Raw genomic sequence first — 60,948 nt, forward strand, 5'->3', positions numbered from 1 at the left:
GTGTAATTTCACATATTCCCATGGCATGTTTGAGCAATATATCATTTAGTGACAACTTTGTGCAAAAAAAAAAAAAAAATGTGTCTCTTTCCCGCAACTTGTGTCACAATATAAAATATTCCATGGACTCGACATGCCTCTCAGCAAATAGCTTGGGGTGTCTACTTTCCAAAATGGGGTCATTTGGGGGGGTTTTGAACTGTCCTGGCATTTTATGCACAACATTTAGAAGCTTATGTCATACATCACCCACTCTTCTAACCACTTGAAGACAAAGCCCTTTCTGACACTTTTTGATTACATGAAAAAGTTATTTTTTTTTGCAAGAAAATTACTTTGAACCCCCAAACATTATATATTTTTTTTAAAGCAAATGCCCTACAGATTAAAATGGTGGGTGTTTCATTTTTTTTTTTCACACAGTATTTGCGCAGCGATTTTTCAAACGCATTTTTTGGGGAAAAAACACACTTTTTTAAATTTTAATGCACTAAAACACACTATATTGCCCAAATGTTTGATGAAATAAAAAAGATGATCATAGGCCGAGTACATGGATACCAAACATGACATGCTTTACAATTGCGCACCAACATGCAGTGGCAACAAAATAAATACATTTTTAAAAGCCTTTAAAAGCCTTTACAGGTTACCACTTTAGATTTACAGAGGAGGTCTACTGCTAAAATTACTGCCCTCGATCTGACCTTCGCGGTGATACCTCACATGCATGGTGCAATTGCTGTTTACGTTTGACGACAGACCGCCGCTTGCGTTCGCCTTAGCGCAAGAGCAGGGGGCGACAGGGGTGCTTTTTTTTTTTTTTTTTTTTTTTTTTCTTTATTATTTTTTTTGCTTTTTTATCTTATTTTTAAACTGTTCCTTTCATTTTTATTTTTTTTAATCATTTTTATCCCCTATGATAGCAATAGGTAGTGACAGGTACTCTTTTTTGAAAAAATTGGGGTCTATTAGACCCTAGATCTCTCCTCTGCCCTCAAAGCATCTGACGACACCAAGATCGGTGTGATAAAATGCTTCCCCAATTTCCCAATGGCGCTATTTACATCCGGCGAAATCTAAGTCATAAAATGCTCGTAGCTTCCGGTTTCTTAGGCCATAGAGATGTTTGGAGCCACTCTGGTCTCTGATCAGCTCTATGGTCAGCTGGCTGAATCACCGGCTGCATTCTCAGGTTCCCTGTTGAGACAGGAGAGCCAGAGAAAAACACGGAAGACGGTGGGGGGGGGCATTCCCTCCCACGGCTTGTAAAGGCAGTCTAGAGGCTAATTAGCCGCTAGGATTGCTTTTACATGAAAGCCGACCGCTGGCTGAAAAGAATGATACCAAGATGATACCTAAACCTGCAGGCATCATTCTGGTATAACCACTCAAAGTCGTGAATGGCGTACCTGAAGACAAAAAAATGGTTAACAATAAAGCACAGTAAACGGTAAAGTATAAAAAATTGCATACCTGAAAAACAAACATGATAAAACATAATAACAATAAAACATTGCAGAATAGAATACAGTAAAAAAGAGCAGAACAATAGAGAGAGAGAATAGAGAGAGAGAGAGAGAGAGAGAGAGAGAGAACAATAAAACGACAACAATTTTTTTTTATTTTATATATATTTTTTTTTTTTTTACACTTTTTTTGTAACTAACTTTTATAACTGTAACCGGTTCCAGGTTCGGGTCTCTCAAAATGCGATGGCATCTTGGGAGACCCTGTAAAAGTGTGCCTAGTCTGTGCAGTGCCGTACCCTACGCTAATACTCAACTAGTGCATGGTAGCGTTCAAAACATTCACCAATGCAAAGACAAGGATTGTCAGGACAGGAGGGACAATAATAGCGGGTGTCACGCCTATATCCGCGCTTGCTGCAGACACGACATCTTTTTTGGGGGGGTTCGTTGGGTAGGGGTACTCGGGAGGACATAAAAATGCCTCTCATGCAGCCGACTGCATTTGGTTGGGGATGTGAATGGGGGAAGTACGGGCGCTGCAGAAGTGGTGGGTTCCCAATTAGTAGGATTGGCGAATGCAGCAGGAAGGGCATTATGGGCACGACGGGCATGTGTTTGTCTTTTTGGTGGCAGCAGGACACTACTTGTGCTTGCCACCTCACCAGCTTGAACTGCACTTATGGGACTCGCCACGTCACCAAGTGTTACTGCAGTGCTGGTTTGACTACGACCGGGGTGTACTAGGCCGCTGGTGCTTGCCAGTTCAATAAAAAGCTTCCAAAAAAACTGTTAGCGATCGCAGGGATCAGGCCTGACTCTGCGAACGCTGCAGTTATGTGTTTAGTGTTTTGTAAGTGACAGTGATCGATGAATACTGCACTTGGGTGGGCTGGGCTGGGCCGGGCGGAGGGGCAAAACGCAGGTGCTAGCAGGTATCTGGGCTGATCCCACTAACACTGCGTTTTTGGGAACCCTAAACTGCTGGGGACGCTAGTATAGATCTGATCGGATCAGATATTGATCCGTTCAGATACTATACCACTAAGGGAGGTGTACGGCGCGTGTGTGGGTGTTAGCGGTACTGGCGCTAACCTGACGCTGCCTGGGGCTGGTGCTTGCTAGTTCACCAAAATGCTACCAAAAAAACTGTTAGCGATCGCAGGGATCAGGCCTGACTCTGCGAACGCTGCAGTTATGCGTTAAGTGATTTGTGTCAGTGATTGATCGATACTGCACTTGGGTGGGCTGGGCTGGGCCAGGCGGAGGGGCAAAACGCAGGTGCTAGCAGGTATCTGGGCTGATCCTGCTAACACTGCGTTTTTGGGAACCCTAAACTGCTGGGGACGCTAGTATAGATCTGATCGGATCAGATATTGATCCGTTCAGATACTATACCACTAAGGGAGGTGTACGGTACGTGCGTGGGTGTTAGCGGTACTGGCGCTAACCTGACGCTGCCTGGGGCTGGTGCTTGCTAGTTCCCCAAAATGCTACCAAAAAAACTGTTAGCGATCGCAGGGATCAGGCCTGACTCTGCGAACGCTGCAGTTATGCGTTTAGTGCCTTGTAAGTGACAGTGATCGATCGATACTGCACTTGGGCTGGGCCGGGCGGAGGGACAAAATGCAGGTGCTAGCAGGTATCTGGGCTGATCCCGCTAACACTGCGTTTTTGGGAACCCTAAACTGCTGGGGACACTAGTATAGATCTGATCGGATCAGATATTGATCCGTTCAGATACTATACCACTAAGGGAGGCGTATGCTGCGTGCGTGGGTGTTAGCGGTACTGGCGCTAATCTGACGCTGCCTGGGGCGACGCATATCACCGCCGGGCGATCGGGGGGCTAAACCTTTATTTGATAATAAACGGCGGGTTCCCTGACACTATAAAAAATAAACGAACTAACCAGCGTCACCCGTAACGGTTATACGGTGATCAGTGGTGAAAGGGTTAACTAGGGGGCAATCAAGGGGTTAAAACATTTATTAGGTAGTATATGGGGGTCCCTGTCGCTATAAAACGCTGACGGCGAACCTAAATATTTACCTCACTAACTAGCGTCACCAGCGACACTAATACAGCGATCAGAAAAATGATCGCTTAGTGACACTGGCGACAGGGGGTGATCAAGGGGTTAAAACTTTATTAGGGGGGGTTAGGGGGGTATCCTAGACCTAAAGGGGGGTAATACTTACTGTCCCAACACTGTAACTGTCACAATCTGACACCAATGCTGTAATCAGAAAAAAAAAAAAAACTGCTGGTGTCAGTTTGTGACAGGGGGGGGGGGGTGATTGGGGGGGATCGGGGGGCGATCGGGGTGTTTTGTGTGCCTGGCATGTTCTACTGTGTTGTGTAGTGTTGTGCACTCACAGTGAAGTCTTCTCTCCTCGGCGCTGCAACGGAAAATACCGAGCCGAGGAGAGATGACATCATTTCCTTTGCTGCTGTTTAGCATACAGCAGCAAAGGAAGTGATCTGATTGGCCGGCGGCGATCGCGAGGGGGGGGCCACGAACGGATGACCTCCCCCTCACCTCTGATCGCCGGGGGACAAAACAGGACCGCTTCGGGCACCGGGGGGGTCCGATCGGACCCCCCACCCGCGGGAGGCAAATCACGTATATGTACGTGATTTTGCCTGCCCGTGCCGCCTTGCCGACGTACATCGGCGTGAGGCGGTCCTTAAGTGGTTAAGAGAGGTATGGACTCCAGAGAGAGAGATATAATTTTGCCCCTGTCCAAATTATTAGTAAGACCTCATCTAAAATATGCTGTTCGGTTTTGGGCACCAGTTCTCAAAAACGATATCGGGGAACTGGAGAGAGTGCAGAGAAGGGCAACCAAACCGATAAGAGGCATGGAGGAGCTCAGTTAAGGAAAGATTAGAGGAACTGAATCTCTTCCCTCTTGAGAAGAGGAGATTAAGGGGGGATATGATCAACACGTACAAATACATAAGTGGTCCATATAGTGACCTTGGTGTTGAGTTATTCACTTTAAGGTCATCCCAGAGGACAAGGGGGCCCTCTTTACGACTAGAGGAAAAAAGATTTAATCTCCAAATATGGAAAGGTTTCTTCACAGTAAGAGCTGTGAAAATGTGGAATAGACTCCCTCTAGAGGTGGTTCTGGCAAGCTCAGTAGATTGCTTTAAAAATCCTTTCCTAAATATACGTAATATAGCTGGGTACTAACATTTATAGGTAAAGTTGATACAGGAAAAATCCGATTGGCTCTCAGGGGATCAGGAAGGAATGTTTTCCCCTGCTGTAGCAAATTGAAGCATGCTTTGCTGGGGCTTTTTGCCTTCCTCTGGATCAACTGTGGGTGAAGGATTGTGTATATGGGATTGTATTATTATTATTTATTTTTCATTTTTCTTTGGTTGAACTGGATGGACTTGTGTCTTTTTTCAACCTGACTAACTATATAACTATATGTAACTATGTAACAGGGATCACATTAAAAATGTTTAGGCTTAAAAAACTCACGGCAGGAATTTTTTTTTCATTGTCTGTGTATCATTGGGGAAATTTATCTAAACTTTCTGTCCCAGGAACACAACAGAAAATCTCCCAAAAAGAAGGGAATTCCCCTTTTAGACAGTTGTCCCTGAAACAGCTATACCCATTTGAAGATTTCCCCTCCTCACCTTTTGTCCTGAGGAGAACTCAACATTTTTAGATTTTACCTCACTTACTGTCTTGGTGAAAATAGAAGGGGGAAGAACACCAAAGGGGTCCCACAGGGCCAATTGAGGGTATGGCAAAATCGCATCACTAGTGGGAGGGGCTTATTAAATGAGCATACTCATTTTGTCACGGTAAACATGGTATGGTTTTTGTAACCACAAAATAATTACTTGCCACAAGTAAGAGTCTAACAGACTTTTACAGACCTCTGAAGGAGATACTTAGAAGGTGCCCTGGGCAGAGCTGTACTGGCAACAACAAGGTTCCATAAACAGCAAGCAAGTTTTATTATATAATGATGGCCAAAGGCCTCTCACCACACTAATGGTTTCCAGATGTCCTCCTGATGGCAATCAATCTCACAGATGCTGCCTCAACCTTTTCTGTTGTCTGATTTTAGTCTGCTGACCTGGGGGAAAAGTCATCAAGGTTGGCCACAGACCCCAGATTCTTCTCACCTGGTGTTTCTGACCATCAGTGGAGTAGGATGTGGGGGTGAACTATAGAGCTTCTCCAATTGGTCTGCCTTTCCTCTTCCCTGTATACAGCCTGCTCATGGCTTGTCTTCATCTGTCCCTTGACCTCCCCCAGTTTTTTTTCTCTACATGGATCCAGTTGCCATGGGTTGGGGGCAGGGTTTAATTTTCTCGGCTGAATTTCTTTTTTCTTATGGGTTCAGTGGGTGGGGCTTGCATGGCCACTGATGCAGCCAATCAAAGACTTTCCTCTGCTTTCTCTCTCACAATTTTGTACGGGAATGAAAAGTAACTTTGGCATGGTGGTGAAGGTGCTTGAGCTGTTCAGGCATCCATTTTATAGGGGCTGTCAGCGAGGTTGCACTAGCCTAGCTGCTGTGCCTGTGCTACAAACAGAAGCTCTGGGGAAAGGGGAGAGGGGCTTAATTCCCCCCTTTCCCCTATGTGTACACCCCTGGGTCCTTGGGGACACAGACAACAATAAAAACTTGACGGAGGGTCTAACCCTTCCCCACACTATCTGAAACTTAAATAAAAGGTTTTGCCCAGAGATACCCTTTAAGCTTTAATGTGTAGAGCTACTGTGCGATGTATTATATGCCATGATGCATAGCTTAGCACTCTCTGAGTGCAGTATTGAGAGCTGAACAGCTTCATGCAAAGATGTCCAATTTTTATAAAACCCCACCTTTTAGATTGTAAGCTCTCACAAGCAGGGTTCTTCCAACCCTCTTGGCTTGAAATGTTTTGTAACTCTACTGTTTCCCTTTATTATGTAAAGCAATGCACAAACTGATGGTGCTATACAAATCCTGTTTTATAATGATCAACATTCAAAACTAAGCAATTCTGTGGTATTTCTGTCAACTCTGCAACACTGTTAACTTGCTTCACTGGTAACAGATGAGCTTGAATAATCAAGTTCTTCTTTATTCTAAATAATTTTGTATCGTTGTTCAATCTTATTACCTTTATCTGTTTTAATAAATTATTATTGAAATATTTTATAGCTTTCATGTGTTTGTGTCATTAATGTATTGTTCTGCAAAATTGTAGAATCACATTTGAAGTTTTTAAAGCAGCATGTCAAGCAAGATTACAACATTGTAGAACAGACTGAAACAATCCAGTTATTACTTTTTATATCTTAATCCCTGTCTTTGTATGAAAAAGCTACATAAAGTCAGGAGCTCTAGGCACCGCTCTGTTTTGGAACACAAGAGTGAAAATAGAATTACATTATTACAGTACACATACAACGTATGAGCTAAAAAGGTAGATATATATTTCTAACAAGTATGTCTTTTATATAGTTACATAGTTAGTCTGGTTAAAAAAAGACAATCCATCTAGTTCAACCAATGGAAGAAAAAAAAAAAACAATCCTATACTGTATATACAATCCTTTCCCCACAGTTGATCCAGAGGAAGGAGAAAACCCCCAATAAAGCATGATCCAATTTGCTCTAGCAGGGGACAAAATCCTTCCTGATCCAAGAGGCAATTGGATGTTCCCTGAATCAACTTTACTTGTAAATATTAGTATCCATTTATATTATGTGTATCTAGGAAAGCATCCAGGCCTTTCTTAAAACAATCTATGGAGCTGGCCTGAACCACCTCTTGAGGGAGTCTATTCCATGTTTTCACAGCTCTTACTGTGAAGAAGCCTTTCCATATTTGGGGAAATCTGTTTTTCTCCAGATGCAAACAGTGCCCACTTGTCCTCTGTGATGCCTATAAAGTAAATAACTCAACACCAAGTTCACTATATGGACCACATGTTGATTATATCTCCCCTTAATCTCCTCTTCTCAAGAGAGAATAAATACATTTCAGCTAATCGTAATTCATAGCTGAGCTCCTCCATGCCTCTTATCAGTTTTGTTGCCCTTCTCTGCACTTTATCCAGTTCCCCGATATCCTTTTTGTGAACTGGTGCCCAAAACTGAACTGCATATTCCAGATGAGGTCTTACTAATGATTTGTATAGGGGCAAAATGATATCTCTCTCTCTGGAGTCCATACCTCTCTTAATACAAGAAAGGACTTTACTTGCTTTGGAAACCATAACTTGGGATTGCATGCAATTATTAAGCTTATGATCTACCTAAACCCCCAGATCCTTCTCCACCACTGATTCCCCCAGTTGTACTCCCCCTAGTATGTATGATGCATGCATGTTTCTAGCCTCCAAGTGCATATCTTTACATTTATCAGCATTAAACCTCATTTGCCACATAGTTGCCTAATAACAACAGTGCATTGAGATCAGCTTGTAAGTTGGAGACATCCTGTAAGGACGTTATTCCAGTGCATAGCTTGGGTTTTATAGGTAACAGATAACAATAAAGGGTATGAGTAATTGCCTTAGGGCAGTGCTAATCAGATAACTTTGTTTATTATATAATACTTATAAAATAAGCTAGGAAAAGGTCATGATAACCAAATAGGAAACCAGAATTTTCCCAGTTCATAGGGCACAGAGTTCTTACCTTCCTACCCTCCATCTAGGAGCAGGTAATTTGTATAGTAACCCTTCCCAGACTTCTGTACTTCCTCTTGGGTATTGGAGGTGCAGAAGAGCCTAGTGCACATCAAGCACTGTTTTTTTGGGATCCGTCTCAATGTAAACCTAGGTACCAATAGATTACCATCCTGTAAATCAGATGTGTTGAACTGCTATCTTGGGAAGGGGGGCATGTCTTTGTTTTTCATTTTTGTAAAGAATTGAAAAAGGTTGTAACAATGCATGATCATTGCTGGATGGCGCATTATATACAGCTAAGCTTCTTACCATGTAAATAAAATTATGGTAAGCTTGCATGTAGTATAACTAATTTCTGTTTGCATTTACATGCAAAAAGCATAATGAATTCTGATTGAATAAAGAAGTGTATTCAATGTGTATTTTTCAAGTTATGCTCAAGGTAAAGCAAGAGGTTCACCTTTTCGCCTCTCACCCAGTAGTACACCTTTCCTTTGCTGCTCCTTAGTGCACTGTTTAGCTACCAGGCAGTGGTGAAGCTTTGCCCAATCAAAACAAAAGGGTGTAGGGCAGGCATATGCAATTAGCGGACCTCCAGCTGTTGCAAAACTACAAGTCCCATCATGCCTTTGCCTCTGGGTGTCATGCTTGTGGCTGTCAGAGTCTTGCTATGCCTCATGGGACTTGAAGTTCTGCAACAGCTGGAGGTCCGCTAATTGCATATCCCTGGTGTAGGGTGTGTGTTCACCTTTTCATTTTTTATGAAAAGGTGAACTAACCCTTTAACCACTTGCCAACCGCCCACAGCCGAATGACGGCTGCAGGGCGGTTGGATAACTCTGGGATCACGTCATATGACGTGATCCCGGAGAACCGCTCCCGCGCGCCCCCCCAGGCGCGCACACAGGAACATCCGTGTTCACCGGGTCCCCGGCGCAACACGGATCGCGGTAAAGGGCCAATGACAGCGGCCCTTTACCATGTGATCGCTCCGTCCAATGACGGAGCGATCACAAATGTAAACAAAAAGGGAAAGCAGGGTCATCAGGACGTTACAGCTCTCCTCTCCTCACACCGATGCAGCGTGAGAGGAGAGGAGAGCTTTATGGTGACAATCAATGAGTTTTTCCACCTTTATCAGTGCCCAACAGTGCCACAGCAGTGCCCAACAGTGCCACAGTAGTACCCAACAGTGCCACAACAGTGCCCAACAGTGTCATCTGTGCCCAACAGTGTCATCTGTGCCACATCTGTGCCACCTGTGCCATCTGTGCCACCTCTGTGCCACCTCTGTGCCACACCAGTGATAATACAGTGCACACCAGTGCCACACCTGTACCTCACCAGTGCCACCTGTGCCCATCAGTGCCACCTGTGCCCATCAGTGCCACCTGTACCCATCAGCGCCACTTGTGCTCATCAGCGCCACTGCAGTGCCACATCAGTGCCGCCTGAGCCCACCAGTGCCGCCTGAGCCCACCAGTGCCACCTCTGTGCCACCAGAGCCACACCAGTGCAACCAGAGCCACACCAGTCCCACTACAGTGCAACCAGAGCCACACCAGTCCCACTCCAGTGTCACATCAGTGCCACCTGTGCCCATCAGTGCTCATCTGCGCCACATCAACCTCACCAGCCACCAGTATGGCAAAAAAATTATTTACGGCTGAGGAGGCCTACCAGCGTCTCAGCATGACCGATGAGAGCAGCGGGGAGCTCTCTGAGTCTCTGACCGATTCGGATTCAGCCTATGAACCCGTGACAAGCAGCAAGTCTGATAGAGATTTGGAAGAGGAACGTGTGCCCGTGAAAAGAAGGCATTCTGGCGTGGAGCAGCAGCCTACTACCACCTCGAGCGCAGTGCCATCCACCTCAAGAGCTGTGCCGTCCACCTCAAGAGCTGTGCCGTCCACCTCAAGCACAGTGCCGTCCACCTCAAGAGCAGTGCCATCGCAACAAAGGCCAGGTACCAGTAGGATGTCCTCTCAGCCACAAAAGGATAGAGGCCATGCCACCCTTCCCTATGCCCTTCAAAACCCCCTGTGGCTTCCCCCTCATTCCGAAGCAGCAAATATCCCCCGTTTTACCGCCCAGCCAGGTGTCCAGGTGAACACCGATGATTTTGTGATGCTTGATTTTTTTTATTTGATATTTACTGAAGACTTACTATCGTCCATTGTGGCCCAGTGCAACCTCTATGCACAGCAGTACATAGTAAGCAACCCTGGCTCTAGTTATGTCCGTCCCTTTGAGTGGAGAGAGCTTACCATAGAGGAATTTAACATTTTCTTAGGCCTAACTTTTACAATGGGACTCACAAAAAAACCCGAAATGTACTCATATTGGTCAACTAACCCCGTCCACCACATGCCACTCTTCTCTTCGATAATGCCAAGATCAAGATACCTTATGATTTTGTGCTTCCTCCACTACAATGACAACACCCAATGCCCTCCCCGAAATGACCCAGCATTTGACAAATTATTCAATCTTCGGCCACTCCTAAATTATTTCGCTGAAAAATTTCCCCAATTATATACCCCCGAACAGAATATTTCCGTGGATGAGTCCCTTGTAAAATTCTCCGGCAGGCTCGGCATCAAACAATTTATCCCCAGCAAAAGGGCCCGATATTGGGTAAAAATGTACAAACTTTGCGACCAAGCCACGGGGTACATTTACGCCTTCCGGGTGTACGAAGGGAAGGACACCCAACTGCATCCCCCTGAATGTCCAGAAAATATTGGAGCCAGCGGCAAAGTTGTCTTGGAGCTTGTTTATCCACTCCTTGGAAAGGGGTACCACCTTTATGTGGATAACTTTTATACAAGTTTGCCCCTCTTCCGCAATCTTCACCGGAGAGACACCCCAGCATGTGGTACCGTAAGAACGAATAGAAAAGGCTTCCCACAAAAACTGGTCAATGAAAGGCTACGCCGAGGGGAGACGGCGTCTTTGCGGAACCAGGAGCTATTAGCTGTCAAGTGGAGGGACAGACGAAACGTCCACATGCTGACGACAATCCATAATGACACCTACGTGGAAGTCCCAAGAAGAAACGGCCCAGTCCAGAAACCTGCTTGTGTTTACGATTCTAATTTGTTTATGGGGGGAGTGGACTTCAACGATCAGATGATTGAACCCTACCTTCCCACAAGAAAATCCCGTCACTGGTATAAAAAAGTGTCCATTTATTTTTTCAGTTTGGCCATGTATAACACTTATGTTATTTACCAAAAATCTACAGAGAACCCCGTATCCTATCTGCACTACCAGGAACAAGTAATCTCCGCCCTTTTGTACCCTGAAAGCCCACCAGAAATTATTCGCTCTGATTCCGTGAGCAGACTCCACGAACGCCACTTTCCTGACAAAATCCCCCCCAGTGAAACAGGCCAGAGACGCCAGAAGAGATGCCGGGTGTGCTCCAGAGGAGGAATTAGAAGAGACACCTCGTTTTATTGTCCTGATTGTCCTTCCCAACCAGGCCTCTGTATAGGTGAATGTTTCCGCCGTTACCATACTTCTCTACATTATTAGGGAAGTATGGTAAACGTAATTCTCATTTCCTGTCATTTTCCTCCACACCCCTTATGCCACTGCGCTGAACTGTACATACCTCTGCCTTCTCCGGAATCGACCCTGGCCTGTTATACGACCAAGCTTCTGCCTAACGATAAACATACCTCTGCCTTCTCCAGAACTGACCCTGGCCTGTTATACGACCAAGCTTCTGCCTAACGATAAACATACCTCTGCCTTCTCCGGAACTGACCCTGGCCTGTTATACGACCAAGCTTATGCCTAACGCTAAATTGTACCTACCTCTGCCTGCTCTGGAACTGACCCTGGACTGTTTGACCACGTTTTTTGCCTGCCTCTTGGACTGATCATTTACCCTGCTATGTTAGTGGGAACACAGGGGTCTCACATATGTGAGGGGCTCCAGAAATGTTTTTCTGGATTAAGAAAACTAATTTTTTAGTTTTCTTATTCCCATATTTAGGGTCTGGAGACTCGGAGGCTTCAAAGAGATTTGGGTGGGAGAAGTCTCTACCCCTGTTCCCATTCTTTCCTGGCCTGCTACTTGGACCATGTTCCTGCTTACTACCAGGACCAATATTTTGGCACTGCTGGCAATGTCTCTACTTGCACTGACCCTGGACTGTACAAGGACATTATCCCTGCCTGTACTATGGACAATATTCCTGCCTGCTGCCTGGACAATTCCATTCACTGTCGCTGACCATGTCCCTGCCTGCTGCCTGGATCAGGGCTCTCCTCCTGTGGACAACTGCACTACTAAAACCACAGGTAATCTTTTGTTTACCCTTTGCTCAGCAGAATGTATTTTAGGGTGTAATTCTTGGTATGTTCATGCTATGTGTTAGAAATATGAAGAGCCTTCAAAAATGTGATAGATTGTAAGGAAATTAGATGTGTAATTTATGCTCCTAGAACGCCTGAATGTGCTACTTCAATGTTGGGCCTCTGTATGTGTAAGTCTCTGTAAGTCTCACACATGTGGTATCGCCATACTCAGGAGGAGTAGCAGAATATATTTTGGGGTGTCATTTTTGCTATGTACATGCTATGTGTTGGAAATATCTTAGAAATTGACAACTTTGTGTAAAAAAAATGTGTTTTCATTTTTTTTCCACATTTTCCAAAAAATTCTGGAAAAAAATGAACCGTTCAAAAGACTCATTATGCCTCATAGATTATACGTTGGGGTGTTTGCTTTCCAAAATGGGGTCACTTTGTGGGTGTTTCCATTGTCCTGGTGCTCCAGGACCTTCAAAAGTGTAATAGGTGGTTGAGAGATTAGATGTGTAATTTATGCTCCTAGAACGCCTGAATGTGCTACTTCAATGTTGCACCTCTGTATGTAGCCAGGCTGTGTAAAAGTCTCACACATGTGGTATCGCCATACTCAGGAGGAGTAGCAGAATATATTTTGGGGTGTCATTTTTGCTATGTACATGCTATGTGTTGGAAATATCTGATAAATGGACAACTTTGTGTAAAAAAAAATGAGTTTTCATTTTTTTTGCAGATTTTCCAAAAACTTCTGGAAAAAAATTAACCGTTCAAAAGACTCATTATGCCTCATAGATTATACGTTGGGGTGTTTGCTTTCCAAAATGGGGTCACTTTGTGGGCGTTTCCATTGTCCTGGTGCTCCAGGGCCTTCAAAAGTGTAATAGGTAGTTGAGAGATTAGATGTGTAATTTATGCTCCTAGAACGCCTGAATGTGCTACTTCAATGTTGCGCCTCTGTATGTGGCCAGGCTGTGTAAAAGTCTCACACATGTGGTATCGCCATACTCAGGAGGAGTAGCAGAATATATTTTGGGGTGTCATTTGTGTAATGTACATGCCATGTGAGAGAAATAACCTGTTATAATGACAAATTGGTGTGAAAAAAAAATAAAAATAAAAAAAATCTTAATTTTGCAAAGAATTGTGGGAAAAAATAACAACTTCAAAAAACTCACCATGCCTCTTACTAAATACCCTGGAATGTCTACTTTCCAAAAAGGGGTCATTTGGGGGGTATTGGTACTTGCCTGGCTTGTTAGGGTCTCAAGAAAGGTGTGATCAGATGTGATCAATTTTCAGTGATTGGCACCACAGCTTGTAGACTCTATAACTTTCACATAGACTAAATAATATCCACTAATTTAGGTTATTTTTACCAAAGATATGTAGCAGTATAAATTTTGGCCCAAATGTATGAAGAAAAATTACTTATTTGCAAAATGTTATAATAAAAATGAAGAAAAATTCATTTTTTTACAAAATTTTCGGTCTTTTTTCATTTATAGCATAAAAAATAAAAACCCAGAGGTGATCAAATACCACCAAAAGAAAGCTCTATTTGTGTGAAAAAAGGACTAAAATTTCATATGGGTACAGTGTTGCATGACTGAGTAATTGTCATTCAAAATGTGAGAGCATCGAAAGCTGAAAATTGGTCTGGTTAGTAAGGGGGTTTAAGTGCCCAGTGGTCAAGTGGTTAATGTAGATTTTGTGAAGCTTCTAATTTTCGTACATAATTTCTAGTTTACTGATTTGATTTACTTTGTTTTTGAAAGTGGTATATCTTATGACATCCAAGTGCAATGCATTTAGGGCCTGTGTAGACAGGCTGTGTTTTGCCGCTTTTGACTTGCATTTGACACACATCAAACACAGGTCATCAGATTCTGATTTACTTCAATGGTGTAGTGTTGATGACACTTCTGAAATTGAGTTTTGCCTGGACACAGCAAGTCCTTTTGAAATGTGTCTGCACTGCAGACAATGCAGGTCAAAGCAGCCATTTGCGACGTTTGCATTCGCATTTATGGGTTTGACTTGTTCAGACACTGTTCAGCAACAAAACCCATCTACACAAGCCCTAATTTATATTTGGAGAACAGAACAGGGGAAGCCACAAACCTTGTGGACAAGAAGTGGCCTTCTCATAAACAGTTTTGCACAGATATTTATGAATACTTTCTTTGGTCTCCTTTGCTATTGACTTGATATCTAGTCATATTTTTCAATTCACTGGTCCATGACCACGGTGTTTGTGGCTGCCCCTGTTCTGTTTTATAAGGATAAATAAATGTATTGTATATGTCATAACATTCACCCAAAACGTTTCACCTTAGCAAATAATAAAATATAAAGAAAAATTAAAATTAGTTTTTTTGAAGAAATTTAGTCCTGATTATAATACCATGTCTTGGCATGATTACTACAAATGAAGTTAGTGTCTTTTTTAATATCCTTGCTCTCTAAATATTAATTTGGTATTTCAGCTCTGGCAAAGAAAGCACATCAACACAAATTACCTGGATAAGATCCAGTTTGCGAACTGATACCTTTAATTTAGTAAAGTATGTAGAGCCTAGTACAGGATAATTTTAGATCACATTTTTTCTTGTTTTAACAAAACAGAGCTAATTCCTGAGACTGGATTTATCATAATGCACTGCTTGGTCACCAAAGCAAACCTGGAAGCACTAAAGCCTAACTTTTATACATTTTACATTTAGTTTTTTAGGCATGGGGCTTTCTGCAGTTCAAGAGTGCATGCTGCATTTTGCTATAACAAAATATCTATAGCCATTTATTAGTTTTGAATAGAGTAGGGAAGGATCAAGGCCCCTATCTTTTTTTTTCCTGTCTATGTCCCATTAGTGAGATTTTTACCTTTATGTCTTGTCCCAGGGGTGTTTTCTTAAGGCAGTGCGTCTGTGTGCAAGATCATAACTTGGTTCCCCTTCCTCAAGATTCTACTGCCGTGGTACTTTATGCTAAGGACATGGTCACAATAGACATTTAGAAGTGTCCAGCGTGTATGTAGCCAGAGCAGGTGACCCTAGCTGCAAACCATTTGTGTCCAGGCTCAGCCAGGGGCATTGATCATATGTGTGAGTGGCTCCAGCAATTTATTTGCCCCCAATAAACACCTATATTCCTCATGCATTTAGACCAAATACTATTTCTTGGTTTTACTAGGTTTGACCTTTTATTTATTTGTAGAGAATGGTGAGGAAAAGTCTAGCCAGCGCATCAACTAGCAGTAGTCTCCATGCTAAGGTGTGTAGGTGTACATTCGTAATACATGTGTACAGTACAGCATATTGTTGGCAGTGCACCTGCCCCCTTCCAGAGGGTGGGTTCAGTTTCAGCATGCGTGGATCTCCTTTGAGCTGCAGCAACAAGTAACAGACGCAGCTGCAGCTCAAGAGATGGATGAAGAGGAGCACTTCTCAAATCAAATCCCCAGTGTGTGCAGTTAGTGCATATTGGGCTGTCTTCCCCTTTGGGCCCATGTGCACTGCACACATTGGAGACAAGCTAGCATCCTGTCCTGTGATGTGATTTTGTAGAGAGGAATTCTCTACAGAATAATATAATATTTTCCTCGTATGGTTGTCACCAGAACACATGTCCCACATTGAAAGATTTACCATCACTTTTTGCTCTGGTGACAGTTGTAAAATTTTGGATTTCCTATCACTTTCTGTCTTGGTGATACTGAATGTTAGCACAAACAGAAAGGTTGAATTGACCTAACAGGGAAACAGAAAATTCTAAATTCTGTTCTATTCTACCAATTCTAATTTCTTTCTTCTTAGGGTTTTTAATTCTTACCTACCCTATGTAGCCAAGGGTTTGCTAATATAAGGCATTACAGTTGTTATGGTTTGCAAATGAGTTTGGCTCCCTCTAGTGTCCTTTTAATGCTGTTAGGACTTTCTTTTAATTCCTGAGAAGCAGCGCTGCAAAGCATTGTGGGAAATGTAGTTTGAAAGAGGAAGTGACTCTGTTAGCTGGATCAGCCCTGAACTACAATACAGACAATGCAAAGCGCGCAGCACTGCATACTGGGAGCAGTAATAAAAGGAACAGCGCTGCCATTTTTTGGTCTCCCTGAACGCCATTAAATACCTGCCAGCAGGAGGTCTGTGTGTGTGACCAGAAGACTGTGGCCTATACAGCATGGAGCAGGATCCCCAGCCTTTGAGGGACTTCAGAGTACAGCCCTGCCAGCTTAGCAAGCGGATCAATGTGCAGTGCCAGGACATCTGGAAGTTTCCTGCATCTCAGCCATCTGGAGGAGCGGTACAGCGTGGCGGTGCCATCTTTTCATCAGACTGAGACATCAGGAGGGGAGTCCAGACGGAGCCTCACAGCCTCTGAGTCTATTGTGGTGAGGGGGCACCTGCTCATTTCAGTAAAGTGCACTGTTTGCTGAGTGAGTTATTTACAGACTGCTGGTGAGACTTGTAGTTCCACAGAAGTGATTCTACTTATTCACAGGCCACATACAGCTGAACTCCGGGGCATGTTATTCCCTGTGCTGTAAAGTCAGTACTGTGTTGCACTCACACATAAGGAGGAAGTTACAAGTGTCATATTTCTTCAGTCACACAGTTATCAATGTACCATTTATTATACAGTTTGCTTTCTTTCTTTTGCCCTGTTGGATTACAAATACTGCAGTTTAAACTACAGGCTAGCTGAGGATATCTGGAGTCAAGGAACTTTTATCATCTTTTGCAAAGCATCACAGTTCTACTTTGTAGTTTGAACATTGAATTACAACCTAGGGGGAGCCCTTAGTACAGGTTAAATATTGCATTGAATTATTGAATGTAAGTAATATTATATTGCAATCTGGTGTGTGTATTGAGGCCTCAGTGGGAAGGTGTTTAATATAGGTTTTGGAACATATTGAACGCTTGTCCCTTTTACACCTGTCTGCATACGCTTCTTACGGTGATTATTAAGTTCACAGTTTCATTTCTAGTCTTGTGGTTATGAACTGTCATATATTGTTTGTGTTCATTCATATTGTTCATTTGTGTTTATTATTCACTCTAGTAAACGCTTTGAGTGGTTCGGTGACATTGTGTGAGTTTCTCATTGATAACATCCTATTACAGCATGGAACCCAAGGTGTCAGAGGTAAGAGAGGATCTGCAGAGTCGGGGTAGCCAGTGGGGTATAGAGTCAATCAGCAGCCCTCATGGGGGTACCGCTACACCTATTACTCCCGACACCTACTCTTAATGTCCTTTCTACATAACCTGCTTTTTCACCTGTCTTGAATCACTGCTGGCTTTCAGGTATTGAACTGCCCATAAATTGACCTGTTTTCATGCTTTGATAACTGCCAATGGTAAAAAATCCTTTACAGATTTACAAACGTTTCACCAACTTCCTTTGTCTGAACTGTTTTGCTGTTTGCAGGTTAAACATTATACTTCCTCTAAGCTGAAGTTACAGGGAGACAGGGTAGGCTTCGCCCCTTTTGAATCTAAGTGTTTAAGGGACCCGCACTTCCAGGGCCCAATTTCGCTCCTGTACACTACCTTTGTATCTAAACTTCACTTCCTTACATCAAAGCCTAGGATAAAGACTTGAGCATACCCTTAGAATTGCATGAATGGAACCAAACTTGGTGCATCACCAAATCCAGCTCTAAACAGGCTGCAGCGGTCGAGACCAATTATAAAGTTCTCCTCCACTGGCATATGGTACCTGCCAGACTAGCCTGGGCATACCCATCCAACCCTTCCTCTGTCTTTTGCGGCTGCCTGGACTTAGGCTCCTATTACCATATTTTGTGGTCATGCCCAATGGCTCATACATTCTGGACCCAAATCTATGACATTTTGCATCGACTTCTGCAAAAATCCATACCCAATTATAGTATCCCTATTGGAAGATTTCCCCTCCAATACTTTTCTGGGGACAACCCAGAACTTGATTTTATTTTACTTTCACTTTTAATAATAATGGTAAAGAGGACAAATACAGAGGCTGAATCTCCTTAACGGGGAGGGAACCAGATCACAATAAAAACCTGAAATCCTTCTCCACTCTATCCAAAGCTAAAAAAAAAGTTTTGTCTTTAGTTATACTTTAAAGATTACTATTTCAAACACCTTGATGTATTGCAAAAAAATGATATTTTACTTGTCCATACCTATGTCCATTTGTTTAGTGATCACCCGTTATGAGTTTTTGAGTACTTGGCTGATTTGATTCACTGTTTGCGTGAGGATGCTTTTATTTTCCCACAGATATCTTCAATAACTACTATAACATTAGAACTATATCTCTGTGCAAAGTCTTTCAATATTGCTTTACTAGAAGTGCAAAGGAACACTTAATTCTTGCAATAAAATGTATTTTTGCCCTTGGTAAAAGCTTTTGTTTCCATTTACTTATTGACCCAATCAACAGGTCATGACCTCTACCTGGGGAACTTGAGTTAGTGGGTGTTAGTTTCCGTCAAGAAGTTGATTGTCAAAGGCGGATGCTTTTTTATTACAAAAACTCTGTAGCGTGTAACAGGATGGATTACTTGTCTTTTAAGTATGTTTTAGTGGAAATGCTGTACGCTTTCCATTGAGGATTTATGTTGCTATTAAGTAAGGTTTTAAATTCATTTATGCACATTGATATTTTTTTCTAGGCAAAGGTCATATGAAGTACATCTTTTGTGATAAAATTAAAATTATTGGTTGATTGAAACTTTGTTATCCTTGTGAATAATAATAGGACTACAAATATATATTTATTAGTTGACATTACATTTTTGTATCCTATAATTATTAAAGGAGAAGTATGGGAATCCATTTTTTTTTGCAGATACATGCTTACCTGGGTGGATGCAGCATTGGTCCGATGCTGCATCTATCCCCCGGAGCCTTTTCACTGAGAACCGCCGATGGCTCGGTTCTCACTGCTCCCCGAGCAGAGAGCTGCTGACTGTCAATCAGCAGCTCTCCTGCTCTGCTCTTCCACGCTGAGCTGTGGAGTGGCGCAGGGGCGGATCCAGAGTCTAGTCTCGGGAGGGGCACTGCCAGAAAATATATTTTTTTGGGGTACATCTATCGGACAAATGGCTGGTGTTGGCGCTTCAATCATCACAGCACCATGGTTGTTATGGTGTCAGGATGATTGAAGCGCATTATTACTATTATTACATTGTTATAAAAAATTAAATAGTTTAACTCACCATAATGCAGAATCAGTGGGAGCCCCGAGTGTGTCACTTGCCACGTCAACTGATGCAGATTGTCACTTGCCACGTGGCCTGCCACATGTTGCGGATTGTCACTTGCCATGTCGCCTGTCACCAGATGCAGATTGTCACTTGCCACGTCGCCTGCCACATGTTGCGGATTGTCACTTGCCACGTCACTTGTCACCAGATGCAGATTGTCACTTGCCACATCGCCTGCCACATGTTGTGGATTGTCACTTGCCACGTCGCTTGTCACCAGATGCAGATTGTCACTTGCCACGTTGCCTGCCGCATGTTGCGGATTGTCACTTGCCACGTCGCTTGTCACCAGATGCAGATTGTCACTTGCCACGTCGCCTGCCGCATGTTGCGGATTGTCACTTGCCACGTCGCTTGTCACCAGATGCAGATTGTCACTTGCCACGTCGCCATTCACCAGATGCAGATTGTCACTTGCCACGTCGCCTGCCGCATGTTGCGGATTGTCATTTGCCACGTCGCCTGCACCAGATGAAGATTGTCACTTGCCACGTCGCCTGCCACATGTTGCGGATTGTCACTTGCCACGTCGCCTGTCACCAGATGAAGATTGTCACTTGCCACCTGCTAAGGTGGTCTCTTGTGTCCCAGAGACAGGCAGCAGAGAGATGATGTAATCTCTCTGCTGCCGCAGCTGTCTGCATGGTGAGGGGGGAACTGCAGGGATGCAGGGCGGGCACTGGGCGGTGAGAGATGATGTAATCTCTCTGCTCCCCTGCCCGCCGGCTCCCTGATTGGCCAGCAGCCCACAAACACATCGAGCGGCACATCTCACCAATTGAGCCGCCGGGCCAACCCGCTGTCTCTGTCCTGCGGAGCCGCCCGGCGGCTCTCTCACCTATGGAGCCGCCCGGCGGCTCTCTCACTTACGGAGCCGCCCGCCGGCTCTCTCACCTATGGAGCTGCCCGGCGGCTCTCACTTACGGAGCCGCCTGCCGGCTCTCTCACCTATGGAGCCGCCCGGCGGCTCTCTCACTTACGGAGCCGACCGCCGACTCTCTCACTTACGGAGCCGCCCGCCGGCTCTCTCACTTACGGAGCCGCCCGCCGGCTCTCTCACACTCACCCTTATTTCTTGGAGGGGCAATTGCCCCGTTGCCCCCCCTGGATCCGCCCCTGGAGTGGCGGGGAGTGGCTGTCTTAGCAGCTCGCTGAGAGGCTGAGCCTGCCATCAGTCCAGGCACCTGGCGGATCCAGACTCCCAGAGTCAGGATGACACGGTGCCTGGACTGACCTTGGTGACCTCAGCAGAGAGCGGACTTCAGACCGCTCTCTGCTGAAAACAGGTCACAGTAGTGCAAAACAAATTGCACTACTGTGACCCATAGGGGAAGCCCAGCCGAATAAACTCAGCCTGGACTTCTCCTTTAATTTATGAATGAACTGCTATTTCTAATGGTAAGCAGGAGTTGTTATTATTATTATTAATATTAATAATATTATTATTTAGGCTTTATTTAGCAGCAACAGTTTGTACAGTGTTTTACAAAGTAAAAGGAGACAGTACAGTTGCAAAACAATTCAAGACAAGAGGGTTAGGAGGACCCTATTCTTGATAGCTTAGATACAGTTTAGTCACCTGTTACTTTGATAATGCTATTGCAATCACTAAAACTCCTGCCATAGATGGTCCCTGTTGAACAGGCCAAGATAAGATCCATCGATGGGCAGGCTGTATATACCCTAGTCAATCTATCCATCGACCTGAGTACAAACAGCATGTCGGATTTCTAGCATGCAACTATTGCCAGCGGCTACAGCCGCTAGCAATAATCATTGTGTTCACCCGGCAGGAATGGCTCCCTGCGTATGCACCCGCTGGGAGAGCACAACAGCTCTGTGGGAGGGATTCCCCCAGCAACTCAGTCAAAGGATTTTCTTTCCAGAAACCCGTGGTTGAAGGAAATAAAATCACATAATTTATGGCTGCCTTAAGAGAACCCTACTCTTGATAGCTTAGATGCAGTTTAGTCATCTGTTACCTTGATAATGCTATTGCAATCACTGAAATGCCTGTAACTAGCATAATGGAAGTGCTGTTAATACTGGAAAATGTGAGCAAAGAGTGAAAGGGCTATGAGAAGCATCAGACCTAGGGCTCAAATGCAAAACAGGGTGGGAGGAGGGGATTGAAGTCTACAGTAGTTACCTTAATGCTGCCATTGCAATCATTGTAATCTACGAGGGGCGATCAAGTTAAACCGGGACTTTTAATTTTACAGGTATAGAAAGCAGGAAGTATGTCGAAAAATAAATGCAGTTTCCACTTCTTGAAATTTGTTCTTTTATTATATAAACTCAAAAGTCTTGAACGCCTCTTGTAGATATAGTGAGTGCATAACGTTGCATAGAGGACAAACCTCCATGAAAAAAAGGCAGACAAATCAATCTAAGTCATGTATGTTGCAATTATTCATGGGCGTACATGATCAATGAGTGTTGGAGCAATCCCCTTCATCTTGGCCATAGATAAAAACATGTAAAAAATACAATATCAGATTCAATGTCAGATCAGATTGGATTTTTATGTGCTGGATGTATATTTCTATTTAAATGACAACATTCCATTATCAAAATCATTTATCTGCTTAAATGTTATACCATTCTTACCTGGATTTGAGGGTTTACTACATTTACTTTGGTTTCAGTTTCTTCTCACCAATATAACAGTTTAAAATACTTTATTATGTAAAGCGAGACACTTGCTATATTCAGTGACGTGATGGACGTCTGGAAGTATATGTAGTGCTTACCCCCAAAGGAGCCATTGAATGTATTGGATTCCCAGTTCCTGTGCCCAGGACTCTGAAAATAGCACCACACGTTCTGAAACACCTGGCTAGGCAGGGAATATTTATTGCAGATATATATGCAGTACCCCGGGAGAAAAAGAGATATGAAACAACCAAAATGATACGGAAAACAGTTAAACTATAGCAAGGAACTATTTGAAAATGAATAAACAAATATATGACTAAACTATAGCAAGAAATATATTGCAAATACTGTAGGTGAACAGTAGAAAGTTATATATCGTAAAAACGGGTGTAGAGAGCAACTTCTCCTGAGCCCAATACTGGGGCAATCCTAACTAAGAAGAATTATGTAACTCTAATGCCCCGTAAACACGATAGGATTTTCCTACAGAAAATGTGTGCTAGGACCTTGTTGTCGGAAATTCCGACCATGTGTAGGCTCCATCACACATTTTCCACAGGAATTTCTGTCACACAAAATTTGAGAGCTAGTTCTCAAATTTTCCGACAACAAAATCCGTTGTCGGAAATTCCGATTGTGTGTACACAATTTCCGATGCACAAAGTGCCACGCATGCTTGGAATCCAGCAGAAGAGCCGCACTGGCTATTGAACTTCATTTATCTTGGCTCGTCATACGTGTTGTACGTCACTGCGTTCTTGACGTTCGGAATTTCCGACCAACTTTGTGTGACTGTGTGTATGCAAGACAAGTTTGAGCCAACATCCATCGGAAAAAAAACATGGATTTTGTTGTTGGAAAATCCTATCATATGTACAGGGCATTACAGTTCAGTGGGCTGTAATATACTCTCTTCTCCTGGCCAACTCGTTGAGACCCAACTGTTATGTCGGAGCGCTCAGGATAATGTCCCTTTAAGCACTGATGACGACACTGACTCTGTCCCTTTAAGCATTGATAATGCCACTGGCTCTGTGATACTTACAGGCAACACTGTCCTTCTTTGGTCATAGTGTAATGTGGATTTGGCCAGTGGCCTCTCACCAACTTCTTTTGTTAGTAGATGGTCTCCCTCTGTATATGGGTGAAACACAGCCAGTCTGTCTGTGTAAAAGTCTCTTCTGCTGGCGCAGACACAGAGTCCTTTTCTTGCAAGAGCTGCAGACTGGGCTACATACAGCATATTGTTGATTTACTAAACCTGGAGAGTCCAAAATCTGGTGCAGCTATGCATAGAAACCAATCAGCTTTCATTTTTTTTTTTGTCAAAACTTAATTGAACAAGCTGATTTTAGAAGCTGATTGACTACCATGCACAGCTGTGCCAGATTTTGCACTCAGTTTTAGAAAATCAATCCCACTGAAAACTGACCATGTGCACTACCTGCTAACACTGCTCTGCAAAATCCCCAACTGCTGTGGAAACATGGACAGGAGGGGGAGATAGAGAAGAGCAGGATCAACCAGGATTTTTGGAGAATACAGAAAACAAATCCCATAGTGACCGAGCGAGTATGAACAGCATGTACTACACCATTTACTGATAGTTTTTGACTCCTTGGAGCCAGCATCTCCCAGCCCTTGAAAGAGTTTAGGATGCCAGGAGGCGTGGTGGGGTTTATGATCATGTGACCTCCATGATTGGCTGTCATGGCGTCACATGATCGGAAACCTCCCGATTGCCACTGTTAGCTGCCAGTAACTGTGACAGGAGCTCACAGGACGCATGCTCTCGGCACAGCTGCCCACCTGCCCAGAGGCCACATATTTGCGTGAAGCCAGCACCAAGGGGTTAATGATGTGGGTTTAAATGCAAAATTCAAAGCGATGTGTACCATAATTTAACATTTAGAAAAAAACTATATTGCAGCCTATTTGTGCCCACTTTTGTCTCAGAACACATAGTGTGTAAAAGCATGCATGGTCCTGAGCACATGTGCAGTGCACACTGCCTTGCAAGCAGGCCTGTGGGTAGTAATAGGCTACATTTTTTTTATTTAGAAAAGACAACAATCAAACATTTGCTGCTATTCAAAAAGTATTCAGGTAAAGTTATCACTATTATAACAAAGATAAAGAACCTTTGCGTATATCACAATTTTTCTGTATGCATATGTGTAAGATAGCTTTGAAAGATACATACTATCATACAAAGATAGTGATGTGTTTTTCGAGCCAGGTTTGGTATATGACAAATCAACTGGCTTATTAGCAGCATCTAAATAAATATTTGCATTTGTTTGCTAGAAGCACATTATGATCTCAGGTGGAACCTTTAAAAGGACAGAGTGTCCTGTTTTGAAGTCAACTGAAAAAACTTTTGGGTATTTTGAAGAGTGAGGAAGTATAAGTAATGAGAAACAGTGGTTCCGCGCTTAGGAGGAGAACAAAAGAACTGCAGCCCCCCCGACACAGAATTCAAATGAAATTCAAAACAAACAGAATTCTATAATGGGGGAATTGGCGCTGTTCAACCACATATGCACTGGATATTAATCATAAATATATAAGTGTAAAAAAATGTGAGAAAAAAGAAATATGTATATAGGTGGAATGCTCCTACAGTAATAAGCTATACATTAAAGTGCAACGTGCTGTAACATATGTAATCTAATATATCAATAAATAAAAATCCACAAACAATCAAAACTGTAATAAAAAACAAGTGGTAAAAAATTATTTAAAACCAATCTGAACCAATACGATAAAGTGTCCAGCACTGGTGTGCAAAATGTCCAATTCGTGAACAAAGTGATGATAAAAAACCAGTGTCCCAAAAAAACAATATATTCTGAAAAAACTGTGATGTGTCCATCCAATAGACTGACAATATTCTTGATGTGGCAAGTGCTCCCCGTCTTCCACTGCACCCCCACTCGTGCCCTCACTCACCAGAATGCCCAACCCTTGCAGGGGTAACAGGCGTGTAAGCAAAATCCAGCAGTGATGATCCTTGGTGACAGTCCTCAGCCCAATAGCCGTTCTTCCCTTCTCTGATGTTACGATCTCCTCTGATTGATCCCCAGCATTAAGCATCTGTTGTCATTCTGAAGAAATCCCTGCACGTTCCTCTGTGCTTCTGTCTAGTAGGGTCTGTCATACCCCTCCGATATGCCCAATTTTTATGTAGATCATTAGCTTTCTACAACAGTGCTTGTAGAAACACAATGAGGACACAGGCAAATAATAATTTTCAGGGTTTATTTATTACTGAATTATGCTTTTTGCTTGTTTTTCCTGAATATGTCTTAAAAGTCTTTGTAGATAATATGGAAAATAATTTCTCCAAAGGATGTTTCTACCTATGTTTGTGCCAATTTGCAAGGGTGAAACTGCCATAAGGTAAATTTAGCTTTAAAGTGGAATTCCAAACATAATTTTTTATTTATATTTTTGAGAAAATTGTGAAAGGTTTAAATCTCTATAAGTATCTTTTTTTAACTTCACCAAGGAGATATACCTTTATTACCTCCCCCAAAGACAACTCTGTCACTAAAACTGGGCAGAGAGCTTCTAAATTCAATCTGTGAATTCTAAAAGCAAACACACATCTTTTTTTAATCTAAGGTCCTCTTCACATCTGCATGTTAGTTGAGGTGCATGCGTGTTGTTCATTAGCCGCATTTTACATGTGTTACCATTGAACTGTATGTAGTGCATTTTTTGCTGGAAAGAAACATAGTACACTGTAGAGAAACACCATACACTGTAGAGATCTTAAATATCCCAAGCGGTGACACAGACAGCAATAAAACCTGAGAGGGTTCTAACCCTTCTCTACTTTATCCAAAACTAACAAAAATTTTGCTTTCTAATCTTCTATTTATCCATAAACATTGGCCTCTGCCACAAAGGCACATTGGCATGTGTACACCCAAACCCTGATTATTCTTAAATTCCTCTATATTTGTAAAATTGCACTTTACATGGCAGCACAATTATGTTACAGATTATGGCTTTATTTTTATCCTGTATAACTATAGTTTTCTTCAATATTTTTCGACATTATATTTGACAAATATGTCTTATTGATAAATTGGTTTTAGAGTTTACAACAGTCAATAAAAAGAAATGAGAGACTTGAGATAGACATGTGATAAGTTAGCCATACATGGCTCAATTTTCTCTTGTTTAGCCTGCAGGCTAAATGACAGAAAATCAGTTAATGGAGAAATCGAGGAATCTCTTCTGCTGGCTATTACATTCAGCAGTCCTGGTGCCTGAGGCTCCCTGAATACAATGGTGTTGCTGAACAGTGATGAGCTCAGGTGTGTTTGAAATACCTCCACTGCCTATGATTGACTGTTGACTTTGATAACTTCCTGGTGGGAAAGCTCAGGCAAGTTTGGGGTGTCATCCCTACTGCTGAAACATGACCGCATCTGATAGGATGCAGTGATCGATCGGGCAATAATTTTCCAACCAGATTTTATTCATTTACCTTTGTCAAGCCAGGTGGTGCTTGCAGGGTCACCCATGGCTTGAATTCTGGCTGACCAATGTTTTTTTTTTGGGGGGGGGGGCAGCATACAACCACTCCCCCTCGGGCAGCTGGCAGCGGCACTACCCCCCCCCCCCCCCCGCTCGCTAACTGTTGGTCAATCTGGCACTTACCCCATCAAGGGGCGGGTGGCGGGCTGCGGGCAGTGGCTCCGGTGTCCTCTCCTCCAGCATGACGGACCCCATCTAAGTGGCTGGTGGTGGGCTGCGGGCAGCGGCTCCGGTGTCCTCTCCTCTTTTATGCATAGAATGCATGAAGGTAAAAACCTTCAGCCTTTAGAAACACTTTAAGCTGGCCACACACTGTACAAATTTCAGATGGTTCCCGAATAACCCATCGAAATTCGCTGTGTGCGGGAGGTCCTATCAGCCATCTCCCGCTGAACAAGTGAATGAAAAATTGTTGGCCAGAAATTTGTTGGTCAACCGCTGTTTAGGTATTTTCACAGCTGGCGGGCTGGCTGCCACAAAATACAATAGCCACAGCAGGAGATTCCTCCATCTGCACTGTGTGGCGAGGATGGAGGAACCTGTTAGATTTTTGTCATTCAGCTTAAAGGTTGAAGGAAAAAAATGTAAATTCATTTGACCAGCTTTAAAAATTTACTCTGGGTGGGTGGAAAATTATCAGCCAAACAGTCAATACCCCCAAACAGATGTAGTTACTGTTCAGCAGCACTATTATAATCAGGCAGCTGTGGGTGCCATAACTACTGAATACAATAGACATCCGGGACATTTCTCCACTGAAGAAGAAGAAAAATCTAGCTGTATATGGCTCACTCATTACTGTTAGCACATCTTAATGCGGAGTTCCACTTGTTTTTTTGTTTATTAAAAGTCAGCAGCTGCGAAAAGTGTAGCTGCTGACTTTTAATGAACACACACTCACCTGTCCTACGGTCCAGCGATGCGGCCGCCTGAACCCTCAGTTCTCTCCCTTGGTTCTCTCCAGCACCAGCATCACAAGTGTGGGTACCCAGCTGTGACAGCTTGCGGCTTTACAGCCGGGTGCGCACTGCACATACACAAGTCGTGCTGCGCCTTTATAATGGCCAGTCAATCTTCTGGGACCTGTGATGCATCCAACTCTAAGTGCACAAATGAGAACTGAAGCCAACGGTGGCCACCCCAACCTGATGCTCCAGCGGTCTCTGGAGGAGCAGAGCGGAGAGGTGATTTGCATTCATTGCCCTCTGCTGCAAGCAGATGGAGAACTGAGGGGTCAGCGGTCATGTGATCACTCAGTTCTCGGTCTTACAGTCAATGTGGGACAGCTACAGCATCCCACTGATGCTGTAGCATGGAGGTGAGTTTTCTTTTATTTTTTATTTATTTTTTGAAAAGCTCAAACTTCTTTAATACAGGTAGGTAAAAAAAAAACCTCAGCAAATCATTATTGAAAAGCTCTTTGTTAGGAATTAGGAGAACAACAGAGATAAGTGTGGGGCTTGGGTAGAACCAGGGGCTGGGGTGAGGGCAGGAGGGGAGAATAATAGTTACTTGAATTATTTTAATGATATTATAAGAAACATTTGGTGATATAGAACGTTTCAGCGTACAGGCGGCGTGCACAGAAACACTTCTGGCTTGTGCTCTGCTCAGTGACCAGTAGAGGTCGCACTTGTGGCTTCTCAGGCTCAGAACGGAGAATCTCATCAATCGATGTGCTCAGCGGCCATGTGATTCCAGTCACATGATGTTTTCATGTAACGCAGTTTACAAAGCCATTAGCTACAACTCTTAAAAGCTGATTGGCTGGCACAGGTTCCTGGCAAGAAGAGTCTGGTTGGACGCCAGCGGCGTGTTTCGGTTGCTAGGGTGAGCTGCTCACACGCTTCCTGTGCTGGAAACTCCACTGCGCTTGCGCGGAATTCAATCTGTGTCCTTTGAGTCCTGCTGCAGACCGGGTAAGCATTAAACTCTGCTGTGTTCGTGAGTTTATTTTTGGAAGACATAAACATATTTATTAACTGTTACTTTTTAGGCTGTTGTATTAAATCTTAAAGGGGTTCATGTGTGTTTACTTTAAAGTGTATGTAAACCTAAAACATAGCTCCCCACTGTCCATGACTCTCCATGATTTGGAACAAAGTCCCTCTGTCCCTCATTCCCCTCATTTGGCCCTCATTTTGGTCTGATCTATAAAGTTTGTATATAAAATGCACTTTTTATCCTTAAAAAAAAATGTTTCCCAGTGCTAAACCTTTCATCCAATTTCTAAATTGCTGCATTTGTAAATGTCAAAAGCGAATATAAAGGAATAGTAGTGGTTAAAAAAAAAAAAAAAAAAACACTTATGAGTTTAACTAATCCATCATATACATATATATATATATTTTTTTTTTTGTATATGTCTCCTTTTTAAAGGGGGTGTGTCCAATGTCTACATACTTTTGATAATATTTTGATAATAGGTGCCCCTCATTCCCATCTCAAAAAGTTGGGAGGTATGCTAAAATGTGAACTTCTCGTAATGGGTCCCTTGTGATCACCTGAATCTAATACTAAAAAACTTAATCATTTCTTCTCTTTGAATCATTCGAATATGTATACGATGATCCTGTCAATATCTTGGCCATTTGATACTTCCTGTGTTTGACTGGCGGCGCTGATTGGCTGCAAATGCTGTTGTCACCATCCCGTGCCTTCTCCAATGCTGAGTGTCTCATAGTCCTAGAGATTAAAGTGTATGTACACCCTGAGATTGAGGGATTGATTTACTAAAACTGGAGAGTGCAAAATCTGGTGCAGCTGTGTATGGTAGCCAATCAGCTTCTAATTTCAGGTTGCTGAATTAAAGCACTGGGTGTTTTTTATTTTTTTTCCTGGACCTGCAAGGTAAAGGTATTATGTGACACTTACCTGAAAACGAAGCCCTTCAGCAAAGCGATGTAATTGCTGGAGGCAGCGCCATCCTTCACCTGTCTTCCTACTGGGTCTGCGGGCTCCGGCTGCGTGACTGCCGTAGCCGCAATGGCGCCACCCACGCATGCAGAGGGGAGCCGTCATTCACAGCACAGCTATCTGAAGGAACGGCACGGGTTGCCATTCCTTCAGCCCTGGTTCACATTGCAGCGATTTAGCATGCGATTTGACATGTCAAATTGCATGGCAAATCGGAGGCTATTGCCATCCGAATCAGTGTTTCTGTAGTAGTTTCAATAGACATCTGTGCAGTTTCTGTAGTAGATTCAGTAGACATTTGTGCAGAAACCCGCACGCACAGATGTCTCTGAAATCACCCCCCGAGGTTGGACTGACATGCGGGAATGAAATCGTGCGAGTTCAGGTGAACTTGCACAATTTCATTCCCGCTGTCAGTGTCAACCTAGGCTCAAAGCGCATGCGCCGATGACATTATCGAGTTATTTACAGTACCTATAGGTAAGCTGATTTGTACCTATAGACACAAATTATGCCTTTGAGTTCCACTTTAGGCTTTCACAAAAAAACCCAGATTTTGCATTTACCCAGTTTTAGTAAATCAATCCCTGAATGTCTGTTATTTCCCCTCCTTTTGGTCTGTTTATCATACCACTGGAAGAAGTAAGCCTTCTTCATACAGACGTTTACATGCAGCCTGCAGAATTCTTGTGGCTGGAATGACCCAGGCATGCAAAGAGCCGCAGCCGCTTAGCCTGTTTAAAATACATTTACAAATACATACACATTTCCTTGGGACTTTAAAATGACAGTAAAGTCTTGTTTTATTTTGGTTTAAAAATAACAAATATGTCGTACTTACCTGCTCTGTGCAGTGGTTTTGCACAGAGCCAAGTTTTTCCCCTCCTGCCGAGTGCCCCCACAGCAAGCAACTTGCTATGAGGGCACCCAAGCTGAGCCGCTGCTCTGTGTGTCCATTCAGACATGGAGCTGCGGATTGGCCTAGCCCCCCCCTCTCTCTCCTCATTGGCTCACTGATTTTGACAGCAGCGGGAGCCAATGGCGCCCACTGCTGTGTCTCAGCCAATGAGAAGGGAGAGTCCCAGACAGCTGAGGCTCTCATGCAACATCGCTGGATCGAGATGGGGCACAGGTATGCTATATTACCAAAAGTATTGGGACACCTGCCTTTACATGCACATGAACTTTAATGGCATGCCAGTCTTAGTCCGTAGGGTTCAATATTGCGTTGGCCTGCCCTTTGCAGCTATAACAGCTTCAACTCTTCTGGGAAGGCTGTTCACAAGGTTTAGGAGTGTGTCTATGGGAATGTTTGATCATTCTTTCAGAAGAGCATTTGTGAGGTCAAGCACTGATGTTGGACGAGAAGGCCTGGCTCGCAGTCTCCGCTCTAATTCATCCCAAAGGTGTTCAATCGGGTTGAGGTCAGGACTCTGTGCAGGCCTGTTAAGTTCCTCCACCCCAAACTCGCTCATCTATGTCTTTATGGACCTTGTTTGTGCACTGGTGTGCAGTCATGTTGGAACAGGAAGGGGCCATCCCCAAACTGTTCCCACAAAGTTGGGAGCATGAAATTGTGCAAAATGTCTTGGTATGCTGATGTCTTAAGAGTTCCCTTCACTGGAGCTAAGGGGCCAAGCCCAAGCCCTGAAAAACAACCCCACACCATAATCCCCCCTCCACCAAATGATTTGGACCAGTTTACAAACAAGGTCCATAAAGACATGGATGAGCGAGTTTGGTGTGGAGGAACTAGACTGGCCTGCACAGACTCCTGACCTCAACCTGATAGAACACCTTTGGGATGAATTAGAGCAGAGACTGTGAGCCAGGCCTTCCCGTCCACATCAGTGCCTGACCTCACAAATGAGTTTCTGGAAGAATGGTCAAACATTCCCAAAGACACACTCCTAAACCTTGTGGACAGCCTTCCCAGAAGAGTTGAAGCTGTTATAGCTGCAAAGGGTGGGTCAACTCAATATTGAACCCTACGGACTAAGACTGGGATGCCATTAAAGTTCATGTAAAGGCAGGCGTCCCAATACATTTGGTAAGAAAGAGTAAGTATTAGGGGGGCTGCTGCACACAGAAGGTTTTTTTCTGTTAATGCATAGAATGCATAAACCACTTGCCGACACCGATATCCGTCCTCACTTTGAGGACGGATATCGTTGTTATGGCAGCAGCTAGCTGCCATAACCCCGGTATCCCCGCGTTCGGCCAGTGGTTGGGTACAAGATAAAAGTGGTCTCTGTGGCGGATTCATTGCGAGATCACTTTTATCGGCGGCGGGAGAGGGCCTCCCCTCCCACCACGCTCCCATGTCCTCCACCTCTTACCGGAGCCATCAGCAGCGGCGGAGGTGATCCGGTCCTCTCACTGGCAGTGCATGGAGACGAGTGAGGGGAAGATGGCCCCCACCCGTCTCCATGACACATCACTTCTGTCTGCCCATAGCTTTTAAAGGGCCATTTTTTTAAATGACAATTTTTTTTTTATTGCATTTTAGTGTAAATATGAGATCTGAGGTCTTTTTGACCCCAGATCTCATATTTAAGTGGTCCTGTCATGCTTTTTTTCTATTACAAGGGATGTTTACATTCCTTGTAATAGGAATAAAAGTGACACCATTTTTTTTTTTTTTTAAACAGTGTAAAAATAAAAGGTAAAATAAATAAATAAAAAAATAAAAATTTCAATACTAGGCACTTATACACCTTCCTGCCCAAGCCAATTTTCAGCTTTCAGCGCTGTCGCAATTTGAATGACAATTGCGCGGTCATGCTACACTGCACCCAAACAAATTCTTTTATCATTTTGTTCCCACAAATAGAGCTTTCTTTTTGGTGGTATTTGATCACCTCTGCGATTATTTTTTGCGCAACAAATAAAAAAAGACAGAAAATTTTTGAAAAAAAAAAGTTTTTCTTTGTTTCTCTTAAATTTTTTTGTAAATAAGTACGTTTTCTTCTTCACTGATGGGCACTGATAGGGTGACACTGGGCACTGATGCGTACTTATGGGTGGCACTGATGCGTACTTATGGGTGGCACTGATGGTCACTGATAGGTGGCACTGAGGGACACTGATGGGTGGCACTAAATACACTGGTGAGTGGCATTGCTGGGCATCACTTATTTTTTTATTTCTGTAATGGTGCGGGCACTGATTGGCATGTATTGGACATATTTTTTTTTTTTTTTTTTTATGTGGATGGCCATGGGGTACATACCTGGCCATCCACATGCTGGGGGCTTCCCTGGTGGTCCTGGCGGCTTCCCTGGTGGTCCAGTGTGGGCATCCGAGAGCCGCCCACCGGCTCTCCTCTACTCTTGTCTGTCAGACTCGAATGAGGAAAAGCCAATTAACAGCTTTTCCTGTTTACATTGTGATCAGCCGTGATTGGAGGCTCTTTACCGAGATCGGTGTGTCAGACTGACACACCGTACCACCGATCGCCGCGATGTGGGGGCGCGAGGCGGCTGTTATCCTGCAGGGCGTCCTATAACTCCCAGTCAGGATAACTGAACCACCGCCCGGCCGTCGTTCTGCTATAGGCCGGGCGGGAAGTGGTTAAACGTGCCCCGTCCCGCCGAGCTCGCGTGCAGTAGCGAACGCATACGTGAGTAGCGCCTGCATATGAAAACGGTGTTCAAACCACACATGTGAGGTATCGCCGCGATCGTTAGAGCGAGAAAAATGATTCTAGCCCTAGACCTCCTCTGTAAATCAAAAAATGCAACCTGTAGAATTTTTTAAACATCGCCTATGGAGATTTTTAAGGGTAAAAGTTTGTCGCCATTCCACGAGCGGGTGCAATTTTGAAGCGTGACATGTTTGGTGTCAATTTACTCGGCGTAACATTATCTTTCACAATATAAAAAAAAATTGGGCTAACCTTACTGTTGTCTTACTTCTTAATTCAAAAAAGTGTATTTTTTCCAAAAAATGTGAGCTTGTTATGCCCCGTACACACGGTCGGACATTGATCGGACATTCCGACAACAAAATCCTAGGATTTTTTCCGACGGATGTTGGCTCAAACTTGTCTTGCATACACACGGTCACACAAAGTTGTCGGAAAATCCGATCGTTCTAAACGCGGTGACGTAAAACACGTACGTCGGGACTATAAACGGGGCAGTGGCCAATAGCTTTCATCTCTTTATTTATTCTGAGCATGCGTGGCACTTTGTCCGTCGGAATTTCCGACAACGGATTTTGTTGTCGGAAAATTTTATCTCCTGCTCTCCAACTTTGTGTGTCGGAAAATCCGATGGAAAATGTCCGATGGAGCCCACACACGGTCGGAATTTCCGACAACACGCTCCGATCGGACATTTTCCATCGGAAAATCCGACCGTGTGTACGGGGCATAAGACCACTGCGGTGAAATACAGTGTGACAGAAAGTGTTGCAACGACTGCCATTTTATTTTCTAGGGTGTTAGAAGAAAAAAAAAAAAAGTATAATGTTTGGGGGTTCCAAGTAATTTTCTAGCAAAAAAAAAAAAAAAAAACTGTTTTTAACTTGTAAACAACACATCTCAAAAAGAGGCCTGGTCCTTAAGTGGTTAAGATAAAAAACCTTCTACCTTTAGAACCACTTTAAGGACACTACATATAGAAATCCTACACCCAAGTAGTAAAAATTGTACACTAACTTTATTCATGACATTATGTAAAATACACTTCAAAATTCCAAATCAGGCTGGCATTATACAGATGTACAAGTACAGCCTGTCTAAACGAATGACAGTGGCTGCCACTGTTCACAAGCAGCCACACACAAAGTGGATAGCTGCGCCCAATATGACTCTATATCAATATGTGGGTACGTGTCTCTGAATGCACGTTGTCTGCATTTGGGGCTGTGCACCCGCACGGATGTCAGATTGGGAGCAGTGGCTGTGTCCATGCAGCCGCTGCATCCTGATTGACATGAATGATACTGACTGCATGGGGATGCACAGAACACCTCCGGCAGGGAAACAGTCCTTCAATGGGCGTTCCCTGTAGTACACCTAGGTCAGTGATGGCGAACCTTGGCACCACTGATGTTTTGGAACTACATTTCCCATGATGTTAATGCACTCTGCAGTGTAGTTGAGCATCATGGGAAATGTAGTTCCAAAACATCTGGAGTGCCAAGGTTCGCCATCACTGACCTAGTTGAAAGATGGCCCCAAATGGTTGAGCCCTCTATTGCAGGGATATGCAATTAGCGGACCTCCAGCTGTTGCAAAACTACAAGTCCCATCATGCCTCTGCCTCTGGGTGTCATGCTTGTAGCTGTCAGAGTCTTGCTACACCTCATGGGATTTGTAGTTCTGCAACAGCTGGAGGTCTGCTAATTGCATATCCCTGCTCTATTGGCTTATTCACATGTGCGTCATCCCTCCTCTGCCACTCCCGCCGGCTTCAGGTGCTGCATGGGGTAGATGTGTCCCCCCAATACCTCTGATCACCCCCCCCCCCCATGCTACCCCCGATCCATGGGTGCTCCGAGCGGCATCTCTCCTTCCTTCCCTCCGCCTGCAGCTTCTCCCTGCACAGATCTCTGTGATCTGTCAGCTTGGAGAGCGCGGCAGAAGAGTGTGTGTGTGTGTGTGTGGGGGGGGTGTGAAGTTGTGACTTGGGGGGGTTGGTATACATGTGTATACCAACCCCCCCCCGTACAATGGATATAGGCGGCGATCGCTGCTATATCCACTGACAGCTGATCATTGTAACCGTGAATGTATCAGACTGTCATTTCATTTCATGAATGGAATCTCTATTCCATTCATTCATGTAAAGTGCTACAGAGAAGCATAGAATGCATTAAGATAAAAAGCTTATGCCTTTACAACCTCTTTATGCACACCTATAGTATTTATGGTGTACTAGTAAAACATATATAAAGTGTTTACTGGGTATTGGGGGAGAGGCAGTGGAGGTTCCTGTATCCAAGAATGCACTGGAAATTAATAGAGAATTAGGACAGAGCGGCACAAGACACTTCCTGTTTGTACAGAGCAGCCATGTGGTAACACCATTTGCTTCTGTGTCCAGGTAAAAGCATTAGCTAGTGTCAGGCAGAGGGGAATTGAGAGAAAAACCTCCTCTTCTGGGGCCCCTCTGTCGCTCTCTTGGCTCTATCTCTTTTTGGTGCACCCCCATAGGAAGCGACTTCCTATGGTGGCACACCTGTGGGCATGCTCCCAAGCTGAGCTGTGTGCGTCTTTTGGCACACAGCGCAGCTTGGCCTAGCCCCAGCTCCCTCCTCACAGCATTTGATTGACAGCTGCAAGAGCCAATGGCTCCTGCTGCTGTCTCTAAACCTGTGAGAGGGGAGAGAGGGAACCAGTGCTGGGCAAGTATTTATTGAGGGGAGTGGGGGGGAGGGACAACTAGTAGGAGACATTTTACCTTTATGCAGTTAACACATTAAGGTAATAAACCTTTTGGATTTGGTACCACTTTAATACTTCTCCAGTGGTCACCTGAATGCTGGTCTTTGGGCTTTTACATTGGCCAGAGTGGGATGATGTCACTCCTGCGCATATACAGGAGCCAGTCGTCCCGGCACTCAGACCTCCACAGTGCTGTAAACTGAGCATGCAGCTTTTATCATTTTTTGCATCTTAGCTGGCACCAGCACAAGGCACATCTCAAAATAAAGTGGCTCTAAAGGCAGAAGTTTTTTTTTTTTTTACCTTAATGCATTCTATGCATTAAGGTAAAAAAACCTTCTGGGGGCAGCCCCCCCCCCCCCTTATGCTTACCTGAACCCCATGTCAATCCAGCAATGTGCATGAGAGCGCGGAGGAACCACTTCTGTGTCCACTTCTGCTTCCATTGACACAGACAGCAGGACTTGGCTCCACCCCCCGCTCTCGTGTCACTGGATTCGATTGACAGCAGCGGGAGCTAATGTCTCCTGCTGCTATCAATCCAATGAGGACAGAGACAGAGGCTGGAGCTGCTGGGCTCATGCTCGTCACTGGAACGAATGGGTTCAGGTGAAAAAGGGGAGGCTCTGGGGGGCAGCTGCAGTACAGAAGGTTTTTCACCTTAATGCATAGACTGCATTAAGGTGAAAAACCTGAAGACTTTACAACCTGTTTAACCCCTTCAGATCCGCGCTATAGCCGAATGACAGCTACAGCGCGGACCTACTTTGCCGGGAGGCCGTCAATAGACACGCTCCCCACGCGCCCCCTGCTGTGATCACCGAGTCACAGACCCCCTTACCACGTGATCAGCTGTCAGCCAATGACAGCTGATCACGTGATGTAAACAGAAGATCGGTAATCTGTTTAATTTTTTTGTTTTTTTCTCATGCTGACGCGTGAGGAGAAACAATAGCCGATCACCGGCTTCTGTGAAAGGGACATCGGTCTCGAAGAGGAAGATGCACAGCCACCTCATCTGTGCCGCCTGCCAGTGCCACCTCCCAGTGCATAACAGTGCCAGCAATCAGTGCCACCTTATCAATGCCCACCAGTGGTGCCAATTAGTGCCCATCAGTGCTGCCTTATCAGTGCCCATCAATGCAGCCTAAGTGCCCATCGGTGCAGCCTCATCAGCGTACATCAATGAAGGAGAAAAATTACCTGTTCACAAAATTTAATAACAAAATATAAAACGGTTTTGTATTTTATCTTTTTTAATAAATTTCGGTCTTTTTTAAATTTTTTTAACAAAAAATAAAAAACCCAGAGGTAATCAAATACCCCCAAGAGAAAGCTCTATTTGTGGGGAAAAAATTATAAAAATGTCATTTGTGTACAGTATTGTATGACTGCGCAATTGTCGTTCAAAGAGTGACAGCTCTAAAAGCTGAAAATTTTGGTCTGGGCAGGAGGGGGATTTAAGTGCCCAGTAAGCAAGTGGCTAATTTCCAGCTTGCTAAAAACTACCATATATACTTGAATATAAGCCGAGGCACCTAATTTTACCATAAACAGGGAAAACTGACTTGAGTATAAGTCTAGGGTGGGAAATGCAGCAGCTACTGGTAAACTGTGCCCATCTGCAGCCTCACTGTGCTCACCTGTACCTTTTGATTACAAACAGCTGGTGTCTGCCGCTGTGCCATGCAACTGCAGTCTTAACTGTTCGGCGGCCGTCCACTGTAACAAATCCTCCTTGTCCGTGATAGATGGAACACTGATTCAGTTTCCCAGCATTGTATAAGTGTTCAGTGTTCTGTTTATCACGGACGAGGAGGAGGCGGGGCTTTGTTACAGTGGACGGCCACCTAACGGTTAAGGCTACATGACACAGCGGGAGACCCTCACTCGCGTATAAGCCGAGGGGGGCTTTTTCAGCATAAAAAATGTGCTGAAAAAGTCGGCTTATACTCAAGTATATACGGCATATCTTTGAACTTGGATGAGGAAAATGAAAAATGCAGTCATGTGCCATTTTCATACTGTGCTTCACCTAATAACTGTATATACGTAGAGCCTGATCTGAATGCAATTTATCTGCAATTGTCTTAACAATTTATTATTCCCTTTTTGGCACCCGTGGTTGATTATCACTCAGCATAACTGCTGAATAAGCATTCTTCTTGTCAGTTTTCATAAATGCCACTTATGGGGCTGTGCTAAATTGCATCAGATGTGCAGCGATCTGCATTATTGCTGTGCGGGCTAGTGATAATGGACTAAGCATTTTAGATTTGTTTTCTACAAATTACTATTTCACCTCTATCCATTGCTAAATTACAGGACAGCTATCTCAACTAATTAGTGAAAAGTCAGCTAGGCATTGCTCTCTGCTGATAGCTAGTATGTTGTATGGGTTAAAAGAGTAACCTACATATGTGAGAAGTTGTACATTTCTCCAGCAGTGGGTGCAGAGGGGATTGCTGCCAAATTCAAATCTGGATTGTAAGTCTAAAAGTTTACAGCAATTTAATAGCACATCGTTTTATAAAAATGAATGATGTTTCCTTCCATCTCCATACAGCATATCAGAAGACAGCTCAGGGATGGCAGCAGTGATATTCATCGTATTTTAAATACAGTAAAGAAGGTAAATCCAGATGTGCAGCAAATATGCAATACATTTTTTCAAATGAGGACTTCTATAGAGATTTGTAAATGTGGCGCGTATTTATTATAGGTGGATTATTCGTTCCCTTTAGAGTACAGATCTATAAGACCCCTTTCACACTGAGGCGCTTTACAGGAGCTACAGCGCTAAAAATAGCACCTGTAAAGCGCCTCTCCTGCTTTCACACTGGAGCGGTGTGCTTGCAGGACGGTAAGAAATACTCCTGCAAGCAGCATCTTTGGAGCGGCGTATATACCGCTCCTAAACCCCTCTTGCCATTAAACTGAATGGGCACCGCTGCAGAACCGGGTGGTTTTAACCCTTTTTCGGCCACTAGCGGGGGTTATGGGTGGTGCAGCACCGCATTTGGCCAGAGGTTCGGGGACACTCGGAACGGTTCGGAGCCGTTCGGAAATACTCGGAATGACTCGGAAATACTCCGTTCCCGACGGTTTCCGAGTTAAGCTGAGCTGTCCCCAAGTATTTCTGAGGCTCTTCGGCGCCCCCCACCTCTGGCCACATGCGGTATTGCATGTAGTAGAAGTCAATGCGGAACGATTCTTCGTTTCCATTGAGTTCTATGGGGAAACTCGCTTTGATATGCGAGTGCTTTGGATTACAAGCATTTTCCTAGAATGGATTATGCTCGTAATCCAAGGTTCCACTGTATCTGTTTTTATGGGGAAAAAAATAGTTCAAAGACACTTTAAGTATAGAAAGGCAAAAAGGTCAAAAAGCAAAGATTATTTTACAAGTACAAGTATTTTACAATGCTCAGGAAGGCTCTCCACTACATGTGTGGTCATCTCTTTGGATAAGATACAAGCTATGGGTCTATTTATATTTTCTAATACCTCTCACCCAGGATTCACACATTTTTTCTAAATTAATACAATTTGAAATCTTGAATAAACATTGTGTGAATCTTATGTGGAAACATTTATATATAAGCTGGCTATAGATGGTTTGAATCTCCCAGCTAAATCGGCTGAGATTTGATCTGTCTATGGGCAGGCTGATTGTACTAAAGTCGATCTATCGATTTACTTGGGTACAACCAGCATGTCAGATTTCTAGAATGTGATTATTGCCAGTGGCTGTAGCCACTAACAATATTCATTGTGTCCTTCCGGCAGCGATGGCGCCCCTCAAGCGGCAGAACACAATAGCTCCATGGATGATGGGGGAATCGAGCTGAAAGGGGTTGCCAAGGTTTGTTTCTTTTTTTTTTTAAATAACAAACATGTTATACTTACCTTCTCCTGTGCAAGGGTTTTGCACAAAGTGGCCCTGATCCTCCTCTTCTGGGGTACCCCAGCGGTGCCCATGGCTCTTCCCTGCATCGAAGAGCCAGGAGCACCGCTGGGGGACCCCAGAAGCTGGAAAGATCGAGTTCAGGTAAGTAAAAGGGGGGCTCTGGAGGGCTGCTGCACTACAGAAGGTTTTTCACCTTAATGCAAAGAATGCATTAAGGTGAAAAACCTCTAGGGTTTACAACCCCTTTAACCTGTGGTTGCAGGAAAGAATATCATATACTCTATGGCCTGCCTAAGAGTAAGTTAAATTGATTGAACTTTCTGACAATATTGCTTTTACCTGTTGCCTGGAGATAGCCCCTAAACCACTTGCCTACTGTGCACTTTTACCCCTCTTTTGCCCAGGCAAATTTTCAGCATTCAGCGATGTCGCACTTTGCGCGGTCATGTGACTCTGTCATTTTTTTTTTCCACACAAATAGAACTTTCTTTTGATAGTATTTAATCACCTGTTTTTAATTTTTTGCAATATAAACCAATAAAGACTGAAAATTTTGAAAAAATAAATACTTTTTCATAGTTTGTGATAAAATTTTGCAAACAGGTAATTTTTCTCCTTCAGTAATGGGCACTGATGAGGCAGAACTGATAGGCATTGGTGGGCACTGGTGAGGCTGCACTTATAGGCAGCACTGACAGGTGGCACTGATGGGCACAGACAGCTGGCACTGATTGGCAGCACTGGTGGGTGTTGTTGGGACTGCACTGATAATCAGGACACTGATTATCAGTGTACATGTCCCTTTTAGAGAAGCCGGCTCTGTTCTCTTCTCCTCATGCTGACAGGAGTGCCAATAACTGGCTATTGTTGAGCACAGCTGATCACATGGTAAAGAGCTGCTGATTGGCTCTTTACCTCAATCTGTGATCATCAGTGATCACAGAGCACGCCGCCTGCGCCCCGCAGTGCTGCGGGTGCGCAGCGGACACGATCACAGGATCATAGGACGGAGTCCAAGAACTAGCCAGCTGCGCTGTAGCCGTCGTTCAGGTATAGCGCAGTTTGGCAAGTGGTTAAAGCTGGCTATAGATGGTTTAAATCTCAGCCGGTTCAGCAAGTACCGGCAGAGATCTGATCCATCTATTGGCAGGCCGATTTATACCCAAGTTGATCAACTTGGGTACAGCCAGCCTGTCGGATTTTTTCATGCGCTTATTGCCAGCGGCTATAGCCACTAGTAATAATCACTGTGTGTTCTCTGAAACAGGGACAGCCCCCTACGCCCCTCTTCCAGAAGAACACAATTGCTCCACGGGAGGCATTCAAAGTCAGTGTTGATGGGGAGGAATTGAGCAATTTTCTTTCCTGCAACTCGTGATTGCAGAAAAGAAAATCTTATACCGTATTTTTCGCTCCATAAAACACACGTCCCCCCCCCCCCCCCCCCCCCCCAAAAAAAAATGGGGAGAAATGTCTGCTTCTTATGGAGCGAATACTGAACAGGTCTCTCCCCCAACCCCCCCCCCCCCCCATCACCGCCTTGTTACAGTACCGGTCTGTCGATTTCCCGACTGAGCCTGTCACTCAGCCACAGACAGAAGACAGAGCAGCCCGAGCAGCTGAATGGACGGCTGTGGCGGCCACCTGGGCTGCTTTGTCTTCTGTCTGAGTGACAGCCGGATGTGATGATGTCCTCACCAGGGAATGCCAGTCTGTGCGAGGTGGAGGACTGTAACAAAGTCCCGCCTCCTAGATAGATGGAACACTGATGCAATGATACATCGAATCCGTGTGACGTGTATCATGGGTGCTGGGTTATTCAAAACCGTGATGTGACTGAGCTCACTAGTGCTGCATTTCATGGGCACTGGTAAGGCTGCATATCATGGGAACTGGTAAATAATTTGGTTCAGAATATTTTCTTTTTTCTTGTTTTCTTCCTCTAAAACCTAGGTGCGTCTTACGGTCAGGTGTGTCTTATGGAGCAAAAAATACGGTAATCTATGGCCTGCCTAAGAGTTATGGCCAGTACACACGATCTGACAATCAGACGAAAAATACCGCTTTCGAAGTGATCATACGATAATCTGATCATTAGTACAGAGCTTTCGAGAGCCAATCACGACAGTTCATCCAATATTATCAGATTGGAGAAGCACAAAAATTTTTATCGTACGATACCAGATCGTACAATTTTCGTTTAATCAGCACAGTTGTCATTTGAAAATACAATACAATACAAATACACTACAACACATTACATCACTTCCGATTTTTATTCTGTCGTGCAAATATTTTTGTAACTTTAGGAAACTCTTCATTTTCGATATGCAACTAGCATGCAAAGAAAAACTGATAATCTGACGTCCGATTTTCGGATCGTGTGTACAGGTTTTAAAGTGGTTGTAAAGCCACCATGTTATGTTCATACCATATACTCTGTTGGATAACAACATGTGTCCCACTGTATATGCTTTATAAAAAAATATGCCGATTTTCTACCTTATTTCAGAGCACCTCCCGGCACTCATGTGACTGCTCGCCTCTCTTGGGCTGAAAACTACAGTGGGAGGGGCCGAGAAGAGGAGGAGAGAGGTGAGCAGTCATGTGAGTGCTGGGAGGCGCTCTGAAATAGGGTAGAAATTGACATTATTTTTATAAAGCATATTAAGTGGGGCATACTCTCTGTTATCGAACAGAGAGTATGGTATGAACATAACATAGCTAAAATAAATGGTTAATTCCGCGCTGAGGTAAAAAATGGGTTAGCTGCTGCCTACCCCCAAAGACTCCACTAGGTGGAGTTAGTAAAAATAGGAAGGGGGGTGTAAATAGGCGCCAAACTATGGTAATTGATCGTGTTACCAAAATGGTGTTGTGTCTTTAAGTAACAGACATAAACGATGTTAAATCATATACGTGCTCAAATTAAATGATCCTATATATATAATATATACCCTGCAGGGGTACATCTTTCCGGTGAGTGTTGAACCAAGAGGGGAGCACGTGTGGAATTCACTCAACTTGTGCTATAAGCTTTTGTTGATCCAGGCACAAGTCACTTTGGAAGTTACTATACAAAGAAACAAACTGAACTGTGATTTTTTTTTTTTTTTTTTTATTGTTATCAACACTTTTTGCACAAGCACTTTTTAAAATAAGGTTACATGTTGTTGGTGTATGAGATCAAAGTTTGGTACCGCATCCCATTTATACAAAAAGATGAGAGGAAGGGGCAGGTGGGACTTTTAAGGTTCCAAGGATTGAAGTAAACAATCAATTTTAGAAAAAATATAAATTTTATTTAAACAATTCTTTAAAATCGCAATAAACATTTGCAAGAATCTCCCTATCATTTCTTTTAACATGTACAACCACTTTTTACTCTATATGTTTCGCTCAGACGAGCTTCTTTAAGAGTTTTTTTGGAAGTGTCGCATGAAGTAAAATATACTATAAGAGAAACAACAATTGTAAATGATTATGCTTGAAAATCGCCATAAATAAAATCGCAAGGCATGTCGATAAGGCATGCCTGTATACATTGTTATAGTACGATAATCAAATATTATCCAAAATTACATATTATATGATATAATGATGATGCTTGTGTTCATGAAGTATTGATTGTAATTCACACAATGAATCCAGGGTTTATAAAATAAGACCTTTTGTAACCAGAGAGAGGATACATTTTTTTTGATATATTAATAGTGATCAAAATAATCTTATGGGAAGTAGGGTTATGTAAAAGGCAAAGCATTTTACCTCAATTCCAACTATTGAGAAAAATGGAACCAATTTGATCTTGCATCCCTACATTTAAGGAATGATCTGAGGAAAAAGGTAGAAAAACTGAAGGGCTGGAGAGGAAAATACCACCCTTTGCTTTTGTCTTTACAACGCTCAGAGACACATCCGTGGTATGTCTACTGGATGTTTTTTTGCTGTTGGAGACAAAAACCTGGATTTCTCCTATTGAATGAAAAAATATGTTTCGTTTGTTTGGTTGTTGATATTCAATATATGAAAATTACACAAGCTCCCAAATTCTCACCTGTAGTGGGTGATTAATTCAGGAGTCAGCCGATAAAGGAGGGGAGAAAGAAACAGAACCACCGGGGGATCAGATGGCAAAAAATCCCCCAGAGTTTTGCAATATAAAATCCCCCTCCTCCTAACTGCACAAGCAGATCAGTGGACATCCAGAGCAACCGACCCACATATCATAATGGCAGAGTAAGCGAGCAAGTTCTGAAAGGTACTTACTATAATGGAAGAGGTCTCAAAACAAATTGACTGAAGAGGGAGAAGGCAAGAAAGACCGCAAAGCAGTCTCACTCTAGCTCGTGATGCTTCCCTGTCAGTGTGGGGTGTGCAAGTGACACCATTTATGCCCCTTTTTGTCCTGCCAGCGGGGCGTGGACGCATTTGCGGCGCCATTGTGCATGTTCGTAGTACAAGCGGTGGAAGTGACCTCACACGCATGGCGTGTCTGGTCACTATCCACCATCTTAAGTACTCCACATCCGCCCGGCTGACAACAACGGTGGGAGAAAAATACCACCTCTCAGCCAGTGCAGCAGACGGATGGGCTCACCCTGGACGTGACACCGGGGCTGAAAGGCCCCTTGGTCAAAACGATGGAAGATGGGGGAGGGGACAGGCTCAAAAAACAGCGCCTATCGGGCCCGAGTACAAATTAAGCGATTGGTTAGGCACTGTTAGCACAAGTGTCTGGGGCGTCCATAAGATTACTGGGTCTTCCCTAATACCTGGCACAGTGGTGTAGTGGATAGCACTTTCACCCAGCAGTAAGAAGGGTTGCTGGTTCGAATCCCAACCACAACACTACCTGCCTGGAGTTTGCATGTTCTCCCTGTGCCTGCGTGGGTTTCCTCCGGGTACTCCGGTTTCCTCCCACACTCCAAAGACATGCTGGTAGATTAATTGGATCCTTTCTAAATTGTCCCTAGTATGTATGAATGTGAGTTAGGGACCTTAGAGTGTAAGCTCCTTGAGGGTAGTGTACAATGTATATGTAAAGCGCTGCATAAATTGACTGCACTATATAAGTACCTGAAATAAATACAAATTAAAATAAACTTAATTTTTTAGGGAAAAAAAAAAAAAGAAAAACACATAAATTGTTCCATTGAACGGCATCTAAACAGGAAGCATCCATAATCAGTTCCACATTTTACATATGCTCACAGAGCAATAGACTATAGTGTATCCTTGTCAGAAAATGAAAAATATCATAACAAATACATACAGTGTGTATATGTGTGTAAAATATAAATATAAATATATATTGAAAGAAAAAAACCCCAAACAGAGTAAATGGAAAGCCAATCAAAATTCCAATTTTTTTTTTTTTTTTAACAAAAACAGTGGTGCTTTATTGTTGTAATAAATAATCAGAGTTACAGAATACCATTCAACAGAGTACAATACATTACATACGTGGATTACATAATTGAGGATAGGGAAAATAATATGCAATACATAGGTTAATAGTACCATTCTCAACAAGTACCGTCCACCCTCCAAAAAAACCCTCCCCAATTGGGTCAAATGATCGTAAGGAATTGAATTTTTCTTTACGAGGCCATCCACGGAGCCCAAACTTTTTCAAATTTCCACGGACAGCCACGGTTTATATATGTCATTTTATACATGGGAATTACTGCCTCAATCTGTGCCTCCCGGCTGAAATAGATGGAGGGGAAGAATCTATCCATTTCATAAGTATTTCTTTTTTGGCATAGAAAAGAAGAAAGGAAATCAGTAATTTAAGATGATATGGCCTCTGCTCATCATCATGTATCCCCAGCATCGCCATGGCCGGCAAGAGCGGGATAGAGGTCTGCAATCTGGAGTTAATTTCACCTACAATCTTAGTCCAAAATAGTGCAACCACTGGGCACTCCCAGAACATATGTATAAATGTGCCTATATGGACTTTGCATTTAGGACACATGGGGTCTCTCTTAGGAAATATGCGATGGAGTCTCTGCGGGCTATAGTAGACCCTGTGTATAAATTTAACTTGAATCAGTTTGTCCTTGGATGCTATCACTAATTTCGGGCCATACTCTAGACAGTCCTCCCATCCCTCCCTATCCAGCGACGGGATATCAGCCCGCCATCTTTCCCATAATTCATTAATCTTAGGGGAATCTCTTCCCAGCAACGCATTATATAGAGAGGATAGGGGTTTAGTCAAGTCTCCAGGAGATAGGAGATCTTCGATGGGGTCCGTCTGTAGCAGGGGAGTTTGCGGGAATTGAGCCCTGGCTGCATGTCTCAGCTGTAGGTACCGGAACCCCATCCAACGGGGCAGTCCGAATTTAGCCGTAAGCTCATGTAAGGAGAGCAGTTGTCCCCCAGACATTACGTGTTCCAACATGGTTACACCATATCTGGCCCACACCTGTGGGTCCCGTATCATACGGAAGTGTTTAAGTCGTGGGTTCCCCCATAGGGGATGAGCTGGAGACAATTGGCCAGGTCTCAAGTATCTGCGCCTAGCCGCCTCCCATACTCTCCAAGTTGCTCTAGTAGGCCCAGGGACCTCACAATATGCCTTGGGTCCTCTATAGGGAAAATTCCGAAGGTCCGTCAGGGAACCCAGAATATTCACCTCGAGACAGGTTGCCACATTGGATCTGGAACCCTGGAACCACCAGTGCACCGTCACCAACATGGCCGCCCAAAAATAAATCTGGAAACTTGGGAGGGCAAGTCCACCCAAATCTGCAGGTAAACATAACGTAGTACGTGCCAACCTAGGGTTTCTCCCCGACCAGATAAAGGAACCCACTATACGGTCAATCTCCCGAAAAAACGAGGCGGGGACCCAGACCGGGCAATTCCTAAACAAATAATTAAATTTGGGTAGTATCATCATTTTAAGGAGACTAATGCGACCCAGAAGATTCAGAGGAAGACTCTCCCAGGCAGCACATTTCGAACGTAGGTTGTTCAGGACAGGGGCCAGATTTTTTACAATAAAATCAGAGAGATTCCTAGTGATCACAACTCCAAGATATTTAAATTCCCCAACCCTTTGTAGTGGGGAGGAGAGGGGTCCAGAGTTAACCCCATCATCTATAAAAAATAGGACTGATTTGGTCCAATTTATTTTAACTCCCGAGAGTCCACCAAAATTGTCAAAGATACGCAAGGCAGCTTGAAGAGAGGGCCCAGCATCATTTAGGTACAATAATGCGTTGTCGGCATAGAGGGAGAGGCGCTCTTCCATCATCCCCACCCGTAGGCCCAGAACGTCCGGTGCACTCCTAATGGCAATTGCCAGAGGCTCCAGCGCCAGGGCGAACAGGCTGGGGGAGAGCGGGCATCCCTGCCTCGTACCGCGAAACAGATCAAAGGAGTCTGAGACCCAATTATTGGTGCGAACCCGCGCCCGGGGGGATCGATACAGCAGTCATACTCCGTGAATAAATTTGGGGCCGAATCCAAATCTACGCAAAGTTTCCCATAAAAATTTCCACTCAACGGAGTCGAAAGCCTTCTCGGCATCTAGAGAGGCAATAACCCTGGACCCCATGTTGTCATGCGATGTTGCTAAGTTAAGGAATAGGCGCCTAATATTTATATCTGTGCCCTTGCCTGGCATAAATCCCGTTTGGTCTATACCCACTAGGTCTTCTATTACATGAGATAGTCGGGTGGCCAAGACCTTAGCAAAGATCTTGGCATCGACATTAAGCAACGAGATGGGCCTGTACGATGCGCAGTCAAGAGGGTCTTTTCCTGGTTTAGGAACCAGTACAATAATCGCCTCATTCATTGAGTCAGGAAGGGCTGGCAGATTTGCAAATTTAGAAAGCAGTGAAGTCAACTTAGGGGCCAGTAGTTCAGAAAAATTAGAGTAAAATTCAGATGGTAACCCATCTGCACCCGGGGCCTTCCCTCCCTTGAGATGTCCCATGGCAACCTGTATCTCCTCAAGTGTGATGTCAGCCTCCAGCCCCTCCCTTGCCTCCTCAGACAGAACAGGAATAGACAGGGAGTCAAAAAAAGAGGACATGGATAATTCCGATGCAACATCTCTAGAGGAGTAAACCTCCTGAAAGTATTCTCGAAAACGGTCATTAGTATTAGCAGGGGCAGTAAGGATCTGGTCAGTATTGTCTCTAATGGAGCCTATGGGGGTTGAAGGTATGTTTCCCTTAGCCAGCCACGCGAGAAGCTTCCCATTTTTACCACCATGCTCAAACACGCGTTGAGCGGAGTATAACAAAGCCTTGTCCGTCTGGGCCATCCTAGTGGTGGATAAGTCACGCAGAGCCTTTTTCCACGCCCTGTACCGGTCCTCCCCAGGAGCAGAAATATATTCAGCCTCCAACCTGCCTGCCAGTGCCTCTAGCTCATCTATGGATCGAGTAGAGTCACGCTTGAGCCGGGTGATACTATGACCATACTCCCCTCATATCCAAGCTTTAAATGAGTCCCATACAACAGCAGGGGCAGCTGATTCAGCGTTGTCTGTCCAGAAATTGCAGATAGAGGCCGTTAGGGGTTCCAACAGTCTCTCATCATTAGCCCAAAATCTGGATAAGCGCCACAAACGAGTTCCTGGTGGAACAGACAGCGTCAGTGTCAAACACAATGGTGCGTGATCAGAAATTCCCCTGGGAAGCACAGACAGGTCGTGTACATATTGTAGTGCAGGGCCCGAAGCATAGACAATATCAATTCTGGACAGCGTTTTGTGTGAGGCTGAATGGCAGGTGAAGACCTTCAATGTCGGGTACAGGTGCCTCCAAACGTCAGTGAGGGCAAAAATGTCTGCCCACTGCCTGAGGTCCGGAGTGTCCCGAGCCGAGGATTGTAGCCGGTCAGGTTCAACCAGTGGAACCATGTTAAAGTCCCCCATGAGGTATACCAATGCGGTATCAAATTGCACCGCTATTTGCATGATGTCGTGAAGGACCCTGCCAGAAGCTGGCGGAGGAACATAAAGCCCAACTAGTACCACATTTTTATCAAATATAGTAGCATGTATAACAAATCTCCCTTCTTTATCTGTTTTTACCTCAAGCAGCGTAAATGGTAATGTCTTGTGAACCAGGATGCTAACCCCTCGGGCATAGGTGGAAAAGGTGGAATGATAATTAAGGCCCACCCAGGCTTTCCTAAGGCATACCGTTTTGTTTTGCAGCAGATGTGTCTCCTGGAGAATACAGATCTGCGGGTTGTGGGAGCGGAGGAAGCGAAACACCAGGGAACGCTTAACAGCAGTATTAAGCCCCGAACGTTCCATGAAATTACCTTTAACTCAGCCATGAAGTATGGGGTATATTGGATATGCAGTTATGTAACATACCAGACAGGCAGCATCCCAGTCCAGCCACACATATAATATTCTACATAGCACTGTGTAAATGGTTCTGTTCAAACATGCGTCATATCTAAAGCACCTGAAACAACAAAATAGTGTTAACAAAAACAAACCCAGCATTAAACCCCGCCCCCCACCCCGCATCCCCCACCCCAACCTAGGAATGCCTTGTTCCCCAAACATCAAAAAAGAAAAATAAAACCCCAAGTTCAGGGAGCGTGAACCAGTGGGTGTAAACCCTTAGTGGAGAGGATTGTCCACGTAAGGTGACGAGAGCCTCCGCCGTCATTAGAAAGTAGGAGAAAAATAGCGTTCCAACCAACAAAGGTTATTTCGGACCGTCTCATTTCAGGTTACTGTGGGTAAGTAGATGTGTGGAGAGAACTAGCACCACATGAAGAATAGAAAAAATAAAAATATGTTCTCTGTTTAGGATAAATGAGGAAGATCATCCTGTAGCTCAGAAGGACAGGATATACAACACTCTAGGCGGTCAATCTGGCAAGGTGCTTTTCTCCTTCGAATGCGAATAGCAATTGATTGTCTCCTATATTGGAATTTCAGACTAGGCAGTCATAATAAGAGGTGTATATCCCTTGCAAGTGAGAGATAACGGTCACTAGAGTCCGCCAGTGACCATCCTTCAGGAATTAAGATCAACACTAAACTCTGAGCTTCCAAGAGAACCAAACGAGTCTTTGCTGCAGTAGGTCAGTATAACATAGGCACTCTTCATCTCTAAAAGTCTCAGCATCTCAGGAACATCTTATAAAAGACAAAAAAGGTTATCCCACAATAGACTCAAACAGTGGCAAGCTTGAGAGTAGATATCACCTGGCATAGCCAGGGGCACAACACTTAAACTGTATACCGACAAGAATTGCAAAAGGCACAACGGGTGCAAGATTAATTCCCCTGCTGAGATTTAAACAATCAGCGGCCAATATTTAGAGCAGAGGTACAGAAGAGCATGTTGCAGCGTTTAACGGTTGGGGGGCAATGATTCCAGCCATGCGTTAGCATCCCTGGGGGAGGTAAAAAATCTGGTAGTTTCCCCGTCTTGAACCCTCAACCGTGCTGGAAACAGAACACTGTATCGAATGCCCTTAAGACGCATGGCAGCCTTCACCTGGTCAAAGGAGCGTCTGAGCTTTTGAGTCTCAACAGAATAGTCAGGGAAGATAAGTAGCTTGTTATTTTGATGGCGTATTTCTCCCTGCACTCTATCAGCCCGGAGTACTTCATCCCTGTCACGGAAGTTCAGAAACTTTAGGATGAAGGTGTGTGGCGGTGCCCCAGGGGGCCCCGGCTTGGGAGGGATCCGGTGAGCTCGCTCCACCGCATAGAAAGGTGAAAATTGAGCCCCTGGTAGGAGGGAACGTAGTAGGCCTTCAATAAACTCCGTCGGACATTTCCCCTCAGCTCCTTCCACCAGACCTACAATACGGAGGTTGTTCCTCCTATTACGGTTTTCCGCATCTTCGGATTTATATTCCAGTGCTCTAATTTTGGTTTTCAGGGCCCGTAAGTCTGCTCCATGAGACTCTACAGTGTCCTCCACTTGCCCCAGACGCTGTTCGGCATCAGAGAGCCTGACCCTTATTTTATCCATGTCCAGCCTTATTAGACCAACATCTAATTGCACAGCGTCTATCTTGGAGGTAAGGGTAGTAAGGGAGGCTTGGCAATTTCCTATAGCAGCCAAGACATCAGCCAGACCTGGCTGTGTAGAGGGGGACTGCTCTGGCTGCTCTGTTTGGGACGCCATGTTGCCACTAGCGCGCCTCCCGGGCCCCACGTGGTCTGCACAGGCCGCCTCTGTCTCCTCCGGTTCGGGGGGAAATTTCAACTTCTTACCCCTTCCTCTGGCTGGCCGGGATGATCGGCGGCGCATGTGAAGAATCCGTTGGCTTAAAGACCTGCTGCTAATGCTGCTTTTAAGAATCTTCCACAAGTGAGTTGTCAGGGGCGGAGGTGACCCTGGGTGTATCAAGATGGCCGCTGCTCCAGGGACCAGGTCAGGGCCTCAGACCTTCCAACCAGCCGCTACAGGGTGTATAAATATTGTGGCAGTGCCTACAGGTAGTCCGATGGCCAGGGCAGGTAACCAGGAGTCTCTGGGGAGCAAGATGTGGCAATAAGATGTGTATGAGCTGCCGCCGGGTGTAGCAAGATGGCCGCCGCTCCAGGCACCAGGCCGAGGCCTCAGCCCCTCCAGCCAGCCGCCACCAGGTAGAAAAATACTTTGGCAGTGCCCACAGGTAGTCCGGTGGCCAGGGCAGGTAATCAGGAGTCTCTGGGGAGTGAGATGTGGCCAGAAAAGGCGCAGGAGCCGCTGCCGGGTGCAGCAAGATGGCCGCCGCTCCACGGACTAGGCCGAAGCCGCGGTCTTTCCTACAGGCCGTCCCCGGACGGGGAGATCCGGCGATCGCGGCCGCGGATGGCGCTCCAAGAGGCTGGAAAACTCAGATGGCCAGGCAGGGAACAGAACAGGCTTGTTGAGCACAAAAGTTAGGTTAGGATCGCCAGGATTGCAGCAGGATTGTGTTGCAGGAGTATGGGCAAGCGGAGCTCTCACTGCACATGTCCTACCCCATCGCTCTCCAGGCCACGCCCCCCCAAAATTCCAATTCTGATTGGGTTTTTTGGAATCGCATCAGAAATATAAAATGAAAGTGGCGCCATTGTCTCTTTACTTTAAACATTTAGTTGGAAAATTTTGGAGTGAGTAATGGTCATAAAGTGAGTGGGGGAAAAAAACTGAAAAGGGGGGGAAAAAAGAATACAAGATGAAAAACTCGCACTATAAACACATTAATGTGTTTTACGAGAGAGGCTTGAAACTGAGTTGTTGCTCCAGCGAGAGGCACGCTGGATTCACAATTTGTCAGCTCTCAAGCCACCTGGACTGAACAATGGTTTCAGTTTCAAGCCTTTCTTGTAAAACACATTATTGTGTTTATAGTGTGAGTTTAACAGGACAGGTTCCACTCAGAACAGGCCTCGCCATGGTCGACCAAAGAAGTTGAGTGCACGTGCTCCACGCCGTATCCATAAGTGTGCTGCCAGCTTTGCTGCAGAGGTTGGTGGTGGAGGAGCGCAAAGTCTCTAACAACATTCAACTCCGTGATGTCATCATGGAGGAGTGGAAGAGGACTCCGGTGGCAACCTGTGAAGCTGTGGTGAGCTCCATGCCCAAGAGTGTTAAATAATGGTGGCCACACAAAATATTGACAGCTTGGGCCCAATTTGGACATTTTCACTTAGGGGTGTACTCACTTTTGTTGCTAGCGGTTTAGACATTAATGGCTGTGTGTTGAGTTATTTTGAGGGGGCAACACATTTACACTGTTATACAAGCTGTACACTCACTACTTTACATTGTAGCAAAGTGTCATTTCTTCAGTGTTGCCACATGAAAAGATATAATAAAATAAAATATTTACAAAAATGTGAGAGGTGTACTCACTTTTGTGAGATACTGTATGTGGGGGATAATTTTATATTGAACACGTATAGGATTTAACACCATTTATGTCTGTTACTTAACCACTTCAATACCGTGCCTATTCTGGCACTTCTCTCCTTCATGTAAAAATCATCATTTTTTTTGCTAGAAAATTACTCAGAACCCCCAAGCTTTATATATGTTTTTTTTTTTTAGCAGACACCCTAGGGAATAAAATGGTGGTCATTGCAACTTTTTATCTCACACGGTATTTGCGCAATCATTTTTCAAACGCCTTTTTTTTTTTGGAAAAAAAAGGTTTTATGAATTAAAAAAAAATAACAAAACCGTAAAGTTAGCCCAATTTTTTTGTATAATGTGAAAGATGATGTTACGCCGAGTAAATAGATACCTAACATGTCACGCTAAAATTGTGCACAATCATGGAATGGTGCCAAACTTCATTACTTAAAAATCTCCATAGGCAATGCTTTAAAATTTTTTTACAGGTTACCAGTTTAAAGTTACAGAGGAGGTCTAGTGCTAGAATTATTGCACATGCTCTAACGCACACGGCGATACCTCACATGTGTGGTTTAAGCGGTGTTTACATATGTGGGCGGGACTTGTGTGTGCGTTCGCTTCTGAGCGTGAGCTACCGGGCACAGGGGCGTTTTTAATTTTATTTTTACTTAATGTTTTTTATTTTTACACTTTTTTTTTTATCACATGTATTCCTATTACAAGGAATGTAAACATCCCTTCTAATAGGAATCTATGTGACAGGTCCTCTTTATGAAGAGATGTGGGGTCAATAAGACCCCACATCTCTCCTCCAGGCTGGAAAGCATGAGATCGGGGAAAAAAAAATCACCGGTCTCATGCTGACAGCCGCGATCGCGGCTTTGTTTATTTCCGGGTATGTTATGACGTCACGACCGGGCCTCCGACGGTGATAGAGATGACTGGTGACTATCTGGTCACCGGAAATCTCTATCGTCCTCATCCAGCGCCGGACGATTCTTTCTCCGGGCCCCCGATGGCACGGGAGAGCCCGGAGAAGAACCGGATGGCGCCTATAAGAACGATCAAGCAGCGGACCTGCCGCTATGATCATTCTTATTGTGCACAGAATCGCTGGCTGCAAAGAATGATATCTGAATGATGCCTGCAGCTGCAGGCATCATTCAGATATCCCCCTAAAAGTCAAGGATGTCATTTTACTATGGCCGGGTATTGAAGTGGTTAAAGACACAACCATGGGCGTCCGCAGAACTTTTTTCAGGGGGGGGCATAATTTTATGGACACCCATGCTCGGCCCCTTTTCGACAATGTCATGAAGGGAGGGGCTTAGTCACTGCCAGTGTGCCATCAAACGCAGCCAGTGTGCCATCAAACGCAGCCAGTGTGCCATCAAACGCAGCCAGTGTGCCATCAAACGCAGCCAGTGTGCCCATCATATGCTGCCAGTGTGCCCATCATGATTGGCGGAGAGGTGGTTTAGTGTTAGGAAAGTGAATAGTCATTCGCTTTTCTAACACAGCTGAGTGACCTGCGAGCGCCAAGCATGGCGCTTGTAGGTCACCATTTTTGACGCCTATTAGAGCCTATGGCTCTAATCAGGTGCTTAAAAAACACCCCCCGGCGATGCAATTCAGGCGTCCTGCCCCCGAAAAGGGGCCGGGCGCCTGAGTAGGGGGTGGCAGCGGCGGCCATAGATAGATTCATGCAATGCATGAATCTATCTATAGGTGATAGAGGGGTGGCAGAAGAGAGAGGGGGTGGCGCTCCCGTGCGCCCTTAATGCACGGGCCGCCATTGTGTTGTGGCCATATTTTGATCTTGATGAAAACAGCTATACAGACTGTATAATACAGTCTGTATAGCTGTTTCCATCAAGATCAAAATATGGCCACAACAGTTCCAGTTGTATTGAAATACAAAAAAATTGTACATAGTGGTATACAGGCACTGCTGTTACCTGTGGTTCTTCAGGGTCGGAATAGTCCAGGCACTGGCAGTCACTCAGGCAGTGTATTCCCTGTTGTCCACGCCACGCAGCTGTGACCTGTGGGAGGAGCCGGCGCCGCGCCGGCCGGATCGGCATAGCAGTAACAACATATTTTGCAGAGGCAGCAGCCAATCGAGGCGGGTCAGTGTCACATTAAGCAGAGTGGCGAGCGCAGAGGCTCGAGCGGCAGAGCCAATCTGATGCTCGGCCAGGGGTGAGGAGGGAGGGACGGTCACGCACGGATGCATGTAGTCGGAAAAGACAGCCCCAGCAGCACCCAGGCTTTGAAAAAAAACACCACGGCTGCCGTGGCGGCCGTTGCAACACAAGGAGGATTTCAACACACAGATTCCAGGGGGGGGGGGGGGGGGGCAAATGACCCCCCTTGCCCTATGGTGCGGACGCCCATGGACACAACACCATTTTGGTAACACGATCACTTACCATAGGATTTACACTCCTCCGACCAACCCCCCCCCCCCCTTTATTTACTTTAAGGTAAATTGATTGAATTTTCCGACAATGTTGTTTTTACTTGCCTGGAGATATTTCCAGTTTAGGTTTCCGATCAATTTCTGATCCAGTCAGACTGGAAGAGAGTGGGCTGTGATAAAATGTAATATATGCTATTTACCTTTTGTGGGGATGTGTGAGAGGTCACACCCTACTAAGAAGCAGAGAGATTAATGGGGGGGGGAAGTGTTTGCTCGTCTTAAAAATCTGGAATACAAAAGGCATATTTAGGAATAAATTATTAATTTACATTAACAGTTTGGTTTTGATCCTTAGGCTCATGGAAGACCAGAAGAAACACTGGGTTGAAGAGTTATTTGCACCACGTTTCACTGCACAAGATTTGTTCTATGAGACTTTTGAACCAGATCTTCTGCTGTCAGAAAAATTGGCCAAGGAGAGAGCCAAGACAGTAAAAGGGATCTACCAGGCTGCACTTCGTGAACTTAAAGAAGATGAAAAACAGAAACAAAAAGATAAATTATCTAAACTGATCATTCGAGATTACGAGTCTTCCAACCAGAAAGCACCTGCAACAGCCCAAAATACCACCTGTGCATCCTGTCAAAAATCTAACGTCAGTTCTTCTACCACTGTAGGTGATGACAATAACAGATGTATCTGGAGTGAACATGAAATAAACCTTTTAAGACATGAAATGAGTAAAAATCATAGCGAGGGAACTCGGCTAAAGCTTCAGCTTGAAGCTTGTAAGCTTGAGCTGTCTGAACTAAAAGCCAAACAAAAGAAGACCGAACAGGAGTTAGAAGCTGCCAGAGCTGAGCTGGCTGCATCAAAACGGTACGCTGAATGTAAAAGCGTTTTTCTAAAGCAGATGCAGAAAGATGGCTTGAAAAAAGATGCAGAAATTCAGTTTTTGAAAAAAGATTTGCAAGATAGAGCTGGAATGCTACAGAACCTTACAAGCAGTTTATATAAAGCCAGAAAGGAGATGCAGGATCTGCAGCTGCAAAATAATGACATGGAGTATGAGTTAAAGACTTTAAGACAGCAGCAAGGACTGCAAAATATATTTGCTGTGGAGAACATGAAACTGCAGTTTAGTAGGAAAGTAAATAATTTACGTGAGGAAATAGAATCCATTAAAGCAGAAAGAGAAAAACAAAGGCTTCACATAGCTATAGATGGTTTTGCCTTAAAGTGAACCTTTCTGTAAATTCCATACTCAATCCCCAGTCTGTACTAGGCCCTTTCCGGCACCTATACTTGCCTTTACCACTATATCCCCATTGCCACCCCTATACTTGCCTAGTATTATCAACAGTTGCATACAAAGGCTTCGTTTTCCCTTAAGGCTGAGGGGCGGTAAAAACATGCAGCTGAGTAACGTTTTTACATCCCCCAATTACACACCTAAGCTGCACAGGTAACTGAAAAGAGGTAGACACATGCAGCAGCAAAACTGATCCCTGCTGTCACATTCCAACGCAACCCATTCCAGTGATTGGGGCTGCATCAAAACTGCATACAGTGGTGCATGCTTGTAGGGTAAAACAGGCAGTGACAAGGCGATGTAAAGCATCATCATCACCTGTCAAACGGCCTCTGAAAGGGGATCCACATCCATCAATGCAAGTGTAAACAAGCACACAAAGGCATTTCCATTGCCCCCCCCTGTGACTATGCTGGGGTCTGAGTAACCAATCACCAGAGTCCTGCATTGTGGGAAGGTGGATGACATGTCACATGGTTCTTTCCACTTGGTACCAGGACTTCTACAGAGTGACAGTAAAGATAAATAACTACATGGCAAAAGAATTCAATTTTTTTTTTTCACTGTGTCCATAAGTTTACTATGGACATTATGTAGCAGTGAGTGCTGGAGTTCCACTTTAGCACATAACATACTTCCTGCAGTCTTTTCTTCATATAGTTCCTGGTGGTGGTTTTTAACAGAACCTTTTAATTCTGACATGTAAACTGACAATTTTTTAAATAAAATTTATTTTATACAATGTTTTGGATAGTTCATCAGGATGTTTGGATATTTTTCCACCTTTGTTTAAAGCTGAACTCCAGGGGAACCACTAAATGTATGAATGAAATGCAAACAAGTGAGCTGTCTTACTGCAAAAGTAGTTTTATCTCTGTCCATCCAGCTCTGAGATTCACATAGCCATGTCAGACAGCACACAAGCTGGATGACATCACTTTCTTTATTACAGTTATAGACTGTGTAACAAATACATTGGTGTCCTCGCCACACCCTCTTGCCTGCTGTTTGGACATTGAAAGAGTAGCAACAAACTGAGATCATCTTTCTGCTCTCTTCTCCTATTAGTATATTCGCTGTCAGTATAGTCTCATGCAAAATACCTGATTGGCTCCGAGTAGTGAACTCAATATGTATTTTGCAGTTTTATAGGTTACATCTAGAAAAGGGTAATTGTTCCTAAAGCAGTTACCTGAAACATCTACCCCTTGTCTTCAATTACTCCTGAAAATCGCATTGCATTGTGCCTAGGTCCTACTGTTTTGTGGTTTGATGATAGCTGTAGTGAGGGAAAAAAGTATTTGATCCCCTGCTGATTTTGTACATTTGCCCACTGACAAAGAAATAAATGATCAGTCTATAATTTTAATGGTAGGTTTATTTTAACCGTGAGAGACAGAATACCAAAAAGATCCAGAAAAGTGGGCAAATGTAAAAAATCAGCAGGGGATCGAATACTTTTTTCCCTCACTGTATATTGTGCTGGTCTTGTGAGATTTGGTGATGTCCACAGCTTCCACAGTCCTATTTACCACTTAAGATTATGCACATATACTGTATGCCGCTTAACCACTTAAAGACCACTCACCGCATATATACTGCGGCAGGGCAGCTCTATTGCGCGAAACAATGTACCTGTATGTTGTTTCGTGCAATAGATATTAGGGTTGCACCGATACCAATACTAGTATTGGTATTGGTGCCGATACAGAGCATTTGCATGGGTACTTGTACTTTTGCAAATGCTCCGATGCTTGACCCGATACTTGGGCAGCCTCAGGGATGATTGGTGCAGTGGTGGGGGCAGTTACAAGCACCGATCTCCCTGTATAGCTTTTATAACAGCCGCTTCTCCTCCCCTCCCTCCCGCAGCTTTCAGTGAGATCGGTGCTTGTAACTGCCCCCAACGCCGCACCAGCCACCCCCGGCTGTCCCCTGCTGTGCTCCCCAAGTCCTTCTCTGAGTGCCCCTCTGAGTTCCCCATGTCCTCCTCCGGGTCCCAATCCATTTTGTCCTACGAGTCCCCCTCTGTGTCCTCCTCCGGGTCCCCCTGCATCCTCCCCGGCTTTCCATGTCCTGTTCCGGGCCCTGATCCGTTTTGTCTTCTGGGTCCCCCTCTGTGTCCTCCTCCAGGTCCCCCTGCGTGGAAAAAAAAAATTATAATAAATATTCCAAAGTCAAATTGACATTTAAAAAAATATATCGGTAATCGGTATCAGTGAGTACTTGAAAAAAGTACTCCGGTCTTAAAGTGGTATTGGTGCATCCTAATAGATACTGTGAGCCGCATGCGCCCACTGCACGAAGGGGGAGCCAGTGCGCGAGTCTGGTGGACCTAATGTCCCCCGGCCACCCGCGATCTCTTCACAGAGGCAGAACGGGGATCTGCCTATGTAAACGAGGCAGATCCCCGTTCTGCCAGGGGAGAACATGGAGATCTTCTGTTCTTAGTAATCAGGAACAGCGATCTCTGTGTTTCCCGTCAGTACTTCCCCCATGCAGTAAGAAAGCACAAACTGGGAACACAGTTAATCCTTTGATCGCCCCTGATGTTAACCCCTTCCCTGCCAGTGTCATTTATACAGTGATCAGTGCAGTTTATTATTGGTGTCACTGGTCCCCAAAAAGTGTCACTTAGACCCCTTGCACACTGGGGCGTTTTTCAGGCGCTTTTGGGCTAAAAATAGCGCCTGAAAAAACGCCTCCCCTGCAGTCTTAGTGTGACAGACCGAGTGCTTTCACACTGAGGCAGTGCGCTCCTGCAAACAGCATCTTTGGAGTGGTGAAGGAGTGGTGTATACATCGCTCCTCCACCGCTTCTGCCCATTGAAATGAATGGGCACCGATGCTGAAGCGCCTGCAAATCGCTTCGGGAGCTGCGCTACATGGGGCATTTAACCCCTTCATCGGCTGCTAGCGGGGTTAAAAGCGCTGCTAAAATGACGGTAAAGCACCGCTAAAACTAGCAGTGTTTTACGGTCAACGCCCGCCAACTCCAGTGTGAGAGCAGCCTTAGAGTCAGATTTGTCCACTGTAATGTTGCAGTCCAGCTAAAAATCGCTGATCGCTGACATTACCAGTAAAAACAATAAAAAAAAGTCTATAAATCTATCACATAGTTTTGAAGACGATATAACTTTTGCGCAAACCAATCAATATACGTTTATGGGTTTTTTTTTTTTTTTTTTTATATAGAATACATGTTGGCCTAAATTAATGAAGAAATTCGTTTTTTTTTTCATTTTTTTGTTTTTGGATATGTATTCTAGCAGAAAGTAAAAAATATTGTTTCTTTTTCAAAATTGTCGTATTTTTTTGTTTATAGCGCAAAAAAAAAAAAAAACCGCCGAGGTGATCAAATGCCACTAAAAGAAAGCTCTATTTGTGGGGAAAAAAAAGGACGTAAATTTTATTTGGTTGCAGCGTTGCATGCCCACGCAATTGCCAGTTAAAATAACGCAGTGCCGGATCGCAAAAAATGGCCTGGTCATTAAGGCGGTAATTCCTTCCAGGGCTTGAAGTTGTTAAGGGCCGAAGTAGTTTTTGCATTTCAGCCATGTGCCTATATTTAGGGTACCAAAGCAATGTTCATAGGCGTGCGCAAGGGGTGTGCCTGGGCACGCCCTAATCCTGGAGTTGGCAACCCATCAATTGTGGGCAGGTGACAGGTAAGCAGCGATCCTTACTTGCTGACCCCCAGAACCTGGACAGGATAGGCGGCTGGAGTGGAAATTAAGGGACCAATCTGTATTTTCTTCTGCAGCAGCTGAAAGTACGCTTCTCCTTCTCTTCCTCTCGCTGATATTCAGCTGCCATGGGAGGAAAATACAGGGGATTAGTAGGTACCAATGTATGCCACCCCTCTTGTCCCAGTCCCTTTTCTTTCTCCCTGCCCCCATTGTTTTAGGATGACAAGTGGGGAAGAGGGCGGTTAATATGTCATAAAGGCATATGTGTTGGAGCTTTGAGGTGCACACCCTAATACAATAAGCTGCGCACAACTATGGCAATGTTAGATTTTTGTTGAGCGGGAGAATGCAAGCCAGACATAGGGGGAATTGTCTTCCATTTTTTTTCTATATATTTGTATGGCAAACAAGCAAAAAGGAAGTTGTGCTTTTTTTATTTTATTTAACAAGATATAGCTTTAAAACAAATTTTGTTATTCTTACTAGTAAATGTAGTCTGTGCCGTTTATAATTATACAAAAGTTATATTTCTCGTACAAAGC

At 44.3% G+C, this 60,948-nt stretch overlaps 1 protein-coding gene across 4 annotated transcripts; it reads left to right on the forward strand.

Moving 5' to 3' along the window:
- The first annotated feature begins 28,727 nt into the window (after positions 1-28,727).
- Positions 28,728-57,459, forward strand: CCDC160 (coiled-coil domain containing 160). Of its 4 annotated transcripts, none has more exons than XM_073599180.1 (4): positions 28,760-28,839; positions 38,797-38,862; positions 40,020-40,095; positions 55,760-57,459. In XM_073599180.1, the coding sequence occupies exon 4, from the start codon at positions 55,764-55,766 to the stop codon at positions 56,646-56,648; it is 885 nt and encodes a 294-aa protein (XP_073455281.1). In that variant the 5' UTR covers positions 28,760-28,839; positions 38,797-38,862; positions 40,020-40,095; positions 55,760-55,763; the 3' UTR covers positions 56,649-57,459. The 4 variants fall into 4 exon arrangements, with proteins under 4 accessions (XP_073455282.1, XP_073455280.1, XP_073455281.1 ...); XM_073599178.1 differs by lacking the exon at positions 40,020-40,095 and adding an exon at positions 42,094-42,136; XM_073599179.1 differs by lacking the exon at positions 40,020-40,095 and having other exon boundaries at positions 28,753-28,839.
- Positions 57,460-60,948: the final 3,489 nt, after the last annotated feature.

Source organism: Aquarana catesbeiana, linkage group LG09 (assembly GCF_042186555.1).
Source record: "Aquarana catesbeiana isolate 2022-GZ linkage group LG09, ASM4218655v1, whole genome shotgun sequence".
Classification (NCBI taxonomy): Eukaryota; Metazoa; Chordata; class Amphibia; order Anura; family Ranidae; genus Aquarana; species Aquarana catesbeiana.